We start from the raw sequence: 69,549 nt of genomic DNA, 5'->3' as shown, positions 1-69,549 counted from the left end.
CTGGGATCCCCTGTGTGTTTGGGGGGGGGTCACTTGGGGGGCCGCTGGGGTCCTCTGTGTGTCTGGGGGGGTCACTTGGGGGGCACTGGGATCCCCTGTGTTTCTGGGGGGGCATTTGGGGGGCACTGGGATCCCCTGTGTCTCTGGGGGGGCACTTGGGGGGCTGCTGAGGTCCCCTCTGTCTCTGGAGGGGTTCTCCCCTCACTGCCCCCCCCCCGACCCCCCCTTTTTCCCCCCCCCCAGGCCGCGTTCCCGGCTCGTCCGCTCGGCGCTGGCGCGCTCCGGGGGGTCCCCCTTCTGCCCCCGTCCCCCCTTTTGTCCCCCCCCCGGCTCCCCCCCTGCCCCACCGGACCCGCCGCGCGCCCCCCCCCGACGCCGGGCCGGCCCCGGCGCCCCCGCGGCCCCCGAACTGCCGCCCCAGGAGGTTCGGGGGGGCCCCCCCAGCAACCTCCGCAGGGCCCCCCCAATCCTCGCGAGGAACCGGCGCGGACGCAGCCTCCCGGAAGCGCTCTGGAAAAGGCCGATTCTTCTTCCTCGTCTTCCTCGTCGTCTTCTTCCTCTTCCTCTTCCCGCTCTTCCTCCTCGTCCGCCTCTTCGTCGTCGTCGTCCTCGCAGCCCGGCGCCCCCCCCCGCGCCGCCGCCCCGCCCGCGCTCGCCGGCCTTGGATATTTATGACCCCTTCCACCCCACCGACGAGGACAACCCCGACTTCGCCTACGGAGGAACCGCTTCTTCCTCGCCCGGCAAAGAACCCCAAAGCCGTCAGGACCAGAAGTACGACCCTTTCGACCCCACCGGCTCCAACCCCAGCTCCTCGCGCAGCAGCCCCAGCCCGGACGAGGAAGAGGAAGAGGAGGAGGAAGAGGAAGAAGAGGAAGAGGAAGAAGAAGAGGAAGAGGAAAGCGCTCGGCCCGACGTCGCCCACAGCATCAGCCGCATCTCGGAGACCTTGGCCGGCATCTACGACGACAACAGCCTCAGCCAAGACTTCGAGAAGGAGCCGGAACCGCCGCCGCGGCCCTCGCAGAACCCGCCGGGCGCCGACTCCACGCTGCCCGAGGAAGAGGAAGACGACGAGGAAGACGACGAGGAGGAAGAGGATGAAAGCTCACAGCCCCCCGGCGCAGCCGTGGCCGAGCCGCGCCGCCGCGTTTTCGTGGTGGATTTGGCCACCAAGAGCCGCCCGGAGAGCGACGCTCACGCCAAGCTGGAAGGCAAAGTGTCGCTGGAAGTGGTGGCCGCCGGCAACCCCAAAGCGCCGGCGGCGCAGCCCCGCGCCGGCACCGCCAAACCCAACCGGCACCGCGGCCGCCGCGAGTGGGGTTTGAGCGGCGGCGGCGGCGATTCGGAGATCGAGGAAGGGGAGATCGTGCAGCCCGAGGAGGAGCGCTACAGCCCTCTCCGCATCTTCAGCGCCGGCCGAGGCCGAACGGCCGAGCCGCGGCCGCCGCGGCTGCCGGAGGGCGACGATTTCCTCTCGCTCCACGCCGATTCGGACGAGGAAGGGGATTTCGGCGCCGACAGCCAACCGGATCCGCGCTGGAAAGGAGGCAATTCCGACCTGCGCCGCAAAATCCTCAGCCAGCGCCGCCTCCGCGCGCCGCCCTCGCCGCGCTCGCCGTCCGCCGCCTCCCGCAAGAAGCCCAAGCGCTCGCGGGAGCGAGGAGGGGCGGCCTGGGGGGGCAAAAAGCCCCCCGAGCCGCCCCCCAAATCCAAGGAGCGGCACCGGCGCCGCGGCTCCCGCTCCCGCTCCCGCCGGCGCTCCTGGTCACGAGGCCGGCGGTCGCGCTCGAGGGAGAAACGCCGGAGCCGGCGTTCCGGCAGCGGCGAGCGGCCGCGGCGCTCCCGGCACAAGGAGAAGCACCGCGGCGAAGGGAAGAAGAAGAAGAAGCAGCGCTCGCGCTCCCGGGAACGCCGGCCGTCGCGGCGGCCATCGCGGGAAACCGCCGGCGAGTCCAAAGCGGAGAAAGGCTCGGAGGCGGCGTCGCGGCGGCGCGAGGCGAGGGCCGTGGTGCCGCCGTCCGTGCAGGAGTTGAACGACGCCGACCTCTTCGCCATCAAGAGAACCATCACCGTCAGCCGCCGCGAGGGAACGCCGGAGCCGGCCAAGCGCGAGGTGCTCTACGATTCCGAAGGGTTGAGCTTCGAAGGGTTTTCCGACCGGGAGCCTCCGGAAGCGGCGGCGCGGGGCGGCAAAGGCGAGGCGGTGCGCCCCGAAGCCAAGAAGGAGAAGGAGCGGAAGCGCAGCCGAGCGGAGGAGCGCCCGCCGGCGCGGGAGAAGTACAAGAAGAAATTCAAGGAGGCTTCCGGCCGCCTCCCGGCGCCGCCGCCGCCGCCATCCTCGGAGCCGGCCAAGGCCGAGAAGGAGAAAGCGGCGCGCGGCGAGCGGGAGAAGGCGGCCCGGAAGAGCAAAGGCGCCGGGCACAAGGACGGCGAGGGGCTGGCGGCCAAGCCGGCGCCGTCCCGGAAGGTGAAGCTCCAATCCAAGGTGGCCGTTCTCATCCGCGAGGGCGTCAGCTCCACCACGGCGGCGGGGAAGGAAAACTCCTCCGGCGGCTCCATCGGCGTCAAATTCAGCCGCGACGCCGAAAGCCGGGCGCCGTTCCTGAAAGCCGAGGAGAAAGCGGCGGCCGAGGCCAAAGGCGGCGGCGGCAAGGCGGAGCCCGCCAAGGAGTCGGCCGTCAAGGTGAAGAAGGCCAAAGGCGCCAAGGCCAAGGCCGGCGTGAAGAAGGCCAAGGGCGCCGGCGGCAAAGCCAAAGGCGGCGGCGAGGCCCGCAAGAAGCGCAAAGCCAAGCCGAAAGGTTCGCTCAAGAAATCCAAGGCGGACAGTTGTAGCCAAGGCGGCGGCGGTTCGCCGCTCCGCTTACCGGCCAAGGCGGAACCGGCCTGGTCCGGCTCGGAAAAATCAGCCAACAGCCCCAAAGCCGGCGGCAGTCCCCCCTCCGGCAAAGCCAGCGCTGCTCCGGCAGCGCCCGCGGTGCCGCCGGCGCCCGAGCGGGAGTTGACGCCGGACTCGCAGACGGTCGACAGCAGCTGTAAAACCCCCGATGTCTCCTTCCTCCCCGAAGAGGGTCCGGCGAGCGGCGGCGCCGCCGTGGGACCCCCTCCGAGCACTGCCGCCACCACCACCACCGCGGCGGCATCGGCGTCGTCATCGGGGGGTCCCGGCGGTACCGAACCTCCCCGCGGCGATCCCGAAGCCGACAGCCGCTCCGAGGCCAAGGACGAAGCGGGGCGGCCGCTGGGAGCGCCTGCGGTGCCGTGGAACCTGCAGGGCGGCGTGGACTGCGCCACCAGCGGCGTTTTGGCACGTAGGTGGTTTTTGGGGGGACAGGGATATGGGGGGACCCCCCCTGTCGTGGTTGCCGACGCGGGATCCGGTGTTTTCTGCAGTGACGGCGTTGCTGTTCAAGATGGAAGAGGCGAATCTGGCGAGCAGGGCCAAGGCGCAGGAGCTGATCCAGGCCACCAGCCAGGTGGGGACCCCAAAAAGGGCCAAGGGCACCCCAAAAAAAGAGTGGGGATCCCCCCGAAAGGGACTGACCCCCATCAGAGGGAACAGAGACCCCAAAAAGGGGCTGAAATCACCCCAAAAAAAGGGCTGAAATCGCTCCGGAATGGGTTGAGACGCACACAGCGGGAAAGGAATTGGGACCCCCAAAAGGGGTTGAATGCACCCCAAAATGGGTGGTGAACCCCCCACCACGGAAAAGGGGTTCAACCCCCCCTGGGAAGGAATTGGGACCCCCAAAAGAGGCCAAATTCACCCCAAAATGGGGGGTGACCCCCCCGGGAAAGGAATTGGGACCCCCAAAAGGGGTTGAACACACCCCAAAATGGGGGGTGACCCCCCCCACCACGGAAAAGGGGTTCTACCCCCCCTGGGAAGGAATTGGGACCCCCAAAAGAAGCCAAATTCACCCCAAAATGGGTGGTGACACCCCCACCCGGAAAAGGGGTTCAACCCCCCCCCCCCCAGGAAGGAATTGGGACCCCCAAAAGAGGCCAAATTCACCCCAAAATGGGTGAAGATGCCCCCCCCCCGAGGCAATGGGGACCCCCCAAAAGGGGCTCAACCCCCCCCCAAGAGGCAACAGGGACCCCCCAATAGGGCTGAGCCCCCCCCCGAGAGGATGGGGACCCCAAAAGGGGCTGAGAACCCCCCCCAAAAGAACTGATCCCTCTCAGAGAGAGCAGAGACCCCCCCAAAAGTGGATGAATTCGCCCCAAAATGGGTGGACAGCCCCCCCAAAAGGAATTTGCACCCCCAAAAGGGGCTGAACTCACCCCAAAAAGGGGTGTAGACCCCCCTGGAGGCAACAGGGACCCCCCCAAAAGGGGTTCAACACCCCCCAGAGGCAACAGGGACCCCCCAATAGGGCTGAGCCCCCCCTAGAAAGGATGGGGACCCCGAAAGGGGCTCAGACACCCCCCAGTACCCCCCCCACAGGACCTTTGGGTGCTCCCCCCCCCCCCAATAAATGACCCCACACCCATGGGTGCCCCCCCGACCCCCCCTTCCTTTCGTCCCCCCCCCCACTGACCCCCGACTTTTCTTGCCCCCCACCCATGAGACCCCCCCGACCCCCCTCCTTTTTCTTGCCCCCCCCGACCCCCCCCTCATCCCTTCCCCGCCCATGGGTGCCCCCCCTCAACCCCCCCTTCTCTTGCCCCCCCCCACTAGTCCCCCTCCCCTCTTCCCTTCCCCCCCCATGGGTGCCCCCCCTCGACCCCCCCTTCTCTTGCCCCCCCCCCCACTAATCCCCCTCCCCTCTTCCCTTCCCCCCCATGGGAGCCCCCCCTCGACCCCCCCCTTTCTCTTGCCCCCCCATTAATTTCCTCTCCCCCCCCCCCCCCGGCAGATCCTGAGCCACACGAAGGCGCCCCCCACCCTGGGTGCCCCCCAGCCCCCCCCCACCGCCGCCGCCGCCCCCCCCGCGCCCCCCCCGTACCTGCTGCACGGGGCCCTCCCGCTCGGGGGGTGCCCCACGGCCCCCCCCACCCCCACGGGGCTGCCAGGGCTGGGGGGGGGCGCGGCGGCAGCGGTGGCGGCGGCGGCGGGGGGGGCTGCCCCCCCCCTCTATGGGGGCACCGACGGAGCCAAGAGGGACGGGAGCAGCTCCGAGGGACGCGGGGACACCGACAAGGTGGGGGGCACGGGGGGGGGGCACCGGCATGGGGGGGGCACCGACATGGGGGGGGGGGCACTGACATGGGGGGACACCGACAAGGTGGGGGGCACGGGGGGGGCACCGACATTGGGGGGATAACCGACATGGGGAGGGGCACCGACATGGGGGGGGCACCGACAAAGTGGGGGGCACGGGGGGGGCACCGACAAGGTGGGGGGGGCACGGGGGGGCACCGACATGGGGGGGGGCACCGACATGGGGGGGGTACCGACAAGGTGAGGGGGCACGGGGGGGGCACCGACATTGGGGGGGGCACCGACATGGGGGGGTACCAACAAGGTGAGGGGGCACGGGGGGGGCACCGACATGGGGGGGGGCACGGGGGGAGCACCGACAAGGTGGGGGGGCACGGGGGGGGGTACCGACATTGGGGGGGGCACCGACATGGGGGGGGGCATAGGGGGATATCGACAAGGGGGGGGGGCACCGACAAGGGGGGGGGGGATGGGGGGGGCACTGACAAGGTGGGGGGGTGTACGGGGAGGCATGGGGGGTGGCATCGGGGACACCGACAAGGGGGGGGGGCATGGGGGGGGCACCGACATGGGGGGGGGGCACCGACAAGGTAGGGGGCATAGGGGGATATCGACAAGATGGGGGGGCATGGGGGGAATCGGGGGGTACCAACAAGGTTGGGGGGGGCATGGGGGGTACCGACAAGGTTAGGGGGGGCATGGGGGGTACCGACAAGGTTGGGGGGGCATGGGGGGTACTGACAAGGATGGGGGGGGCATGGGGGGCATGGGGGGTACCGACAAGGTTGGGGGGGCATGGGGGGTACTGACAAGGATGGGGGGCATGGGGGGCGTGGGGGGTACTGTCAAGGATGGGGGGTACCGACAAGGTTGGGGGGGCATGGGGGGGCATCGGGGGGTACCGACAAGGTGGTGGTGGGGGAATCGACTGGGGGGGACACTGACAAAGTCGGGGGGCAGCAACTGTGGGGGGGGGCACAGGGGGACAGGGGGGGCTCTGACTGGGGGGGGGGACACCAACAAGGTGGGGGGACACCGACTGGGGGGAGCACGGGAGGGCGGGGGGCGCCCCCCAAGGGTGGGGGGACAGGGGACACGGGTGGCCCTGTGGGGAGGGGGGGGACATGGCGGGGAGGGGGTGTGTCATGGGGACACGTGTGCTGGGGGTGTCATGGCGGCCATGGGGGGGTCCCACAGCCGGGGGGGCTCATGGCCCCACGCGTGTTGGTGGTGGCCATGATGGTTCTTGGCCCATCCCACAGTGATGGTGGCCACAGTGGTGGTGGCCATGATGGTTCTTGGCCCATCCCACAGTGATGGTGGCCACGGTGGTGGTGGCCATGATGGTTCTTGGCCCATCCCACACTGATGGTGGCCACGGTGGTGGTGGCCATGATGGTTCTTGGCCCATCCCACACTGATGGTGGCCACGGTGGTGGTGGCCATGATGGTTCTTGGCCCATCCCACAGTGATGGTGGCCACGGTGGTGGTGGCCATGATGGTTCTTGGCCCATCCCACATTGATGGTGGCCACGGTGGTGGTGGCCATGATGGTTCTTGGCCCATCCCACAGTGATGGTGGCCACGGTGGTGGTGGCCATGATGGTTCTTGGCCCATCCCACACTGATGGTGGCCACGGTGGTGGTGGCCATGATGGTTCTTGGCCCATCCCACATTGATGGTGGCCACGGTGGTGGTGGCCATGATGGTTCTTGGCCCATCCCACATTGATGATGGCCATGGTGGTGGTGGCCATGATGGTTCTTGGCCCATCCCACATTGATGGTGGCCACGGTGGTGGTGGCCATGATGGTTCTTGGCCCATCCCACATTGATGATGGCCACATTGGTGATGTCCATGATGGTTTTTGGCCCATCCCACATTGGTGATGATCACGTTGGTGATGGCCATGATGGTTTTTGGCCCATCCCATCTTGACGATGACCATGTTGGTGATGTCCATGGTGGTTCTTGGCCCATCCCACATTGCTGATGGCCATATTGCTGATGTCCATGATGGTTCTTGGCCCATCCCATGTTGATGATGGCCACGTTGGTGATGTCCATGATGGTTCTTGGCCCATCCCACGTTGCTGATGGCCATATTGATGATGTCCATGATGGTTTTTGGCCCACCCCACGTTGCTGGTGGCCACGTTGCTGATGTCCATGATGGTTCTTGGCCCATCCCACGTTGCTGATGGCCACGTTGGTGATGTCCATGATGGTTCTTGGCCCATCCCACGTTGCTGGTGGCCACGTTGCTGATGTCCATGGTGGTTGTTGGCCCGCCCCAGCTCGGCGGTGGCCCCGTGGCCCCCCGTGACGCCGCCGTGTCCCCCCCCGCAGTACCTGAAGAAGCTGCACACGCAGGAGCGGGCGGTCGAGGAGGTCAAGTTGGCCATCAAACCCTACTACCAGAAGAAGGAGATCACCAAGGACGAGTACAAGGACATCCTGCGCAAAGCCGTCCACAAGGTACCCCCGGGGGGCGGCTTTGGACGTGGGGTGGAGTCTCGGGGGGGGGTTGGAAGCTCGGGGGGGGTCTGGGCCCCCCCCTGACCCCCCCTTTTGCCCCCCAAGATCTGCCACAGTCGAAGTGGGGAGATCAACCCGGTCAAGGTCAACAACTTGGTCCGAGCCTACGTGCAGCGTTACCGTTATTTCCGGAAGCGGGGGCGGCGCGGGGGGGGCCCCGAGGAGCCTCTGCCCGGGGGGGGGCCCCAAAAAGATTTGGGGGGGCCTTTAGACAAAGCTTCCCTCCCTATGCCCCCCCTCTGAGCCCTCTCTTTGGGGGGGGGGGGGGGCGCGTTTTGGGGGTGTCCCCCCCCCCCTTGGTTGGTTTTATTTCTTAGCATGGTCTTTTTGGAGCAACCTCTCACCACCCCCCCGAAATAAATGTGCCCCCCCCCAACCCTGTGACCCCCCCCCCGTACCCCAAAATCCTTCATAAACTGCCTTTAGCCACTGTGTGATGGTGTGTTTGGGGGGGGGACCAGAACTGGGGGGGTTGGGGGGACCCTAAATGGGGGGGGACCCTAAATGGAGGGGAACCAGAACTGGGGGGGTTGGGGGGACTCTAAATGGGGGGGGACCCTAAATGGGGGGGTTGGGGGGACCCTAAATGGGGGGGGGACCCTAAATGGGGGGGGACCCTAAATGGGGGGGTTGGGGGGACCCTAAATGGGGGGGGGGACCCTAAATGGGGGGGTTGGGGGGACCCTAAATGGAGGGGAACCAGAACTGGGGGGATTGGGGGACTCTAAATGGGGGGGGACCCTGAACTGGGGGGCTTGGGGGGACTCTAAATGGGGGGGGGCCCCAAACTGGGGGGCTTGGGGGACCCTAAATTGGGGGGGGACCCTGAACTGGGGGGATTGGGGGACCCTAAATGGAGGGGGACCCTAAATGGGGGGGGTTGGGGGGACCCTAAATGGAGGGGGACCCTAAATGGAGGGGGACCCTGAACTGGGGGGGTTGGGGGGACCCTAAATGGGGGGGGACCCCGAATTGGGGGGGTTGGGGGACCCTAAATGGAGGGGGACCCCGAATTGGGGGGGTTGGGGGGACCCTAAATGGAGGGGGACCCTAAATGGGGGGGGTTGGGGGACCCTAAATGGAGGGGGACCCTAAATGGGGGGGGACCCTAAATGGAGGGGGACCCCGAACTGAGGGGGTTGGGGGGACCCTAAATGGAGGGGGACCCTGAACTGGGGGGTTTGGGGGACCCTAAATGGAGGGGGACCCTGAACTGGGGGGGTTGGGGGACCCTAAATGGAGGGGGGACCCGGAACTGGGGGGGTTGGGGGGACCCTAAATGGAGGGGGACCCCGAACTGGGGGGTGTTGGGGGACCCTAAATGGAGGGGGACATTGGGGGGACACTTAGGGGGGCACAGGGACATTGGGGGGACATTGGGGACACTCGGGGGGGCACAGGGACATTGAGGGACATTGGGGGGACATTGGGGGATATTGGGGGGACACTGGGGGGACACAGGGACATTGAGGGGACATTGGGGGAACACTCGGGGGGCACAGGGACATTGAGGGGACATTGGGGGAACACTCGGGGGTGCACAGGGACATTGGGGGGACATTGGGGGGCACTCGGGGGAGCACAGGGACATTGGGAGACATTGGGGGGACATTGGGGGGCACTCAGGGGGGCACAGGGACATTGGGGGCCACTAGGGGGGACAGAGGAACATTGGGGGACACTCCAGGGGGGCACAGGGACATTGGGGGGCACTCGGGGGCACAGGGACATTGGGGGGACATTGGGGCACATTGGGGGGACACTTAGGGGGGCACAGGGACATTGGGGGGGACACTTGGGGGGATATTGGGGGACATGGGGGGACACTCGGGGGGGGCACGGGGACATTGGGGGGACATTGGGGGCCACTGGGGGGCACAAGGGGACATTGGGGGGATATTGGGGGGCACAGGGACATTGGGGGACACTCGGGGGAGCACAGGGACATTGGGGGACATTGGGGGGACACTTAGGGGGACACAGGGACATTGGGGGGGACACTGGGGGGGCACAGGGACATTGGGGGACATTGGGGGGACATTGGGGGACACTGGGGGGGCACAGGGACATTGGGGGACACTCGGGGGGGCACAGGGACATTGGGGGCCACTACGGGGGTACAGAGGGACATTGGGGGACACTCCAGGGGGGGCACAGGGACATTGGGGGGACATTGGGGGGACACTTGGGGGGATATTGGGGGACATGGGGGGACACTCGGGGGGGGCACGGGGACATTGGGGGGACATTGGGGGCCACTGGGGGGCACAGGGACATTGGGGGACATTGGGGGGACACTTAGGGGGACACAGGGACATTGAGGGGGACACTGGGGGGGCACAGGGACATTGGGGGACATTGGGGGGACATTGAGGGGACATTGGGGGACATTGGGGGGTATTGGGGGACACTCGGGGGGGCACAGGGACATTGGGGACATTGGGGGACACTCGGGGGGGCACAGGGACATTGGGGGACATTGGGGGGACATTGAGGGGACATTGGGGGACATTGGGGGACATTGGGGGGTATTGGGGGACACTCGGGGGGGCACAGAGACATTGGGGGGACATTGGGGGGACATTGAGGGGACATTGGGGGGACACTCCGGGGGGGCACAGGGACATTGGGGGGACATTGGGGGGACACTCGGGGGGTCACGGGGACATTGGGGGGACATTGGGGGGACATTGGGGGGACACTGGGGGGGACACTCGGGGGGGCACAGGGACATTGGGGGACATTGGGGGACACTCGGGGGGGCACAGGGACATTGGGGGACATTGGGGGGACATTGGGGGGACATTGAGGGGACATTGGGGGACATTGGGGGGTATTGGGGGACACTCGGGGGGGCACAGGGACATTGGGGGGACATTGGGGGGACATTGGGGGACATTGGGGGGACATTGAGGGGACATTGGGGGACATTGAGGGGACACTTGGGGGACACTGGGGGGACACTGGGGGGGCACAGGGCCATTGGGGGGACATTGGGGGACATTGAGGGGACACTGGGGGGACACAGGGACATTGGGGGACATTGGGGGGACACTGGGGGGACACAGGGACATTGGGGGACATTGGGGGGACATTGAGGGGACACTGGGGGGACACTGGGGGGCACTCGGGGGGCACAGGGCCATTGTGGGGGTCCCCGGCACACACGGAGGGGGCAGTGTGACACTCCGGGGGGGCCACCCGGGGCCATCCCGGGGGGGGGGGGGGGGTGACACGTGTCGGGGGGGCCCCGGTGTCACCCGATGCCACCAAATCCCCGTGGGATCCGCGTTGGGTTTCACCCCCGGGGGGGGCGGGGGGGGGGGAGGGGGTTTAAATGCCCCCCCAGAACCCCCCCGGGGGCAGTTGGTGCCCCCCCAGAGCCCAGAGAGCCGCGATGCCCGAGCCCAGCAAGGCCGGTACGGGGCCGTAATTAACGGGGGGTAATTAACGGGGGGGGGGCAATAAGGGATTGGGGGGCAATAAAGGGGTGGGGGGCAATAAAGGGTCGGGGGGTAATAAAGGGATTGGGGGGCAATAAAGGATTGGGGGTAATTAGTGAGTGGGGGGCAATAAGGGATTGGGGGGCAATAAAGGATTGGGGGTAATTAGTGAGTGGGGGACAATAAGGGATTGGGGGGCGATAAAGAGGCGGGGGGCAATAAAGGGGTGGGGGGTAATAAAGGATTGGGGGCAATAAAGGGTCGGGGGGCAATAAGGGATTGGGGGGGCAATAAGGGATTGGGGGGCAATAAGGGATTGGGGGGCAATAAAGGATTGGGGGTAATAAAGGATTGGGGGGCAATTAATTAGTGAGGGGGGCAATAAGGGATTGGGGGGCAATAAGGGATCGGGGGGCAATAAAGGATTGGGGACAATAAAGGATTGGGGGGGCAATTAGTGAGTGGGGGGTAATAAAGGATTGGGGGGCAATAAAGGATTGGGGGGTAATAAAGGATTGGGGGGCAATAAAGGATTGGGGGGGCAATTAGTGAGTGGGGGGGCAATAAAGGATTGGGGGGCAATAAAGGATCGGGGGGCAATAAAGGATTGGGGGGCAATAAAGGATCGGGGGGCAATTAGTGAGTGGGGGGGCAATAAAGGATTGGGGGGCAATAAAGGATTGGGGGCAATAAGGGATTGGGGGCAATAAGGGATTGGGGGCAATTAGTGGGGGGGCAATAAAGGATTGGGGGCAATAAAGGATTGGGGGCAATAAAGGATTGGGGGGCAATAAAGGATCGGGGGGCAATAAAGGATTGGGGGGCAATAAAGGATCGGGGGGCAATTAGTGAGTGGGGGGGCAATAAAGGATTGGGGGGCAATAAAGGATTGGGGGCAATAAGGGATTGGGGGCAATAAGGGATTGGGGGCAATTAGTGGGGGGGCAATAAAGGATTGGGGGCAATAAAGGATTGGGGGCAATAAAGGATTGGGGGCAATAAGGGATTGGGGGGCAATAAAGGATCAGGGGGCAATTAGTGAGTGGGGGGGCAATAAAGGATTGGGGGGCAATAAAGGATTGGGGGCAATAAGGGATTGGGGGCAATAAAGGATTGGGGGGCAATAAGGGATTGGGGGGCAATAAAGGATTGGGGGGCAATTAGTGAGGGGGGGTAATAAAGGATTGGGGGCAATAAAGGGTTGGGGCAATAAAGGGTTGGGGCAATTAGTGAGGGGGCAATAAAGGGTTGGGGGTAATAAAGGATTGGGGGGGCAATTAGTGAGGGGGGCAATTAGTGGGGGGGCGATTGGGGGGACAATTAGTGGGGGGCAATTAGTGAGTGGGGGGGCGACAAATGATAGAGGAGCGGTTAATTAACGGGGGCAATTAGTGATTGTGGGGCAATAAATGGGGTAATTAGTGGTTGGGGGTAATAAATGATAGAGGGGCAATAAATGGGGCAATTGGTTAATGGGGGTAATTAGGGGTTGGGGCAATAAATGATTGGGGGTAATTAGTGGTTTGGGGCAATGATAGAAGGGCAATAAATGATTGGGGTAATCAGTTAATGGGGTAATTAATGGGGTAATAAATGATTGGGGGTAATTAATATTTGGAGAGGCAATAAATGGGGCAATTAATTTGGGGAGTAATTAATGGGGGCAATAAATGGGGCAATTAATGCCATAATAAAGGATTGGGGCAATTAATGGGGGCGAAAAAAATGGCTGTGGCAGTTAATGAGGGGGAATTAATGATGAGGGGGTAATTAATGATGGGGCAGTTAAAGCAATTAATGACGGGGGGGCAATTGATTACAGGAGGGGGAATAATTAATTGCCCCAGGGAGGTAATTAGCAGGAGGAGGAGCTGAGGGGGGGGCAGTTAATTACTGGGGGGAAGGAATTAATTATCCCGGGGGGGGGGGGGATTAATTAGGGAGGGGGCACTTAATTAGGGAGGGGGGCACTTAATTAGGGAGGGGGGCACTTAATTAGGGAGGGGGGCAATTAATTAGGGAGGGGGCAATTAAGTATAGAGGGGAGGTGGGGACAGTCGGGGGGGGCAGTAATTATAGAGGGGTTAATTACTGGGGGAGATTTTGGGGGGGGGGTAAGAAAGGCTATTAATTACCTAAAGGGGGGGCTATTAATTATGGGGAGGGATATTAGTTATTGGGGGGGGGGGTAATTGCTTGGGGGGGGGTAGAAGCCCTTGGGGGGGGCAATTACCCCTGGGGGGGCAGTTGGGGGGGGCAGTTGCCTCTTAGGGGGCAGTTGGGGGGTCATTTGCCCCTGGGGGGGCAGTTGGGGGGGGCAGTTTGGGGGGTCATTGGACTCTTGGGGGGCATTTGGGGGGATTATTTGCCCCTGGGGGGGCAGTTTGGGGGGGTCATTTGCCTCTTGGGGGGCAGTTGGAGGGGTCATTTGCCCCCTGGGGGAGCAGTTGGGGGGGGTCATTTGCCCCCTGGGGGGGCAGTTGGGGGGTCATTTGCCCCTGGGGGGGCATTTGTGGGGTCATTTGCCCCGGGGGGGGCAGTTTGGGGGGGGTCAGTTGCTTGTGAAAGTGCTGACAGGGCAGTTTTTTTGGGGGGGGGGGGGGTGACACGTGTGTCCCCCCCCCGGTGACACATGAGCCGTTCCAAAGGGCACTAAATTGGGCTCTTGGAGGGAGGGGGGAATATTTTTTGGGGGGGGGGGGAACATAACACCCCCTTAGATTGGGGGGGGGGGTGTAAAAATGGGGGGGGTAATTAATTAATTAAAGGGGTTTGAGGGGTAATTAATGGGGTTTGGGGGGGTTTGAGGGGGGTTTTGAGGGGGGGATTTGGGGGGTTACCCTGTGCCCCCCCCCCCCCCGTGACCCCCCCCCCCGGGGGGGGGTGTCAAAAAATAGCAAAGCTATTTTTGGGGGGGGGGGGAACCCAATCCTGACCTTTTATGGGGCTGTGACCCCCCCGGGATATTTGGGTCCCCCCCCCTCCTTCCCCCCCCCCCCAAATTGGGTAAATGAAGGGGGGGGGCAGTTAAGGGGGGGGGATTTGGGGGGGGCAAAAGAATGGGGGGGGGAATTGGGGGGTTGGGGGGGGCAAAAGACCCCATGGGGGCAGTTATTTGGGGGGGGGGCAGAGTGGGGGTGGTGATTGAGGGGGGGTAATTGGGGGGGCAAATGATTGGGGGGTAATTAAGGGGGGAGTAAATGGGGGTAATTAAGGGGGAGTAAATGATTGGGGGGTAATTGGGGGGGGAAAATGATTGGGGGTAATTAAGGGGGGGCAAATGGAGGTAATTAAGGGGGGGAATGATTGGGGGTAATTAAGGGGGGGCAAATGATTGGGGGTAATTGGGGGGGGCAAAAAGACCCCAAGGGGGGGCAGTTACTGAGGGGGGGGGTAATTGGGGGGGGGGGGGGACAGAAAAATGGGGGGTAAGTGGGGGGGTAGAGGACCTCGAGATGGGGCTATTGGGGGGGGGGGGGCAAAGGACCCCCAGGGGGGCAGTTATTGGGGGGGGGGGCAAGAAAGGACCTGAGGGGGGGGGCAGTTGGGGGGGGGGGAAATGAACTCCAGAGGGGGTATTTGGGGGGGGGCAGAAAAGGGGGGTATTTGCTGGGGGGGGGTAATTGGGGGGGGCAGAAAGAGGGGGGGCAGAAAAGGGGGGGGCAGAAAGATGGGGGGAAGGGTAAAAGGGGGGTAATTACCCCGGGGGGGGGCAGTTGTGCTTGAAACCCCCCCCCCCCCCCCCGCCCCCCCCTCAGCTGTGAAAAAGGAGAAAAAAGTGGAGAAAAAAGAGGAGAAAAAAGTGGAGAAAAAAGAAGAGAAAAAGGAGGAAAAAAAGGAGGAAAAAAAGGAAGAGGAAAAAAAGGAGGAGGAAAAGGAGGAGAAAAAGGAGGAAAAGGGGTCCGAAGGTGGATAAAAGGGGGGCTGAGGGGGGGTGGTGGACATGGGGGGGGGTCCTGAACCCCAAAAATGGGGGGAGGGTAAATTTTGGGGTGCAAAGAGGGAGGGAGGGGGGGTCCTGAACCCCAAAAATGTGGGAGGGTAAATTTTGGGGTGCAAGGAGGGAGGGGGGGTCCTGAACCCCAAAAAGTGGGTGAGTTGAGCCTGAACCCCAAAATGAGGGGGTAGGGGTGTTGGGGGGGTAAATTTTGGGGTCCTGGAGGATGGTTAATTTTGGGGGGGGGGGTCAGGGTCAATTTTGGGGGGTCTTGGGGGGGGTCAGGGTCAATTTTGGGGTGGGAGCCCCCCCACTCTCTTACCCCCCCCCCCAAAATCTCATTGCAGACTCCAAGGATGATTCCCTGGGTGAGTCGAAACCCCCCCCCTTACCCCAATTTGGGACCCCCCAGTGTGTCCCCCCCCCCTCGAGGACCCCCCAAAACCCCCTTTTTTACCCCACAACCCCCCCCAGATGACATTCACCCCCCCGAACCCCGAGACCCCGAAGGGCTCTTCATCAACAAACCCCAAAGCGTCCTCGTCGACAGCGGTGAGGGGGGGTCCGGGGGGGGGGGGGTCTTGGGGGGCTGAGGGGGGTCCTTGGGGGGTTTTGGGGGGTCTTGGGGGGCTGAGGGGGTCCTGGGGGGGATTTGGGGGGGTCTTGGGGGGCTGAGGGGAGCCTGGGGGGAGATTTTGGGGGGGTCTTGGGGGGCTGAGGGGGGTCTTAAGGGGGTCTTGGGGGGCTGAGGGGGTCCTGGGGGGGGCTTGGGGGCTGAAGGGGGTCCTGGAGGGATTTGGGGGGGTCCTGGGGGGCTGAGGGGGGTCCTGAGGGGGATTTTGGGGGGTCCTGGGGGGCTGAGGGGGGTCCTGGGGGGGGTCTTGGGGGGCTGAGGGGTTCCTGGAGGGGATGTTGGGGGGTCTTGGGGGGCTGAGGGGGGTCCTGAGGGGGATTTGGGGGGGTCTTGAGGGGCTGAGGGGGGTCCTGAGGGGGATTTCGGGGGGTCTTGGGGGGCTGAAGGGAGTCCTTGGGGGGTTTTGGGGGGTCTTGGGTGGCTGAGGGGGGTCCAGGGGGGGATTTTGGGGGGTCTTGGGGGGCTGAGGGGGGTCCTCATGGTGCCGGGAGAGTTTGGGGGTCACTGGTGGGTTTTGGGGTTCCCTGGTGGGGTCTGGGGGTCACTGTGGTGTTTGGGGGTCCCCAGGGAAGGACGTAGCGGTGACCCAGGTGGACGTTGGCCATGGGTTCCTCATGGTGTTGGGAGGGTTTGGGGTTCCCTGGTGGGGGTTTGGGGGTCCCTGGTGGGTTTTGGGGTTCCCTGGTGGGTTCTGGGGTTCCCTGGTGGGTTTTGGGGTTCCCTGGTGGGTTCTGGGGGTCACTGTGGTGTTTGGGGGTCCCCAGGGAAGGACGTAGCGGTGACCCAGGTGGACGTTGGCCATGGGTTCCTCATGGTGTTGGGAGGGTTTGGGGTTCCCTGGTGGGGGTTTGGGGGTCCCTGGTGGGGTTTTGGGGTTCCCTGGTGGGTTCTGGGGTTCCCTGGTGGGTTTTGGGGTTCCCTGGTGGGTTCTGGGGGTCACTGTGGTGTTTGGGGGTCCCCAGGGAAGGACGTAGCGGTGACCCAGGTGGACGTTGGCCATGGGTTCCTCATGGTGTTGGGAGGGTTTGGGGGTCCCTGGTGGGGGTTTGGGGGTCCCTGGTGGGGTTTGGGGTTCCCTGGTGGGTTTTGGGGTTCCCTGGTGGGGTTTGGGGTTCCCTGGGAAGGTCTGGGGGTCACTGTGGTGTTTGGGGGTCCCCAGGGAAGGACGTGGCGGTGACCCAGGTGGACGTTGGCCATGGGTTCCTCATGGTGTTGGGAGGGTTTGGGGTTCCCTGGTGGGGTTTTGGGGTTCCCTGGTGGTGTTTTGGGGTCCCCTGGTGGGTTCTGGGGTTCCCTGGTGGGGTCTGGGGGTCACTGTGGGTTTTGGGGTCCCCAGGGAAGGACGTGGCGGTGGTGGCCCGCGTGGATGGGGCGCAGCTGACGGCCAAACCCACCATCAAATGGTTCAAAGGGAAATGGTTGGAATTGGGCATCAAAAGCGGCGCTCGGTTCCAGTTCAAAGAGAGCTTCGACAAAGAGAGCAAAGTGGGGCACTGGGGGGGACTGGGAGCGACTGGGGGGGACTGGGAGGGGACTGGGAGGGACTGGGAGGGGACTGGGGGGGACTGGGAGCGACTGGGGGGCACTGGAATGGTACTGGGAGGGACTGGGGGGCACTGGAATGGTACTGGGAGGGACTGGGAGGGGACTGGGAGAGACTGGGAGGGACTGGGAGCGACTGGGAGGGGCTGGGGGGGTACTGGGGGGGTGTTGAAAGGGACTGGGATGGTACTGGGAGGGACTGGGAGGGACTGGGAGGGACTGAGAGGGTGTTGAGGGGGACTGGGATGGTACTGGGAGGGACTGGGAGCGACTGGGGGGGTGTTGAGAGGGACTGGGATGGTACTGGGAGGGACTGGGAGCGACTGGGAGGGACTGAGGAGGTGTTGAGGGGGACTGGGATGGTACTGGGAGGGACTGGGAGCGACTGGGGGGGTGTTGAGAGGGACTGGGATGGTACTGGGAGGGACTGGGAGTGACTGGGAGGAACTGAGGGGGTGTCGAGAGGGACAGAGATGGTACTGGGAGGGACTGGGAGTGACTGGGAGGGACTGGGAGGGACTGAGGGGGTGTTGAGAGGGACAGAGATGGTACTGGGAGGGACTGGGAGTGACTGGGAGGGACTGGGAGGGACTGGGAGCGACTCGGGGGCTGTTGAGAGGGACTGGGATGGTACTGGGAGGGACTGGGAGTGACTGGGAGGGACTGAGGGGGTGTCGAGAGGGACAGAGATGGTACTGGGAGGGACTGGGAGGGACTGGGAGTGACTGGGAGGGACTGAGGGGGTGTCGAGAGGGACAGAGATGGTACTGGGAGGGACTGGGAGTGACTGGGAGGGACTGAGGGGGTGTCGAGAGGGACAGAGATGGTACTGGGAGGGACTGGGAGTGACTGGGAGGGACTGGGAGGGACTGAGGGGGTGTTGAGAAGGACTGGGATGGTACTGGGAGGGACTGGGAGTGACTGGGAGGGACTGGGAGTGACTGGGAAACCTGGGGAGGGGCTGAGGGGGTGTTGAGAGGGACTGGGAGGCACTGGGAGGGACTGGGATGGTACTGGGAGAGGGACCGGAGGGCACTGGAGGGGCACTGGGAAAGACTGGAGGGGACTGGGAGGAACTGGGGGGGACTGGGAAGCAGAGGGGGATCTCACTGTGACCCCCCCGGTGTCCCCTGGACCCCCTTTATGTCCTCCCAATATCCCCCAATATCCCCCAATGTCCCCCCAATATCCCCCAATATCCTCCAATATCCCCCCGATATCCCCCAATATCCCCCAATATCCCCCAATATCCCCCAATATCCTCCAATATCCTCCAATATCCCCCGATATCCCCCAATATCCCCCAATATCCCCCCAATATCCCCCAATATCCCCCGATATCCCCCGATATCCCCCGATATCCCCCAATATCCCCCCAATATCCCCCGATATCCCCCGATATCCCCCGATATCCCCCAATATCCCCCCAATATCCCCCGATATCCCCCAATATCCCCCAATATCCCCCGATATCCCCCGATATCCCCCCAATATCCCCCCAATATCCCCCGATATCCCCCAATATCCCCCGATATCCCCCCAATATCCCCCAATATCCCCCGATATCCCCCGATATCCCCCCGATATCCCCCGATATCCCCCAATATCCCCCCAATATCCCCCGATATCCCCCAATATCCCCCGATATCCCCCGATATCCCCCCAATAATGCCCCCCAATATCCCCCGATATCGCCCCAATATCCCCCGATATCCCCCGATATCCCCCCAATATCCCCCCAATGCCCCCCAATATCCCCCCAGGTCTACACCTTCGAGCTGTTCATCTCCAAAGTGGCCATTGGCGATCGCGGCGATTATCGCTGTGAGGTGACGGCCAAGGACAAGAAGGACAGCTGCTCCTTCAACATCGACGTCGAGGGTGAGCGGGGACCCCCCCGACCCCCCAAAACCCCCTCCAGGGCACCCCAACCCCCCCGAACCCCCAAAACCCCTCCAGAGCACCCCAACCCCCCCGACCCCCCAAAACCCCCTCCAGAGCACCTCGACCCCCCCGACCCCCCAAAACACCCTCCAGAGCACCCCGACACCCCCGACCCCCCCAAACACCCTCCAGGGCACCCCGACCACCCCGACCCCCCCAAAACCCCTCCAGAGCACCCCGACCCCCCCCAAATCCCCTCCAGAGCTCCCCAACCCCCCCGACCCCCCAAAACCCCTTCAGAGCACCCCAACCCCCCCCACAGCACCCCCAAACCCCCTCCAGAGCACCCCAACCCCCCGACCCCCCCAAAACATCCTCCAGAGCACCCCAACCCCCCTTACCCCCCCAAAACACCCTCCAGAGCACCCCAAACCCCCCAGCACCCCCAAACTCCCTCAGCACCACCAGACCCCCCTCAGCACCCCCAAACTCCCCCAGACCCCCACAGCACCCCCAGACCCTCCCAGCACCCCCAGATCCCCCCAACACCCCCAAACTCCCTCAGCACCCCCAGATCCCCCCAGTACCCCCAGATCCCCCCCAGCACCCCCAAACTCCCTCACAGCACCCCCAGATCCTCCCCAGTACCCCCAGACCCCCCCCAGAACCCCCAAACTCCCTCAGCACCCCCAGATCCTCCCCAGCACCCCCAAACTCCCTCTGCACCCCCAGATCCCCCTCGGACCCCCCCCAGCACCCCCAAACTCCCTCAGCACCCCCAGATCCCCCCAACACCCCCAGATCCTCCCCAGCACCCCCAAACTCTCTCAGCACCCCCAGACCCCCCCAGTACCCCCAGATCCCCCCCAGCACCCCAAACTCCCTCAGCACCCCCAGATACCCCTCAGCACCCCCAAACTCCCCCAGCACCCCCAGATCCCCCCAACACCCCCAGATCCCCCCCAGCATCCCTAAACTCCCTCTGCACCCCCAGATCCACCTCGGACCCCCCCCCAACACCCCCAAACTCCCTCAGCACCCCCAGACTCCCTCAACACCCCCAAACTTCCTCAGCACCCCTGACTCCCTCAACACCCCCAGATCCTCCCCAGCACCCCCAGACCCCCCAGCACCCCCAGATCCCCCTCAGACCCCCCCTCAGCACCCCCAAACTCCCTCAGCATCCCCAGACCTCCCCAGCACCCCCAAACTCCCCCAGAACCCCACAGCACTCCCAGACTCCCCGAGCACCCCCAGATCCCCCCCAGCACCCCCAGATCCCCCCAGCACCCCCAAACTCTCTCAGCACCCCCAGATACCCCCAACACCCCCAGATCCCCCCCAGCACCCCCAAACTCCCCCAGACCCCCACAGCACTCCCAAACTCCCTCAGCACCCCCAGATCCTCCCCAGCACCCCCATACCCCTACAGCACCCCCAAACTCCCTCAGCACCCCCAGATACCCCCAGTACCCCCAGATTCCCCCCAGCACCCCCAAACTCCCTCAGCACCCCCAGATACCCCCAGTACCCCCAGATTCCCCCCAGCACCCCCAAACTCCCTCAGCACCCCCAGATACCCCTCAGCACCCCCAAACTCCCCCAGCAGCCTCAGACCCCCCCCAGCACCCCCAAACTCCCTCAACACCCCCAGATCCTCCCCAGCACCCCCAGACCCCCCAGCACCCCCAGATCCCCCTCAGACCCCCCTCAGCACCCCCAAACTCCCTCAGCACCCCCAGACCTCCCCAGCACCCCCAAACTCCCCCAGAACCCCACAGCACTCCCAGACTCCCCGAACACCCCCAGATCCCCCCAGCACCCCCAGATCCCCCCAGCACCCCCAAACTCTCTCAGCACCCCAGATACCCCCAACACCCCCAGATCCCCCCCAGCACCCCCAAACTCCCCCAGACCCCCACAGCACTCCCAAACTCCCTCAGCACCCCCAGATCCTCCCCAGCACCCCCATACCCCCACAGCACCCCCAAACTCCCTCAGCACCCCCAGACCCCCCCAGTACCCCCAGATCCCCCCCAGCACCCCCAAACTCCCTCAGCACCCCCAGATACCCCTCAGCACCCCCAAACTCCCCCAGCACCCTCAGACCCCCCTAAGCACCCCCAAACTCCCTCTGCACCCCCAGATCCCCCTCGGACCCCCCCCAGCACCCCCAAACTCCCTCAGCACCCCCAGACCCCCCCAACACCCCCAGATCACTCCCAGCACCCCCAAACTCCCTCAGCACCCCCAAATCCCCCCCAGCACCCCCAGAACCCCCCAGACCGCCCCCCCAGCACCTCCCATGGGGTCCCCTGCACCCCTAGACCCCCCCCACCCCCCTACAGCACCCCAAGATCCCCCTGACACCCCCCCCCCAGCACCCCCAGACCCTCCCTGCTGTTGGGGATCTGTTTTGGGGGGGGGTCTGTTTTTTGGGGGGGTCTCTGTTTTTTGGGGGGTGTCTGTTTTTGGGGGTGTCTGTTTTGGGGGGGCATCTGTTTGGGGGGGTCTGTTTTGTGGGGGTGTCTGTTTTTTGGGGGTGTCTGTTTTTTGGGGGGTCTGTTTTTGGGGGGGATCTGTTTTTTGGGGGGTATCTTTTTTTTGGGGGGTCTCTGTTTTTTGGGGGGTCTCTGTTTTTTGCGGGGGTCTGTTTTTGGGGGGTCTCTGTTTTAGGGGGGTCTGTTTTTGGGGGGGTCTCTGTTTTTGGGGGGGTCTGTTTTTGGGGGGGTCTCTGTTTTTGGGGGGTCTGTTTTTGGGGGGTATCTGTTTTTTGGGGGGGGTCTGTTTTTTGGGGGGGTCTCTGTTTTAGGGGGGGGTCTATTTTATGGGGGGGGGTCTGTTTTTGGGGTCTCACCCCTCCCTCCCCGCAGCCCCCCGCCCCACGGACAATGGCAACGTGCTGCAAGCCTTCAAGAGGACGTAAGTGCGGGGGATCCCCCCCACCCCCAAATCTGGGGACCCCCCCAAATTCCCCTGGGACCCCCAAATCCCCCTGGGACCCCCAAATGCCCCCCCTGTGCCCCCCCTGAACCTCAATACCTTGAAGAACCCCCCGTGCACCTTGGAGACATCCCCCCCCCCCGCACCCCAAACCCCAAACCCCCCTGCACTCTGCACCCCAACCCCCCCGAGCCCCCCAAGTGCCCCCCCCTGCACCCCAATACTTTGGGGACCCCTCCTTTACACTTCGGGCACCCCCAAAACCCACTGTCCCCTCTTTGTACCCTGTGCTCCCCTCGCACCTCAATCCCTTGGGACCCCCCCCTTTTTACACCTTGGGGACCCCCCCCCCCTCTTGCACCCCAAGAGCCCCCTGAGCCCCCCCAGGGACCCCCAAATTCCATCCGGACCCCCCCTTCTTCCCACCAGGAACGACGCCAAAGACGACGCAGCCGGAGAGCTCGACTTCAGCGGACTGCTGAAAAAGAGGTGGAAATGGGGGTGCAAGGGGCGAAATGGGGGTGCAAAGGGGGGAAATGGGGGTGTAAGGGGGGAAATGGGGGTGCAAAGGGGGGAAATGGGGGTGTAAAGGGGGAAATGGGGGTGTAAGGGGGGAAATGGGGGTGCAAAGGGGGGAAATGGGGGTGTAAAGGGGGAAATGGGGGTGCAAGGGGGGGAAATGGGGGTGTAAAGGGGGAAATGGGGGTGTAAGGGGGGGAAATGGGGATGCAAAGGGGGGAAATGGGGGTGTAAAGGGGGAAATGGGGGTGTAAGGGGGGCAAATGGGGGTGTAAAGGGGGCAAATGGGGGTGTAAGGGGGAAATGGGGGTGTAAAGGGGGAAAATGGGGGTGTAAGGGGGGGAAATGGGGGTGCAAAGGGGGGAAATGGGGGTGTAAGGGGGGGAAATGGGGGTGTAAAGGGGGAAATGGGGGTGTAAGGGGGGGAAATGGGGGTGTAAAGGGGGAAATGGGGGTGTAAGGGGGGGAAATGGGGATGCAAAGGGGGGAAATGGGGGTGTAAGGGGGGAAATGGGGGTGTAAAGGGGGGAAATGGGGGTGTAAGGGGTGTAAATGGGGGTGCAAAGGGGGAAATGGGGGTGTAAGGGGGGAAATGGGGGTGCAAAGGGGGGAAATGGGGGTGTAAGGGGGGAAATGGGGGTGCAAAGGGGGGAAATGGGGGTGTAAGGGGTGTAAATGGGGGTGCAAAGGGGGGAATGGGGGTGCAAAGGGGGAAACGGGGGTGTGAAGGACTGAAGGGGTAAAATGGGTGTGTGAAGGGCTGAATGGGTGTGCAATGGGTGTGAAGCGGTGTGCAATGGGTGTGCAAAGGGCTGAAGGGGTGTGATATGGGTGTGAAAAGCTGTGCAATGGGTGTGGAAAGGGCTGAAGGGGTGTGATATGGGTGTGGAAAGGGGTGAAATGGGTGTGTGAGGGGCTGAAGAGGTGTGTGAAGGGATGAAATGGGTGTGTAAAGGGGTGAAGTGGTGTAAAATGGGTGTGAAAAGGGGTGAAATGGGTTTGGAAAGGGGTGAAGAGGTGTGCAATGGGTGTGTAAAGGGCTTAAATGGGTGTGAAATGGGTGTGTGAGGGGCTGAAGAGGTGTGTGAAGGGGTGAAATGGGTGTGGAAAGGGCTGAAGGGGTATGAAATGGGTGTGCAATGGGTGTGCGAAGGGCTGAAGGGGTGTGTAAAGGGGTGAAATGGGTGTGCAAAGGGCCGGAGGGGTGTGCAATGGGTGTGAAAAGCTGTGCAATGGGTGTGGAAAGGGCTGAAGGGGTGTGATATGGGTGTGGAAAGGGGTGAAATGGGTGTGTAAAGGGTAAAATGGGTGTGTGAGGGGCTGAAATGGGTGTGTAAAGGGTGTGAAAAGGGCTGAAGTGGTGTGCAATGGGTGTGTAGCGGTGTGCAATGGGTGTGCGAAGGGCTGGAGGGGTGTGCAATGGGTGTGAAGCAGTGTGCAATGGGTGTGCAAAGGGCTGAATGGGTGTGAAATGGGTGTAAAAAGAGCTGAAGGGGTGTGAAATGGGTGTGTGAAGGGCCGAAGAGGTGCGGAATGGGTGTGTAAAGGCGTGAAATGGGTGTGCAAAGGGCTGAAGGGGTGTGAAATGGGTGTGGGAAGGGCTGAAATGGGTGTGTGAAGGGGTGAAATGGGTGTGCAAAGGGCTGAAGGAGTGTGCAATGGGTGTGCAATGGGTGTGCAAAGGGCTGAAGGGGTGTGTAAAGGGGTGAAATGGGTGTGCGAAGGGCCGGGGGGGTGTGAATCGGTGTGCAATGGGTGTGAAGAGGTGTGCAATGGGTGTGCAATGGGTGTGCAACGGGTGTGCAACGGGCGTGCGCGCAGGGAGGTGCAGGTGGAGGAGAAGAAGAAGAAGAAGGACGAGGAGGATCCGTTCCCGCCCGAGATTTGGGAGCTGCTCAAAGGCGTCACCAAGAAGAGCGAATACGAGCGCATCGCCTTCCAGTATGGCATCACCGACCTGCGCGGGATGCTCAAACGCCTCAAGAAGATCAAAGTGGAGCCCAAGAAGAGCGAAGGTGACCCTGCGCCAAACGGGGGGGGGCAGGGGGCGGGGAGGGGGGGTTGGGGTGTGGGGAGGGGGGATTGGGGTGTGGGGAGGGGGGTTATGGGGGGAGGAGGGGGGATTGGGGTGTGGGGAGTGAGATTTGGGGGGGGCTATGGGGCTGGGGAGGGGGGTTATGGGGTGAGGAGGGGGGATTTGGGGTGTGGGGAGGGGGGGTTGAGGTGTGGGGAGGAGGATTGGGGTGTGGGGAGGGGGGTTATGGGGTGTGAGGAAGGGGGATTGGGGTGTGGGGAGGGGGGTTATGGGGTGTGAGGAGGGGGGTTTGAGGTGTGGGGAGGGGGGTTTGGGGGGGCTGTGGGGCTGGGGAGGGGGGATTGGGGTGTGGGGAGGGGGGTTTGGGGGGTTTATGGGGTGAGGAGGGGGGATTAAGGTGTGGGGAGGGGGGTTTGGGGGGGCCCTGGGGGTGAGGAAGGGGATTATGGGGTGAGGAGGGGGGATTTGGGGTGTGGGGAGGGGGGTTATGGGGTGTGGGGAGTGAGATTTGGGGGGTTATGGGGTGAGGAGGAGGGATTGGGGTGTGGGGAGGGGGGTTTGGGGGGGCTTTATGGGCTGGGGAGGGGGGCTATGGGGGGAGGAGGGGGCTTTGGGGTGTGGGGAGGGGGGTTTGGGGGGGCTGTGGGGCTGGGGAGGGGGTTTATGGGGTGAGGAGGGGGAATTGGGGTGTGGGGAGAGGGGGATTGGGGTGTGGGGAGGGGGTTTGGGGGGGTTATGGGGTGAGGAGGGAGATTTGGGGTGTGGGGAGGGGAATTTGGGGGTTTATGGGGTGAGGAGGGGGGTTTGGGGTGTGGGGAGGGGGGTTTGGGGGGGCTGTGGGGCTGGGGAGGGGGATTATGGGGTGAGGAGGGGGGTTTGGGGTGTGGGGAGGGGGGTTTGGGGGGGTTATAGGGTGATGAGGGGGGTTTGGGGGGGCTGTAGGGGTGAGGAGGGGGGATTGGGGGGTGGGGAGGGGGGTTTTGGGGGGCTGTGGGGGTGGGGAGGGGGATTGGGGTGTGGGGAGGGGGGTTTGGGGGGGCTGTGGGGCTGGGGAGGGGGGATTGGGGTGTGGGGAGGGGGGTTTGGGGGGGCCCTGGGGGTGAGGAGGGGGATTATGGGGTGAGGAGGGGGATTTGGGGTGTGGGGAGGGGGATTTGGGGGGGCTGTGGGGCTGGGGAGGGGGGTTATGGGGTGAGGAGGGGGGTTTTGGGGTGTGAGGAGGGGGCTTTGGGGTGTGGGGAGGGGGGATTGGGGTGAGGAGGGGGCTTTGGGGTGTGGGGAGGGGGATTTGGGGAGGCTGTGGGGCTGGGGAGGGGGGCTATGGGGTGAGGAGGGGGGATTGGGGTGTGGGGAGGGGGGGTTTGGGGGGGTTATGGGGTGAGGAGGGCCCCCCTGACCCCCCTTTTCCCCCCCAACTCCCCTGAACTCCCCTTTCCCCCCCCCCAAACCCCCCTTTTTTTGCCCCCCTGATCCCTTTTCTCACCCCGGACCCCCTCTTTTCCCCCCCGAACCCCCTTTTTTGGCCCCCCTGACCCCCCTTTTCCCCCCCGACTCCCCCTTTTCCCCCCCCAACTCCCCTTTCCTCCCCTTTTCTCCCCCCAAACCCCCTTTTTTTGCCCCCCCGATCCCTTTTCTCACCCCGGACCCCCTCTGTTTCCCCCCGAACCCCCTTTTTTGGCCCCCCTGACCCCCCTTTTCCCCCCAGCCTTTATCCGCAAGTTGGACCCCGCGTACCAGGTGGACAAAGGCAATAAAATCAAACTGATGGTGGAGCTCAGCGACCCCGATTTGCCCCTCAAGTGGTACAAGAACGGGCAGCTGATCAAACCCAGCGCCAAGTGAGGGGGGGCAAAACGGGGGGGGGGTCTTTAGGGGTCACGGGGGGGGGTTAGGGGTCTCTGAGGGGCTGGAAGTGGGGTTAAAAGGGGGTTTATGGGGGGCTATGGGGGTTTGGGGGGGTGGAAATGGGGGTAAAGGGGGGTTTATGGGGGGCTATGGGGGTTTGGGGGGGTGGAAGTGGGGGTAAAAGGGAGTTTAGGGGGGGCTATGGGGGTTTGGGGGGGTGGAAGTGGGGGTAAAGGGGGGTTTATGGGGGGCTATGGGGGTTTGGGGGGGTGGAAGTGGGGGTAAAGGGGGGTTTATGGGGGGCTATGGGGGTTTGGGGGGGTGGAAGTGGGGGTAAAAGGGAGTTTAGGGGGGGCTATGGGGGTTTGGGGGGCTGGAAGTGGGGGTAAAGGGGGGTTTAGGGGGGGCTATGGGGGTTTGGGGGGCTGGAAGTGGGGGTAAAAGGGGGTTAATGGGGGGCTATGGGGGTTTGGGGGCCTGGAAGTGGGGGTCAAGGGGGGTTTATGGGGGGCTATGGGGGTTTGGGGGGGTGGAAGTGGGGGTAAAGGGGGGTTTATGGGGGGCTATGGGGGTTTGGGGGGGTGGAAGTGGGGGTAAAAGGGGGTTTATGGGGGGCTATGGGGGTTTGGGGGGGTGGAAGTGGGGGTAAAAGGGGGTTTATGGGGGGCTATGGGGGTTTGGGAGGTGGAAGTGGGGGTAAAGGGGGGTTTATGGGGGGCTATGGGGGTTTGGGGGGGTGGAAGTGGGGGTAAAAGGGGGTTTATGGGGGGCTATGGGGGTTTGGGGGGGTGGAAGTGGGGGTAAAAGGGGGGGTTTATGGGGGGCTATGGGTGTTTGGGGGGGTGGAAGTGGGGGTAAAGGGGGGTTTATGGGGGACTATGGGGGTTTGGGGGGGTGGAAGTGGGGGTAAAGGGGGTTTATGGGGGGCTATGGGGGTTTGGGGGGGTGGAAGTGGGGGTAAAAGGGGGTTTATGGGGGGCTATGGGGGTTTGGGGGGGTGGAAGTGGGGGTAAAAGGGGGTTTATGGGGGGCTATGGGAATTTGGGGGGGTGGAAGTGGGGGTAAAGGGGGGTTTATGGGGGGCTATGGGGGTTTGGGGGGGTGGAAGTGGGGGTAAAAGGGGGTTTATGGGGGGCTATGGGGGTTTGGGGGGGTGGAAGTGGGGGTAAAAGGGGGTTTATGGGGGGCTATGGGTGTTTGGGGGGGTGGAAGTGGGGGTAAAGGGGGGTTTATGGGGGGCTATGGGGGTTTGGGGGGTGGAAGTGGGGGTCCAGGGGGGTTTTGGGGGGCTATGGGGAAGTACTGAGGTGGTGCAGAGAGGTTAAGGGGAGATTGGGGGTCTCTGGTGTCCCCCCATGTCCCCTCCCTGTGTCCTCCGTGCCCCCCTCAATCCAATGTCCCCCAATACCCTCCCCGGTGCCCCCCTCAATCCGGTGTCCCCCCACTGTCCCCGGTGCCCCCCTCAATCCGCTGTCCCCCCAATGTCCCTGGTGTCCCCCTCAATCCGCTGTCCCCCCAATACCCTCCCCGGTGCCCCCCTCAATCCGCTGTCCCCCCAATGTCCCCGGTGCCCCCCTCAATGCTGTCCCCCCAATGTCCCCGGTGCCCCCCTCAATCCGCTGTCCCCCAATGTCCCCGTGCCCCCCTCAATCCAATGTCCCCCAATGTCCCCCGGTGCCCCCCTCAATCCGCTGTCCCCCCAATGTCCCCCGGTGCCCCCCTCAATCCGCTGTCCCCCAATATCCTCCCGGTGCCCCCCTCAATCCAATGTCCCCCCAATGTCCCCGGTGCCCCCCTCAATCCGCTGTCCCCCAATGTCCCCGGTGCCCCCCTCAATCCGCTGTCCCCCAATACCCTCCCCGGTGCCCCCCTCAATCCGCTGTCCCCCCAATGTCCCCGGTGCCCCCCTCAATCCGCTGTCCCCCCAATGTCCCCGGTGCCCCCCTCAATCCGCTGTCCCCCAATGTCCCCGGTGCCCCCCTCAATCCGCTGTCCCCCCAATGTCCCCGGTGCCCCCCTCAAACCGCTGTCCCCCCAATGTCCCCGGTGCCCCCCTCAATCCGCTGTCCCCCAATGTCCCCGGTGCCCCCCTCAATGCTGTCCCCCCAATGTCCCCCGGTGCCCCCCTCAATCCGCTGTCCCCCCAATGTCCCCGGTGCCCCCCTCAATCCGCTGTCCCCCCAATGTCCCCCGGTGCCCCCCTCAATGCTGTCCCCCCAATACCCTCCCCGGTGCCCCCCTCAATGCGGTGTCCCCCCAATGTCCCCCGGTGCCCCCCTCAATCCAATGTCCCCCCAATGTCCCCGGTGCCCCCCTCAATCCGCTGTCCCCCAATGTCCCCGGTGCCCCCCTCAATCCGCTGTCCCCCCAATGTCCCCCGGTGCCCCCCTCAATCCGCTGTCCCCCCAATGTCCCCCGGTGCCCCCCTCAATCCGCTGTCCCCCCAATGTCCCCGGTGCCCCCCTCAATGCTGTCCCCCAATGTCCCCGGTGCCCCCCTCAATCCGGTGTCCCCCAATGTCCCCCGGTGCCCCCCTCAATGCTGTCCCCCAATGTCCCCGGTGCCCCCCTCAATGCTGTCCCCCAATGTCCCCCGGTGCCCCCCTCAATCCAATGTCCCCCCAATGTCCCCGGTGCCCCCCTCAATCCGCTGTCCCCCAATGTCCCCGGTGCCCCCCTCAATGCTGTCCCCCAATGTCCCCCGGTGCCCCCCTCAATCCAATGTCCCCCCAATGTCCCCGGTGCCCCCCTCAATCCGCTGTCCCCCCAATGTCCCCGGTGCCCCCCTCAACCCGGTGTCCCCCAATGTCCCCGTGCCCCCCTCAATGCTGTCCCCCCAATACCCTCCCGGTGTCCCCCTCAATGCTGTCCCCCCAATATCCTCCCGGTGTCCCCCTCAATCCGCTGTCCCCCAATGTCCCCGGTGCCCCCCTCAATCCGCTGTCCCCCCAATACCCCCCGGTGCCCCCCTCAATCCGCTGTCCCCCCAATACCCCCCGGTGCCCCCCTCAATGCTGTCCCCCCAATGTCCCCGGTGCCCCCCTCAATCCGGTGTCCCCCCAATACCCCCCGGTGCCCCCCTCAATCCGCTGTCCCCCCAATACCCCCCGGTGCCCCCCTCAATGCTGTCCCCCCAATGTCCCCGGTGCCCCCCTCAATCCGCTGTCCCCCCAATACCCCCCGGTGCCCCCCTCAATGCTGTCCCCCGATACCCTCCCGGTGCCCCCCTCAATCCGGGGTCCCCCCAATGTCCCCGGTGCCCCCCTCAATCCGGTGCCCCCCCACTGTCCCCGGTGCCCCCCTCAATGCTGTCCCCCCAGTGTCCCCCCAATGTCCCCCACTGTCCCCGGTGCCCCCCTCAATGCTGTCCCCCCACTGTCCCCCCAATGTCCCCCACTGTCCCCGGTGCCCCCCTCAATCCGGTGCCCCCCGATACCCTCAGATACGTCTTTGAGAACGTGGGGCTCAAGCGCATCCTCACCATCCAGAAGTGCTCTTTGGCCGACGACGCCGCCTACGAGTGCCGCGTCAACGACGAGAAGTGCTTCACCGAGGTCTTCGTCAAAGGTGGGCCACCAACGGGCCACCAACGGGCCACCAACGGGGCCACCAACGGCCACCAACGGCCACCAACGGGCCACCACCGGCCACCAACGGCCACCAACGGCCACCAACGGCCACCTACGGCCACCTTGGGCCACCCATGGTCATCTTGGGCCACCTATGGTCACCTTGGGCCACCAACAGCCACTTATGGGCATCCATGGTCACCTTGGGCCACCCATGGTCACCTATAGTCACCTTGGGCCACCTTGGGCCACCAACAGCCACCCATGGTCACCCATGGTCACCTATGGTCACCTTGGGCCACCTACAGCCACCCATGGCCACCTATGGTCACCTTGGGCCACCAACAGCCACCCATGGTCACCTATGGTCACCTATGGCCACCTTGGGCCACCCATGGTCACCTTGGGCCACCAATGGCTAGCTACGGCCACCTGCGGCCACCCATGGCCGCCCATGGCCACCCATGGTCACCTTGGGCCACCAACAGCCACCCATGGTCACCCATGGTCACCCATGGCCACCTTAGGCCACCAAGAGCCACCTACGGCCACCTTGGGCCACCCATGGTCATCTTGGGCCACCTACAGCCACCCATGGGCATCCATGGTCACCTATGGTCACCTTGGGCCACCAACAGCCACCCATGGTCACCCATGGCCACCTATGGCCACCTATGGCCACCTGCAGCCACCCATGGCCACCCATGGTCACCTATGGTCACCTTGGGCCACCTACAGCCACCCATGGCCACCTATGGCCACCTATGGCCACCTACGGTCACCTTGGGCCAACTACAGCCACTCATGGCCACCCATTGTCACCTACGGCCACCTTGGGCCACCTACAGTCACCCATGGCCACCTATGGCCACCCATGGCCACCAACAGCCACCCATGGCCACCTATGGTCACCTACGGTCACCTTGGGCCACCAACAGCCACCCATGGTCACCTTGAGCCACCTTAGGCCACCAACGGCCAACTTGGGCCACCTATGGTCATCTTGGGCCACCAACAGCCACCCATGGGCATCCATGGCGACCTATGGTCACCTTGGGCCACCCATGGTCGCCTTGGGCCACCTGCAGCCACCAACGGCCACCTTGGGCCACCCATGGTCACCTTGGGCCACCAATGGCCAGCTACGGCCACCTGTGGCCACCCATGGCCACCTATGTCCACCTTGGGCCACCTACAGCCACTCATGGTCACCCATGGTCACCCATGGCCACCCACAACCCCCCGTGGTGACCTCCAGCCACCCACGGCCACTCAGAGGCACTGGGGACCACCGATGGCCACCAGGTGTCCCCTGACCCTCAGTGTCCCCCCAGAACCCCCGGTGACCATCGCCAAGGGCCTGGACGACCAGCAGGTGCTCGTGGGCGACCGCGTGGTCCTGGAGGCCGAGGTCTCCGAGGAGGGCGCCCAGGTCATGTGGTAAGAGGACACCACCGGGGAGCGTCCATCCCCACCTCCCCGTGTCCATCCCCACCTCCTCGTGTCCATCCCCACCTCCCCGTGTCCATCTCCACCTCCTCGTGTCCATCTCCACCTCCTCGTGTCCATCTCCACCTCCTCGTGTCCATCTCCACCTCCTCGTGTCCATCCCCACCTCCTCGTGTCCATCTCCACCTCCTCGTGTCCATCTCCACCTCCTCGTGTCCATCCCCACCTCCTCGTGTCCATCCCCACCTCCTCGTGTCCATCTCCACCTCCTCGTGTCCATCTCCACCTCCTCGTGTCCATCCCCACCTCCCCGTGTCCATCCCCACCTCCTCGTGTCCATCCCCACCTCCTCGTGTCCATCTCCACCTCCTCGTGTCCATCTCCTCGTGTCCATCCCCACCTCCTCGTGTCCATCTCCTCGTGTCCATCCCCACCTCCTCGTGTCCATCTCCTCGTGTCCATCTCCACCTCCTCGTGTCCATCTCCACCTCCTCGTGTCCATCTCCTCGTGTCCATCTCCACCTCCTCGTGTCCATCTCCTCGTGTCCATCTCCACCTCCTCGTGTCCATCCCCATCTCCTCGTGTCCATCCCCACCTCCTCGTGTCCATCTCCACCTCCTCGTGTCCATCCCCACCTCCTCGTGTCCATCCCCACCTCCTCGTGTCCATCTCCACCTCCTCGTGTCCATCCCCATCTCCTCGTGTCCATCTCCACCTCCTCGTGTCCATCCCCACCTCCTCGTGTCCATCCCCACCTCCTCGTGTCCATCCCCACCTCCTCGTGTCCATCTCCACCTCCTCGTGTCCATCCCCATCTCCTCGTGTCCATCTCCACCTCCTCGTGTCCATCCCCACCTCCTCGTGTCCATCCCCACCTCCTCGTGTCCATCTCCACCTCCTCGTGTCCATCTCCATCTCCTCGTGTCCATCCCCATCTCCTCGTGTCCATCCCCACCTCCCCGTGTCCATCTCCACCTCCTCGTGTCCATCTCCACCTCCTCGTGTCCATCTCCACCTCCTCGTGTCCATCCCCACCTCCTCGTGTCCATCTCCTCGTGTCCATCTCCACCTCCTCGTGTCCATCCCCACCTCCTCGTGTCCATCTCCACCTCCTCGTGTCCATCTCCACCTCCTCGTGTCCATCCCCACCTCCTCGTGTCCATCTCCACCTCCCCGTGTCCACCCCCACCCCCAGGATGAAGGACGGGGTGGAACTCACCCGAGAGGAGACCTTCAAGTACCGCTTCAAGAAGGACGGGAAGAAGCACTACCTCATCATCAACGAGGCCACCAAGGAGGACACGGGGCGCTACAAGATCATGACCAACGGCGGCGAGAGCGAGGCCGAGGTCATCGTGGAAGGTAGAGGTCCTCGAGGGCCACCAACGGAGCTGCAGAGGCTCCAGGAGGTCCAGGAGATGTTCAGAAGGGCCCTTTGGAGGTCCAGGAGATGTTTGGAGGAACCTTTGGAGGTCCAGGAGATGTTCAGAAGGGCCCTTTGGAGGTTCAGGAGATGTTCAGAAGGGCCCTTTGGAGGTCCAGGAGATGTTCAGAAGGGCCCTTTGGAGGTCCAGGAGATGTTCAGAAGGGCCCTTTGGAGGTCCAGGAGATGTTCAGAAGGGCCCTTTGGAGGTCCAGGAGATGTTTGGAGGAACCTTTGGAGGTCCAGGAGATGTTCAGAAGGGCCCTTTGGAGGTCCAGGAGATGTTTGGAAGGGCCCTTTGGAGGTCCAGGAGATGTTCAGAAGGGCCCTTTGGAGGTCCAGGAGATGTTTGGAAGGGCCCTTTGGAGGTCCAGGAGATGTTCAGAAGGGCCCTTTGGAGGTCCAGGAGATGTTTGGAAGGGCCCTTTGGAGGTCCAGGAGATGTTCAGAAGGGCCCTTTGGAGGTCCAGGAGATGTTTGGAAGGGCCCTTTGGAGGTCCAAGAGGTGCTGGAGGGTCCGTGGGTGATGGCCAGGAGATCCCAGGTGTGCCCAGGAGGTCCCCAAGAGGTCTGGGGGTTCTCCAGAGGATCCCACGGGAAGTCCAGGAGACATTTGGGGGTGACTGCAAGTCCCTTTGGAGGCTCAGGAGATGCTGAAGAGTCCATAGGGACATCCAGGAGGTTCCAGGGGTGCTTGGGGATCTCCAGGAGGTCCTGGGGTTTCCCTGGTGGGATCTCAGGGGGTTCCAGGAGGAGCAGAGGGTCACCAGGAGGTCCTGGGATTCCCTGGTGGGATCTCGAGAGGTTCCTGAAGGTCAAAGGATCTCCAGGAGGTCCCAGAGGTTCCCTGGTGGGATCTCGGAGGGGTCTCGGTGGGTCAGAGGATCCCCAGGAGGTTCCAGGGGTTTCTTGGTGGGATCTCAGGGGGTCCCAGTGGGGGCAAAGGGTCTCCTGATGGGATCTCAAAAGGTTCCTGGAGGTCAAAGGATCTCCAGGAGGCCCCAGGGTTTCCCTGGTGGGATCTCAGGGGGTTCCTGGGTGGGCAGAGGGTCTCCAGGAGGCCCTGAGGTTTCCCTGGTGGGATCTCAGGAGGGTCCCAGTGGGGGCAAAGGGTCTCCTGATGGGATCTCAGGAGGTTCCTGGAGGTCAAAGCATCTCCAGGAGGCCCCGAGGTTTCCCTGGTGGGATCTCAGAGGGTTCCTGCGTGGGCAGAGAGTCTCCTGATGGGATCTCAGAAGGTTCCTGGAGGTCAAAGGATCTCCAGGAGGTCCCCGGGGTTTCCCTGGTGGGATCTCAGGGGGGTTCCTGGAGGTCAAAGGATCTCCAGAAGGTTCCAGAGGTTTCCCTGGTGGGATCTCAGGGAGGTTCCTGGAGTGCCGGAGCCTCCAGATGTCTCCAACGCTGCGTGTCCGCCCCCCCCAGAGAAGCAGCTGGAGGTCCTGCAGGACATCGCCGACCTGACGGTGCAGGCGACCGAACAGGCGGTCTTCAAGTGTGAGGTGTCCGACGAGAAGGTGACGGGACGCTGGTTCAAGAACGGGGTGGAGGTCCGACCCAGCAAACGCATCCACATCTCCCACACCGGCAGGTGAGGACCTCGCGGAGGTCTCCATGGGGCTGGTGGGCACCCATGGGGGTCTGGGAGACGTTGGAACCATCCATGAGGTTCTCGAGGTGGTTGGAGACCACCATGGAGGGATCTTGGGGTGGTTGGAGACCCCCATGGAGGGATCTTGGGGTGGTTGGAGCTCCTCAGGGGGTTCTCGGGGTGGTTGAAGACCACCATAGGGGGTTCTCAGGGTGGTTGGAGCTCCTCAAAGGGTTCTTGGGGTGGTTGGAGACTCCCATGGGGGCATCTTGGGGTGGTTGGAGCTCCTCAAGAGGTTCTTGGGGTGGTTGGAGACCACCATGGGGGGTTCTTGGGGTGGTTGGAGCTCCTCAAGAGGTTCTCGGGGTGGTTGGAGACCCCCATGGGGGGTTCTTGGGGTGGTTGGAGCTCCTCAAGAGGTTCTCAGGGTGGTTGAAGACCCCCATGGAGGGATCTTGGGGTGGTTGGAGCTCCTCAAGGGGTTCTTGGGGTGGTTGAAGACCCCCATGGGGAGTTCTTGGGGTGGTTGGAGCTCCTCAAGGGGTTCTCGGGGTGGTTGAAGACCCCCATAGGGGCATCTCGGGGTGGTTGGAGCTCCTCAAGAGGTTCTCGAGGTGGTTGGAGACCCCCATGGAGGGATCTTGGGGTGGTTGGAGCTCCTCAAGGGGTTCCCAGGTTGATTGGAGACCCCCATGGGGGGATCTCGGGGTGGTTGGAGCTCCTCAAGAGGTTCTTGGGGTGGTTGGAGACCCCCATGGAGGGATCTCAGGGTGGTTGGAGCTCCTCAAGGGGTTCTTGAGGTGGTTGGAGACCCCCATGGGGGGTTCTTGTGGTGGTTGGAGCTCCTCAAGGGTTTCTCAGGGTGGTTGGAGACCACCATAGGGGGTTCTCAGGGTGGTTGGAGCTCCCCAAGGGGTTCTCGGGGTGGTTGAAGACCCCCATGGAGGGATCTTGGGGTGGTTGGAGCTCCTCGAGGGGTTCTCAGGGTGGTTGGAGACTCCCATGGGGGCATCTTGGGGTGGTTGGAGCTCCTCGAGGGGTTCTCGGGGTGGTTGAAGACCCCCATGGGGGCATCTTGGGGTGGTTGGAGCTCCTCAAGAGGTTCTTGGGGTGGTTGGAGACCACCATGGAGGGATCTCGGGGTGGTTGGAGCTCCTCAAGGGGTTCTTGAGGTGGTTGGAGACCTCCATGGGGGCATCTCGGGGTGGTTGGAGCTCCTCAAGGGGTTCTCGGGGTGGTTTTGGAGGTGCTGGAGATGCCCGTGGGGGTCCCGGGGGTGGTCGGAGGTCGCTGTGGGGCTGGAGGGGATCTCTGACCCACGGCCGCGTCCCTCAGGATCCACAAATTGGTGATCGACGATGTCCGTCCCGAGGATGAGGGCGACTACACCTTCATCCCCGACGGCTACGCCCTCTCCCTCTCCGCCAAACTCAACTTCCTCGGTGCCCGCGCTTGGGGGGCACTGGGGGGCACTGGGGGGCACTGGGGGGGCACTGGGGGGGCACTTGGGGGGCACTGGGGGGGCACTGGGGGGCACTGGGGGGCACGGGGGGGCACTTGGGGGGCATTGGGGGGGCTGAGGGGCACTTGGAGGGCACTTGGGGGGTACTTGGGGGCACTTGGGGGGCACCGGGGGGGCACTGGGGGGGCACTGGGGGGGCTGAGGGGCACTTGGGGGGCACTGGGGGGCACTGGGGGGCACTGGGGGGGCACTGGGGGGGCGCTGGGGGGCACTGGGGGGCACTGGGGGGGCACTGGGGGGCGCTGGGGGGGCACTTGGGGGGCATTGGGGGGGCTGAGGGGCACTTGGAGGGCACTTGGGGGGTACTTGGGGGCACTTGGGGGCACTTGGGAGGCACCGGGGGGGCACTGGGGGGGCACTGGGGGGGCTGAGGGGCACTTGGGGGGCACTTGGGGGGCACTTGGGGGGCACTGGGGGGGTTGAGGGGCCCTTTGGGGGCACTTGGGGGGCTGAGGGGCACTTTGGGGGTACTTGTGGGGCACTTGGGGGCACTTGGGAGGCACCGGGGGGGCACTGGGGGGGCACTGGGGGGGCTGAGGGGCACTTGGGGGGCACTGGGGGGCACTGGGGGGGCGCTGGGGGGGCACTGGGGGGCACTGGGGGGCACTGGGGGGGCACTTGGGGGGCACTGGGGGGCACTGGGGGGCACTGGGGGGGCACTGGGGGGCACTTGGGGGGCACTGGGGGGCACTGGGGGGGCACTGGGGGGGCACTGGGGGGCACTGGGGGGCACTTGGGGGGCGCTTGGAGGGCACTTGGGGGGCGCTGGGGGGCACTGGGGGGCACTGGGGGGGCACTGGGGGGCACTGGGGGGCACTGGGGGGGCACTGGGGGGCGCTGGGGGGCACTGGGGGGCACTTGGGGGGTACTTGGGGGCACTTGGGGGGCTGAGGGGCACTTTGGGGGTACTTGTGGGGCACTTGGGGGGTACTTGGGGGGCACTTGGGGACACTTGGAGGGCACTTGGGGGGCTGAGGGGCACTTGGGGGGCACTTGGGGGGTACTTGGGGGGCTGAGGGGCACTTTGGGGGTACTTGGGGGCACTTGGGGGCACTTGGGGGTACTTGGGGGGTACTTGGGGGGCACTTGGGGGGCTGAGGGGCACTTTGGGGGTACTTGTGGGGCACTTGGGGGCACTTGGGGGCACTTGTGGGGCACTGGGGGGGCACTTGGGGGGCACTTGGGGGGCTGAGGGACACTTTGGGGGCACTTGGGGGGCACTTGGGGGCACTTGGGGGGTACTTGTGGGGCACTTGGGGGCACTTGGGGGGTACTTGGGGGGCACTTGGGGGGCACTTGGGGGGCACTTGGGGGGCTGAGGAGCACTTGGAGGGCACTTGGGGGGCACTTGGGGGGCTGAGGGGCACTTGGGGGGGGTCACACTTGGGGGGGTCTCTGAGGTCATTTGGGGTTCACTCCTCCCTTAACCCTTTCCTCCCCACACACAGAGATCAAAGTGGAGTACGTCCCTAAGCAAGGTGAGAGCCTGTGGGGCAGCTGTGGGGCAGCTGTGGGGCAGATGTGGGGCAGGAGCTGAGGGGTCCCTGTGACCCCCTCCCCGAGCCCCCCAAGATCCACCTGGACTCCTCGGGAGCGGCTGAGGAGAACGTGGGGTGGTGGGATGGGGGGGATGTGGGGTGGATGTGGGGCAGATGTGGGTCAGAATGTGGGGCAGATGTGGGGCAGCTGTGGGGCAGAATGTGGGGCAGATATGGAGCAGGAGCTGAGGGGTCCCTGTGCCCCCCCTCCCAGAGCCCCCCAAGATCCACCTGGACCACTCGGGGGCGGCTAAGGAGAACGTGGGGTGGTGGGATGGGGAGATGTGGGGCAGCTGTGGGGCAGCTGTGGGGCAGGAGCTGAGGGGTCCCTGTGCCCCTCTCCCAGAGCCCCCCAAGATCCACTTGGACCGCTCGGGGGCTGCTGAGGAGAACCTGGGGTGGTGGGATGGGGGATGTGGGGCAGATGTGGGGCAGCTGTGGGGCAGATGTGGGACAGATGTGGGGCAGCTGTGGGGCAGATGTGGGTCAGGATGTGGGACAGATGTGGGGCAGCTGTGGGGCAGCTGTGGGGCAGGAGCTGAGGGGTCCCTGTGCCCCCCCTCCCAGAGCCCCCCAAGATCCACCTGGACTGCTCGGGGGCGGCCAAGGAGAACACTTTGGTGGTGGTGGCGGGGAACAAACTGCGCCTCGATGTCCCCATCTCGGGGGAACCCGCGCCCACCGTCACCTGGATGAAAGGGGACGAGGTGGCCCTGTCCCCCCCGTCACCCCCTGTCTGTCCCCCCCCATCTGTCACCCCCCGTCTGTAACCCCCTGCCCCCAATGTCCCCATTGACCCCAATGCCCCCAATGCCCCCAATGCCCCCAATGCCCCCAATGTCCCCATTGACCCCAATGTCCCCATTGACCCCAATGCCCCCAATGTCCCCAATGTCCCCAATGCCCCCAATGTCCCCATTGACCCCAATGTCCCCAATGCCCCCAATGTCCCCATTGACCCCAATGTCCCCAATGCCCCCAATGTCCCCAATGCCCCCAATGCCCCCAATGTCCCCAATGTCCCCAATGACCCCAATGCCCCCATTGACCCCAATGCCCCCAATGCCCCCAATGTCCCCAATGCCCCCATTGACCCCAATGCCCCCAATGTCCCCAATGTCCCCAATGCCCCCATTGACCCCAATGCCCCCAATGCCCCCAATGTCCCCATTGCCCCCAATGTCCCCAATGCCCCCAATGTCCCCATTGACCCCAATGCCCCCAATGTCCTCAATGTCCCCCAATGCCCCCAATGTCCCCAATGCCCCCAATGCCCCCAATGTCCTCAATGTCCCCCAATGCCCCCAATGTCCCCAATGTCCCCATTGACCCCAATGCCCCCAATGTCCCCAATGCCCCCATTGACCCCAATGCCCCCAATGCCCCCATTGACCCCAATGCCCCCAATGCCCCCAATGTCCCCAATGTCCCCATTGACCCCAATGTCCCCATTGACCCCAATGTCCCCAATGTCCCCATTGACCCCAATGTCCCCAATGTCCCCAATGCCCCCAATGCCCCCAATGTCCCCCAATGTCCCCAATGTCCCCAATGCCCCCAATGCCCCCAATGACCCCCAATGTCCCCAATGACCCCAATGTCCCCAATGCCCCCATTGACCCCAATGTCCCCGATGTCCCCCATGTCCCCGCTGTCCCCGCTGATGTCCCCGTGTCCCCAGGAGTTCACGGCCCGCGAGGGTCGGGCGCACCTGCAGGACCAGAAGGAGCTGAGCAGCTTCGTCATCGAGAGCGCCGAGCGCGGGGACGAGGGACGCTACACCATCCGCGTGACAAACCCCGCCGGGGAGGACACCGCCACCATCTTCCTCAAGGTGGTCGGTACGGAGGGGACACCGCGGGGACACCGAGGGGACGAGGGGACGAGGGGATGGGGACGTGGGGACATGGGGACGTGGGGAGGTGGGGACATGGAGACATGGGGACATGGGGACATGGGGACACGGGGAGGTGGGGACATGGGGACACGGGGAGGTGGGGACATGGGGACATGGGGAGATGGGGACATGGGGATATGGACACCCAGAGCTGAGGGACGTGGGGACATGAGGACAAGAAGACATAGGGACATGGGGATGAGGGGACATGGGGACAAGAGGACATTGAGCTGAGGACATGGGGGCATGGGGACACAGGGACACAGGAACAGGGGGACATGGGGACAAGAGGACATGGGGACACAGGGACATGGGGACATGGGGACACAGGGTCAAGAGGACATGGGGACAAGAGGACATGGAGCTGAGGACATGGGGATGTGGACACCCAGAGCTGAGGGACATGGGGACATGGGGATGAGGGGACATGGGGACACGAGGACACGAGGACGTGGGGACATGAGGACATGGGGACACGGGGACAGAGGGACATGGGGACAAGAAGATGTGGGCACATGGGGACATGGGGACATGAGGACACAAGGACATGGGGACACAGGGACACAGGGACATGGGGACACGAGGACATGGGGACACAGGGACACAGGGACATGGGGACACGAGGACATGGGGACATGGGGACACAGGGACACAGGGACATGGGGACACGAGGACATGGGGACATGGGGACACAGGGACAAGAGGACATGGGGAGAAGAGGACATGGAGCTGAGGACATGGGGATGTGGACACCCAGAGCTGAGGGACATGGGGACATGGGGATGAGGACATGGAGACATGGGGACACGAGGACACGAGGACGTGGGGACATGAGGACATGGGGACATGGGGACAGAGGGACATGAGGACAAGAGGACATGGGGAGCTGAGGACATGGGGACAAGAGGACATGGGGACACGGGGACATGGGGACATGGGGACAAGAGGACATGGAGTTGGGGACATAGGAAAACGGGGACATGAGGACATGGGGACATGGGGACATGGGGATGTGGGGACACGAGGACACAGAGACATGGGGCCACAGAGGCCATGAGGACGGGGAGTGCCTGTCCCCCTGTGTCCCCCCGTGTCCCCCCGTGTCCCCACGTGTCCCCCCGTGCCCCGCAGATGTCCCCGACCCCCCCGAGGCCGTGCGCGTCACCGCGGTGGGCGAGGATTGGGCCACGCTGGTCTGGGACCCCCCAAAGTACGACGGGGGACAGCCCGTCACCGGTGAGCCCCCCCTGTCCCCACCCGTGTCACCCACCCACGCGTGACCCCCTCGTGTGTCCCCAATCCCACACGTATGTCCCAACCCACGCGTGGCCCCCTCGTGTCCCCTCTCCCACCCGTGTCCCCCATCTCACACACGTCCCCCTCGTGTCACCCATGACACATCTCCCATCCCACTCGTGTCCCCCTCGTGTCCCCCATCCCACCCGTGTCACCCATTCCACCCGTGTCCCTCTCGTGTCACCCCACTCATATGTCCCTCGTGTCCCCCATCGCATGTCACCCATCCCACACGTGTCCCCTTCGTGTCACCCATCCCACTCGTGTCCCTCTCATGTCACCCATCCCACATCTCCCAACCCACGCGTGTCCTCCTCATGTCCCTTCTCCCACTCGTGTCCCCCCACCCACCAGTGTCCCCCTTGTGTCCCCCATCCCACCCATGTCACCCATCCCACTCGTGTCCCTCTCGTGTCCCCCAACCCACGTGTGTCCTCCTGGTGTCCCCTCTCCCCCTCGTGTCCCCCATCCCACCCGTGTCACCCATTCTACACACGTCCCTCTCGTGTCACCCCACTCACGTGTCCCCCTTGTGTCCCCCATCCCACACGTGTCCCACACGCGTCCCCCATCCCACGTGTCCCTCATCCCATGTGTGTCCCCTTCGTGTCCCCTCTCCCTCTCGTGTCCCCCCACTCACACGTGTCCCCCTCGTGTCCCCCATCCCACTCGTGTCCCCAACCCATGTGTGTCCTCCTCGTGTCCTCTGTCCTACTCGTGTCCCCCTCGTGTCATCCATCCCACACGTGTCCCTCTCATTTCTCCCATCCCACGTGTGTCCCCTTCGTGTCCCCTCTCCCCCTCGTGTCCCCCATCCCACACGTGTCCCACACACGTCACCCATCCCACATGTCTTCCAACCCACTCGTGTGCCTCTCGTGTCCCCCATCCCACGCGTGTCCCCCTCGTGTCCCCTCTCCCACACATCACCCCACCCACTCGTTTCTCGCTCGTGTCCCCCATCCCACACGTGTCCTACATACGTCACCCATCCCATATGTCACCCATTCCACACGTGTCCCCCTGTGTCACCCCACTCATGTGTCCCCCTCATGTCACCCATCCCACACGTGTCTCCCAACCCACGCGTGTCCTCCTGGTGTCCCCTCTCCCACTTGTGTCCCCCCACCCACTCGTGTCCCCCAACCCATGTGTGTCCTCCTCGTGTCCTCTGTCCTACTCGTGTCCCCCTCGTGTCACCCATCACACACGTGTCCCTCTCATTTCTCCCATCCCACACGTGTCCCTCTCATTTCTCCCATCCCATGTGTGTCCTCCTGGTGTCCCCTCTCCCCCTGGTGTCCCCCATCCCACACGTGTCCCACACACGTCACCCATCCCACACGTCTTCCATCCCCCTCGTGTCCCCCTGTGTCCCCCATCCCACGTCACCCATTCTACACGTGTCCCTCTCGTGTCCCCCCACTCACATGTGTCCCCCTCGTGTCCCCCATCCCACTCGTGTCCCCCATCCCACGTGTGTCCTCCTGGTGTCCCCTCTCCCCCTCGTGTCCCCCATCCCACATGTGTCCCCCTTGTGTCACCCATCACACGTGTCTCCCAACTCACGTGTGTCCTCCTGGTGTCCCCTCTCCCCCTCGTGTCCCCCATCCCACCCGTGTCACCCATTCTACACATGTCCCCCTCGTGTCCCCCCACTCATATGTGTCCTACTCATGTCCCCATCCCACTCGTGTCCCTCTCGTGTCCCCCATCCCACGTGTGTCCTCCTGGTGTCCCCTCTCCCCATCATGTCCCCCATCCCACTCGTGTCCCCCTTGTGTCCCTCACCCCACTCGTGTCCCCCTCGTGTCCCCATCCCACACGTCCCCCATCCCACGCGTCCCCCATCCCACGCGTGTCCCCGTGCGGTGTCCCACGCGTGTCCCCATCGTCTCCGCAGGGTACCTGGTGGAGCGGAAGAAGAAGGGCTCCATGCGTTGGATGAAGCTCAACTTTGAGGTCCACACGGCCACCACCTTCGAGTCCACGCGCATGATTGAGGGCGTCCTCTACGAGATGCGCGTCTTCGCCGTCAACGCCATCGGCGTCTCCCAGCCCAGCCACAACACCCAACCCTTCATGCCCATCGGTGGGTCCTCGACGCCATTTTGGGGGGGCCCGGGGGGCATTTGGGGGGTCCTGGGTGGGGTGGGGGCTCTACGAGATGGGCATCTTCACCATCAACGCCGTTGGTGTCTCCCAGTCCTTCGTGGCCATCAATGGGGGTTGAGGTTGTCTGGGGAGAAGAGAAGGTTTGGGGGGTCCTGGGGTTGTGAGGAGGTGTTTTGGGGGTCCTGGGGGGGTTTGGGGGGTCCTGGGTGGGGTGGGGGCTCTACGGGATGGGCGTCTTCGCCATCAACGCCATTGGCGTCTCCCAGTCCTTCATGGCCATCAATGGGGGATGAGGTTGTCTGGGGAGGTTGAGGGGGGAGAAGAGAAGGTTTGGGGGGTCCTGGGGTTGTGAGGAGGTGTTTTGGGGGTCCTGGGGGGGATCTGGGGGGTCCTGGGTGGGTTTGGGGCTTCAAGAGGTAGTTTTTGGGGGTTGAAGAGGTGGGTTTTGGGGTGCAGGGGGTGGTTTTGTGGATTCAAAGCGTGGGTTTGGGGTGAAGGGAGTGTTTTTGGGGGTTGAAGAGGTGATTTTTGGGGTGCAGGGGGTGGTTTGGGGGTTCAAGAGGTGGTTTTGGGGGTTGAAGAGGTGGGTTTTGGGCGTTGAAGAGGTGATTTTTGGGGTGCAGGGGGTGGTTTGGGGGTTCAAGGGGTGGTTTTGGGGGTTGAAGAGGTGATTTTTGGGGTGCAGGGGATGATTTTGGGGGTGAAGGAGGTGATTTGGGGGATTCTTGGGGTGATTTTTGGGGTTCTGGGGGTGATTTTTGGGGTGAAGGGGATAATTTTGGGGAATTCCAGGGCTGATTTTTGGGGTGAAGGAGGTGATTTTGGGGGTTCTTGGGGGTGATTTTGGGGGGTTCCGGGGGTGATTTTTGGGGTGAAGGGGATGGGTTTTGGGGGTTTCCAGAGGTGATTTTTGGGGTGCAGGGGGTGGTTTGGAGGTTCAAGAGGTGTTTTTTGGGGTTGAAGAGGTGATTTTTGGGGTGAAGGAGGTGATTTGGGGGATTCTCGGGGTGATTTTTGGGGGTTCTCGGGGTGATTTTTGGGGTTCTTGGGGCGATTTTTGGGGTAAAGGAGGTGATTTTTGGGGGTTCTCAGGGTGATTTTTGGGGTGAAGGGGATAATTTTGGCGATTTCCAGGCGTGATTTTTGGGGTGAAGGAGGTGATTTGGGGGTTCTCGGGGTGATTTTGGGGGTTCCGGGGCTGATTTTTGGGGTGAAGGAGATGATTTTTAGCGGTGATTTTTGGCACTTTCGGGGATGATTTTTTGGGGGTTTTGGGGCTGATTTTGGGGGGTTTTGGGGCTGATTTTGGGGGGTTCTGGGGATGATTTTTTTGGGGTTCCGGGGATGATTTTTTGGGGTTCCAGGGGTGATTTGTTTGGGTTCCGGGGATGATTTTTTGGGGTTCTGTGGATGATTTTTTGGGGGTTTTGGGGCTGATTTTGGGGGTTTTTGGGGCTGATTTTGGGGGGTTCTGGGGATGATTTTTTTGGGGTTCCGGGGATGATTTTTTGGGGGTTCCGGGGATGATTTTTTTGGAGTTCTGGGGATGATTTTTTGGGGTTCTGTGGATGATTTTTTGGGGGTTTTGGGGCTGATTTTGGGGGGTTTTGGGGCTGATTTTAGGGGATTCCGGGGGTGATTTTTTTGGGGTTCCGGGGATGATTTTTTTTGGGGTTCGGGGGTGATTTTTTGGGGTCCCCCAGCCCCCACGAGCGAACCGACCCACCTGGTGCTGGAGGACGTCACCGACACCACGGCCACCCTCAAGTGGCGCCCGCCCGAGCGCGTGGGCGCCGGCGGCATCGACGGCTACTTGGTGGAGTACTGCAAGGAGGGCAGTGAGTGGGGGACCCCGAAACCGGGGGGGGACCCCAAAACCCCGGGGGGACCCCAGAACCTGAGGGGGAGCCCAACATTGAGGAGGAATCTGAAATCAAGGGGATTCAGAATGATGGTGGAGGCCTCAATGGGGACCTGGGGGAGGTCTATAAGGGGACCCCGAAAGAAGGAGGGGACCCTAAAACCCCGGGGGGACCCCAAAACCCGGGGGGGACCCCAAAAACCGGGGGGGACCCCAAAACTTGAGGAGGAGCCCAAAATTGAGGGGGAATCTGAAATTGGGGGGACCCAGAATGATGGTGGAGGCCTCAATGGGGACCTGGGGGAGGTCTATAAGGGGACCCCGAAACAAGGAGGGGACCCCAAAAACCCTGGGGGGACCCCAAAACCCGGGGGGACCCCAAAACCCGGGGGGGACCCCAAAACCTGAGAGGGAGCCCAAAATTGAGGGGGAATCTGAAATTGAGGGGACTCAGAATGATGGTGGAGGCCTCAATGGGGACCTGGGGGAGATCTGTAAGGAGGGGATGGGGGGACCCCAAAACAAGGAGGGGACCCCAAAACCCCAGGGGAACCTTAAAACCCTGGGGGGGACCCCAAAACCTGAGGGGGAGCCCAAAATTGAGGGGAAATCTGAAATTGGGGGGACCCAGAATGATGGTGGAGGCCTCAATGGGGACCTGGGGGAGCTCTGTAAGGGGACCCCGAAAGAAGGAGGGGACCCCAAAAACCCTGGGGGGACCCCAAAACTCGAGGGGGACCCCAAAAACCGGGGGGGACCCCAAAACCTGAGAGGGAGCCCAAAATTGAGGGGGAATCTGAAATTGGGGGGACCCAGAATGATGGTGGAGGCCTCAAGGGGGACCTGGGGGAGGTCTATAAGGGGACCCCGAAACAAGGAGGGGACCCCAAAAACCCTGGGGGGACCCCAAAACTCGAGGGGGACCCCAAAACCCGGGGGGGACCCCAAAACCTGAGAGGGAGCCCAAAATTGAGGGGGAATCTGAAACTGGGGGGACCCAAAATGATGGTGGAGGCCTCAAGGGGGACCTGGGGGAGGTCTATAAGGGGACCCCGAAACAAGGAGGGGACCCCAAAAACCCTGGGGGGACCCCAAAACTCGAGGGGGACCCCAAAACCCGGGGGGGACCCCAAAACCTGACGGGGAGCCCAAAATTGAGGGGGAATCTGAAATTGAGGGGACTCAGAATGATGGTAGAGGCCTCAATGGGGACCTGGGGGAGGTCTATAAGGGGACCCCGAAACAAGGAGGGGACCCCAAAACCCGGGGGGACCCCAAAACCCAAGGGGGACCCCAAAACCTGAGGGGGAGCCCAACATTGAGGGGGAATCTGAATTTGGGGGGACCCAGAATGATGGTGGAGGCCTCAATGGGGACCCCAACCCCATATCCTTCACCCCATTGACCCCAACTCCATCTCCTTCACCCCATTGACCCCCAACCCCATATCCTTCACCCCATTGACCCCCAACCCCATATCCTTCAACCCATTGACCCCAACCCCATATCCTTCACCCCATTGACCCCCAACCCCATCACCTTCACCCTATTGACCCCCAACCCCATATCCTTCAACCCATTGACCCCCAACCCCATATCCTTCACCCCATTGACCCCCAACCCCATCACCTTCAACCCATTGACCCCAACCCCATATCCTTCAACCCATTGACCCCAACTCCATATCCTTCACCCCATTAACCCCCAACCCCATCACCTTCAACCCATTGACCCCCAACCCCATATCCCTCAACCCATTGACCCCCAACTCCATATCCTTCACCCCATTGACCCCAACCCCATCACCTTCAACCCATTGACCCCAACCCCATATCCCTCAACCCATTGACCCCCAACTCCATCTCCTTCACCCCATTGACCCCAACCCCATATCCTTCAACCCATTGACCCCCAACCCCATATTCCTCAACCCATTGACCCCAACCCCATATCCTTCAACCCATTGACCCCAACCCCATCTCCTTCACCCCATTGACCCCAACCCCATATCCCTCAACCCATTGACCCCCAACCCCATCACCTTCAACCCATTGACCCCAACCCCATCTCCTTCACCCCATTGACCCCAACTCCATATCCTTCAACCCATTGACCCCAACCCCATCTCCTTCACCCCATTGACCCCCAACCCCATATCCTTCAACCCATTGACCCCAACTCCATATCATTCTCCCCATTGACCCCCAAGCCCATATCCTTCAACCCATTGACCCCAACCCCATATCCTTCACCCCATTGACCCCCAACCCCATCTCCTTCACCCCATTGACCCCCAACTCCATATCCTTCACCCCATTGACCCCAACCCCACATCCCTCAACCCTGTGCCCCCCAAGCCCGTATCTCCTGACCCCCAAGCGTCTCCCCGCAGCTGACGAGTGGGTCCCGGCCAACACGGAGCTGGTGGAGCGCTGTGGCTTCACGGTTCGCGGCCTCCCGACGGGCGAGAAGCTCCTCTTCCGCGTCATCGGGGTGAACATTGCCGGCAAGAGCCCCCCGGCCACGCTGGCGCAGCCCGTCACCATCCGCGAGATCGTGGGTGGGTGGCCGTGGGGGGCAGCCCCATAGCGGGCCGGGGGCCCCATGGCTTAAGCTCCAACCCCACGGCGTCATCTCTGCCCCACAGAGCGCCCCAAAATCCGTCTGCCCCGGCACCTGCGGCAAACCTACGTGCGGAGGGTGGGGGAACAGGTCAACCTCGTCATCCCCTTCCAGGTGAGGGGCTGCCCCACGGCGCGGCCGCTGCCCCACAGCGTGGCCGGGACAACTCGCTGACCCATAGCTCCATAGGGAGAACTCTGCCCCATAGGGAGAACTCTGCCCCACAGCTCCATGAGGACAACCCATGGTGCCATAGGGGACACCATGAGCCCCATAGCGCTATGGGGAGAAGCTCAGAGCCCCACAGAACCATGGGGAGAACTCGCTGCCCCATAGCTCCATAGGGAGAACTCTGCCCCATAGGGAGAACTCAGCCCCACAGCTCCATGAGGACAACCCATGGTGCCGTAGGGGACACCATGAGCCCCATAGCGCCGTGGGGAGAAGCTCAGAGCCCCACAGAACCATGGGGAGAACTCATGGTGCCATAGGGGACACCACCAGCCCCATAGCGCCATGGGGAGAAGCTCAGAGCCCCATAGCACCATGGGGAGAGCTCTGCCCCACAGCTCCATGAGGAGAACCCATGGCAGCATAGAGGACACCACCAGCCCCATAGCACCATGGGGAGAAGCTCAGAGCCCCATAGTGCCATGAGGACAACCCATGGTGCCATAGGGGACACCACCAGCCCCATAGCACCATGGGGAGAACTCAGCCCCACAGCTCCATGAGGAGAACCCATGGTGCCATAGAGGACCCCACCAGCCCCACAGCGCCATGGGGAGAAGCTCAGAGCCCCACAGAACCATGGGGAGAACTCATGGTGCCATAGAGGACACCACCAGCCCCATAGCGCCATGGGGAGAAGCTCAGAGCCCCACAGAGCCATGGGGAGAAGCTCAGAGCCCCACAGAGCCATGGGGAGAACCCATGGTGCCATAGGGGACACCGTCAGCCCCATAGCGCCATGGGGAGAAGCTCAGAGCCCCACAGAGCCATGGGGAGAACCCATGGTGCCATAGGGGACACCGTCAGCCCCATAGCGCCATGGGGAGAAGCTCAGAGCCCCACAGAGCCATGGGGAGAACCCATGGTGCCATAGGGGACACCACCAGCCCCATAGCGCCATGGGGAGAAGCTCAGAGCCCCACGGGCAGCGCCGTGGGTGGCGGCCCCGTCGCTGAGCGCCATGGCCGCAGGGGAAGCCGCGGCCGCGGGTGACGTGGACGAAGGAGGGGAAGGCGCTGGGGGAGGACGTGCACATCCGCAACTCGGACGTGGATACGGTGTTCTTCATCCGCGCGGCCGCGCGGTCCCACTCCGGAGAGTATGAGCTGCGCCTGGAGATCGAGAACATGGCGGACACGGCCACCATGCGGCTGCGCGTCGTTGGTGAGGGCCGGGAACGGGGGCGGAGAAATGGGATGGGATGGGATGGATGGGATGAGATGGATGAGGTGGGATGGGATGGATGGGATGGATGAGGTGGGATGGGATGGGATGGGATGGATGAGGTGGGATGGGATGGGATGGGATGGATGAGGTGGGATGGGATGGGATGGGATGGGATGAGGTGGGATGGATGAGGTGGGATGGATGAGGTGGGATGGATGAGGTGGGATGGGATGGGATGGGATGGGATGAGGTGGGATGGGATGAGGTGGGATGGATGAGGTGGGATGGATGAGGTGGGATGGGATGGGATGGGATGGATGAGGTGGGATGGGATGGGATGGGATGGGATGAGGTGGGATGGGATGAGGTGGGATGGATGAGGTGGGATGGATGAGGTGGGATGGATGAGGTGGGATGGGATGGGATGGATGAGGTGGGATGGGATGAGGTGGGATGGGATGAGGTGGGATGGGATGAGGTGGGATGGATGAGGTGGGATGGGATGAGGTGGGATGGATGAGGTGGGATGGATGAGGTGGGGTGGATGAGGTGGGATACGATGAGGTGGGATGGGATGAGGTGGGATGGGATGAGGTGGGATGGGATGAGGTGGGATGGGATGGGATGGATGAGGTGGGATGGGATGAGGTGGGATGGGATGAGGTGGGATGGATGAGGTGGGATGGGATGAGGTGGGATGGATGAGGTGGGATGGATGAGGTGGGATGGGATGAGGTGGGATGGATGAGGTGGGATGGGGATGAGATGGGATGGATGAGATGGGATGGGATGAGGTGGGATGGGATGAGGTGGGATGGATGAGGTGGGATGGATGAGGTGGGATGGATGAGGTGGGATGGGATGAGGTGGGATGGATGAGGTGGGATGGGATGAGGTGGGATGGATGAGGTGGGATGGGATGGGATGGATGAGGTGAGATGGAATGAGGTGGGATGGATGAGGTGGGATGGGATGAGATGGGATGGATGAGGTGGGATGGGATGAGGTGGGATGGGATGAGGTGGGATGGATGAGGTGGGATGGGATGAGGTGGGATGGGATGAGGTGGGATGGATGAGGTGGGATGGATGAGGTGGGATGGGATGAGGTGGGATGGATGAGGTGGGATGGGATGGGATGGGATGGATGAGGTGGGATGGGATGAGGTGGGATGGATGAGGTGGGATGGGATGAGGTGGGATGGGATGAGGTGGGATGGATGAGGTGGGATGGGTGAGATGGGATGAGATGAGATGGAATGGATGAGATGAGATGGGATGGATGAGATGAGATGGGATGGATGAGGTGGGATAGGATGGGATGGGAGGGGATGGGATGGGATGGATGAGGTGAGATGGAATGAGGTGGGATGGATGAGGTGGGATGGGTGAGGTGGGATGGGAGAATGGAGATGCGATGAGGTGAGATGGGATGGGATGAGATGAGGTAGATGAGATGGGATGGATGAGGTGGGATGGATGAGATGAGGTGGGATGGGATGAGGTGGGATGGGATGAGGTGGGATGGATGGGATGGGATGGATGAGGTGGGATGGGATGAGGTGGGATGGGATGAGGTGGGGTGGATGAGGTGGGATGGATGAGGTGGGATGGATGGGAAGGGATGGATGAGGTGGGATGGATGAGGTGGGATGGATGAGGTGGGATGGGATGAGGTGGGATGGGATGAGGTGGGGTGGATGAGGTGGGATGGATGAGGTGGGATGGATGAGGTGGGATGGGATGAGGTGGGATGGGATGAGGTGGGATGGATGGGATGGGATGGATGAGGTGGGATGGGATGAGGTGGGATGGATGGGATGGGATGGATGAGGTGGGATGGGATGAGGTGGGATGGGATGAGGTGGGATGGGATGAGGTGGGGTGGATGAGGTGGGATGGGATGAGGTGGGATGGGATGAGGTGGGATGGGATGAGGTGGGATGGGATGAGGTGGGGTGGATGAGGTGGGATGGATGAGGTGGGATGGGATGAGATGGGATGGGATGAGGTGGGATGGGATGAGGTGGGATGGATGGGAAGGGATGGATGAGGTGGGATGGGATGAGGTGGGATGGGATGAGGTGGGATGGATGAGGTGGGATGGATGGGAAGGGATGGATGAGGTGGGATGGGATGAGGTGGGATGGGATGAGGTGGGATGGATGAGGTGGGATGGGATGAGGTGGGATGGGATGAGGTGGGATGGATGGGATGGGAAGGGATGGATGAGGTGGGATGGGATGAGGTGGGATGGGATGAGGTGGGATGGGATGAGGTGGGATGGATGGGATGAGGTGGGGTGGATGAGGTGGGATGGATGAGGTGGGATGGGTGAGGTGGGATGGGGATGAGGTGGGATGGGATGAGGTGGGGTGGATGAGGTGGGATGGATGAGGTGGGATGGATGAGGTGGGGTGGGATGAGGTGGGATGGGATGAGGTGGGATGGGATGAGGTGGGATGGATGGGATGGGAAGGGATGGATGAGGTGGGATGGATGAGGTGGGATGGGTGAGGTGGGATGGGTGAGGTGGGATGGGGATGAGGTGGGGTGGATGGGATGGGATGGGATGGGATGGGATGGATGAGGTGGGATGGATGAGGTGGGATGGATGGGATAGGAAGGGATGGATGAGGTGGGGTGGGATGAGGTGGGATGGGATGAGGTGGGATGGGATTAGGTGGGATGGATGAGGTGGGATGGGATGAGGTGGGATGGGATGAGGTGGGATGGGATTAGGTGGGATGGATGAGGTGGGATGGATGAGGTGGGATGGGATGAGGTGGGATGGGATGAGGTGGGATGGGATGAGGTGGGATGGGATGAGGTGGGATGGATGAGGTGGGATGGATGAGGTGGGATGGGATGAGGTGGGATGGATGAGGTGGGATGGATGAGGTGGGGTGGGATGTATGAAAGGGGATGAGATGGGATGGGATGGGATGGATGAAATGGGATGGGATGGGATGGATGGATGAGGTGGGATGGGATGAGGTGGGATGGGATGAGGTGGAATGGGATGAGAGAGATGAGATGAGGTGGGATGGGGTGGATGAGAGGGAGATGGGCTGGGGCAACTGGGAGCACTGGTGTGGGGCACTGGGAGCACTGGTTGGGGGGCACTGGGAGCACTGGTGTGGGGGCACTGGGAGCACTGGTGTGGAGGCAACTGGGAGCACTGGTTTGGGGGCACTGGGAGCACTGGTGTGGGGCACTGGGAGCACTGGTTGGGGGCACTGGGAGCACTGGTGTGGAGGCAACTGGGAGCACTGGTTTGGGGGCACTGGGAGCACTGGTGTGGGGCACTGGGAGCACTGGTTTGGGTCACTGGGAGCACTGGTTTGGGGGTCACTGGGAGCACTGGTGTGGGGCACTGGGAGCACTGGTTTGGGTCACTGGGAGCACTGGTGTGGGGGTCACTGGGAGCACTGGGATGGGTTACTGGGAGCACTGGTTTGGGGGTCACTGGGAGCACTGGGATGGGTTACTGGGAGCACTGGTTTGGGTCACTGGGAGCACTGGTTTGGGGGTTACTGGGAGCACTGGGATGGGTTACTGGGAGCACTGGTTTGGGTCACTGGGAGCACTGGGATGGGTTACTGGGAGCACTGGTTTGGGGGTTACTGGGAGCACTGGGATGGGGCACTGGGAGCACTGGTTTGGGGCACTGGTGTGGGGTCACTGGGGTCACTGGTGTGGGGTCACTGGGGTCACTGGTGTGGGGTCACTGGTGGCACTGGTTTGGGGTCACTGGGGTCACTGGTGTGGGTCACTGGTGTGGGGTCACTGGGGTCACTGGTGGCACTGGGGTCACTGGTGGCACTGGGGTCACTGGTGTGGGGTCACTGGTGGCACTGGTTTGGGGTCACTGGGGTCACTGGTGTGGGTCACTGGTGTGGGGTCACTGGGGTCACTGGGGTCACTGGTGTGGGGTCACTGGGGTCACTGGTGGCACTGGGGTCACTGGTGTGGGGCACTGGTGGCACTGGTCTGGAGGCAACTGGGAGCACTGGTGTGGGGTCACTGGGGTCACTGCTGTGGGGTCACTGGTTTGGGGTCACTGGGGTCACTGGTGTGGGGTCACTGGTGTGGGGTCACTGGGGTCACTGGTGTGGGGTCACTGGTGGCACTGGTGTGGGGTCACTGGGGTCACTGGTGTGGGGTCACTGGGGTCACTGGTGTGGGGTCACTGGTGGCACTGGTGTGGGGTCACTGGGGTCACTGGTTTGGGGTCACTGGGGTCACTGGGGTCACTGGTTTGGGGTCACTGGTGGCACTGGTGTGGGGGCACTGGGGTCACTGGTGTGGGGCACTGGGGTCACTGGTGTGGGGTCACTGGGGTCACTGGGGTCACTGGGGTCACTGGTGTGGGGTCACTGGGGTCACTGGTTTGGGGCTGCCGCCGCCCCAGAGCGCCCGGGCCCCCCCCGGGCCGTGCGCGTGGCCGAGGTTTGGGGCTTCAACGCTTTGCTGGAATGGGAACCGCCCGAGGACGACGGCAACGCCGAAATCACCGGGTACAGCGTCCAGAAGGCCGACACGCGCACCATGGTGAGCAGAGCCACAGCGACCCATAGCGACCCATAGCGACCCATAGCGACCCATAGAGACCCATAGAGACCCATAGAGACCCATAGAGACCCATAGCGACCCATAACTGACCCATAGAGACCCATAGTGACCCATGGAGACCCACAGCGACCCATAGCGACCCATAGTGACCCATAGCGACCCATAGTGACCCATAGTGACCCATAGAGACCCATAGAGACCCACAGCGACCCACAGCGACCCACAGAGACCCATAGAGACCCATAGAGACCCATAGCGACCCATAGCGACCCATAACTGACCCATAGCGACCCACAGCGACCCATAGCTGACCCATAGCGACCCATAGCGACCCATAGAGACCCATAGAGACCCATAGAGACCCATAGCTGACCCATAGAGACCCATAACTGACCCATAGCGACCCATAGAGACCCATAGCGATCCATAGAGAGCCATAGAGACCCATAACTGACCCATAACTGACCAGTAGTGACCCATAACTGACCCATAGTGACCCATACTGACCCATAGCAACCCATAACTGACCCATAGTGATGCATAGCTGACCCATAGTGACGCATAGCTGACCCATAGTGACCCATAGTGACCCATAGGTGACCCATAGCCACCCATAACTGACCCATAGCGACCCATAGTGACCCATAGTGACCCATAGCGACCCATAGCTGACCCATAGCTGACCCATAGCGACCCGTAGAGACCCATAGCGATCCACAGCTGACCCATAGCTGACCCATAGAGACCCATAGGTGACCCATATGTGACCCATACGTGACCCATAGGTGACCCATAGCGACCCATAGCAACTCATAACTGACCCATAGTGAGCCATAGTGACCCATAGCAACCCATAGTGACCCATAGCTGACCCATAGTGACCCATAGTGACCCATAACTGCCCAATAGTGACCCATAACTGACTTATAGTGACCTATAAGGTGACCCATACTGACTCATAGCGACCCATAATTGAACCATACTGACCCATAACTGAGCCATAGTGACCCATAACTGACCCATAGCGACCCATAAATGACTTATAGTGACCCATACTGACCCATACTGACCCATAACGACCCATAACTGACCCATAGTGACCCATAGTGACCCATAGGTGACCTATAATGACCCATAGCTGACCCATACTGACCCATAACTGACTTATAGTGACCCATAGGTGACCCATACTGACCCATAGCTGACCCATAGAGACCCATAGCGACCCATAGCGACCCATAGCTGACCCATAGCGACCCATAGCGACCCATAGCGACCCGTAGCTGACCCATAGCGACCCATAGAGACCCATAGCTGACCCATAGAGACCCATAGTGACCCATAGCGACCCATAGCTGACCCATAGCGACCCATAGCGACCCATAGCTGACCCATAGCGACCCATAGCGACCCATAGCGACCCATAGCTGACCCATAGCGACCCATAGCAACCCATAGCGACCCGTAGCTGACCCATAGCGACCCATAGAGACCCATAGCTGACCCATAGAGACCCATAGTGACCCATAACGGACCCATAGCAACCCATAGAGACCCATAGTGACCCATAGCGACCCATAGCTGACCCATAGCGACCCATAGCTGACCCATAGCGACCCATAGCAACCCATAGCGACCCGTAGCTGACCCATAGCGACCCATAGTGACCCATAACTGACCAAAAGTGACACATAGCGACCCATAACGGACCCATAGTGACCCATAGTGACCCATACTGACCCATAGGTGACCCATAGGTGACCCATACTGATCCATAGCAACTCATAACTGACCCATAGTGACCCATAACTGACCCATAGCAACCCATAGGTGACCCATAGGTGACTCATAACTGACCCATAGCGACTCATAACTGACCCATAGTGACCCATAGTGACCCATAGTGACCCATAGTGACCCATAAGTGACCTATAGTGACCCATAACTGACCAATAGTGACCCATAACTGACTTATAGTGACCCATAGGTGACCCATACTGACTCATAGCGACCCATAACTGACCCATAGTGACCCATAAATGACTTATAGTGACCCATACTGACCCATACTGACCCATAACGACCCATAACTGACCCATAGCGACCCATAACTGACCCATAGTGACCCATAGGTGACCTATAGTGACCCATAGCTGACCCATAGTGACCCATAACTGCCCAATAGTGACCCATAACTGACTTATAGTGACCCATAGGTGACCCATACTGACTCATAGCGACCCATAACTGACCCATAGTGACCCATAAATGACTTATAGTGACCCATACTGACCCATAACGACCCATAACTGACCCATAGCGACTCATAACTGACCCATAGTGACCCATAGTGACCCATAGGTGACCCATAAGGTGACCCATACTGACCCATAGCGACTCATAACTGACCCATAGTGCCCCATCCCTGCCCCATAGCTGCCCCCCAGCCCCCCCCCCAGCCCCACGGCTGCCCCATAGCCGCCCTGTGCCCCCCCAGGAGTGGTTCACGGTGTATGAGCACAACCGCCACCGTCGCTGCACAGTGTCCGAGTTGGTGATGGGCAACGAGTACCGATTCCGCGTCTTCAGCGAAAACCTCTGCGGCGCCAGCGAGAACCCGGGGGTGTCCACCAACACCGCCCGCATCCCCAAAGCAGGTGGGGGGCAAAGGGGGGATTTGGGGGGCGCTGAGGGGGGAAATGGGGGGGTTAGGGGGGGTTTGGGGGGGCTTTGAGAGGGGCTTTGGGGGGGTTTAGGGGGGATTTGGGGGGGATTTAGGGGGTGTTTGGGGGGTTTAGGGGGGATTTGAGAGGGGCTTTGGGGGGTTTAGGGGGGTTTGGGGGGCTTTGAGGGGGGGTTTGGGGGGTTTAGGGGGGATTTGGGGGGTTTAGGGGGTGTTTGGGGGGTTTAGGGGGGATTTGAGAGGGGCTTTGGGGGGTTTAGGGGGTGTTTGGGGGGCTTTGAGGGGGGTTTGGGGGGTTTAGGGGGGGTTTGGGGGGGCTTTGAGAGGGGCTTTGGGGGGTTTAGGGGGTGTTTGGGGGGCTTTGAGGGGGGTTTGGGGGGTTTAGGGGGGGTTTGGGGGGGCTTTGAGAGGGGCTTTGGGGGGTTTAGGGGGTGTTTGGGGGGATTAGGGGGTGTTTGGGGGGCTTTGAGAGGAGCTTTGGGGGGTTTAGGGGGGATTTGGGGGGTTTAGGGGGAATTTGGGGGGATTTAGGGGGTTTAAGGAGGGATTTGGGGGGCTTTGAGAGGGGTTTAGGGGGGCTTTGGGGGGATTTGGGGGGCTTTGAGAGGGGCTTTGGGGGGTTTAGGGGGTGTTTGGGGAGGATTTAGGGGTTTTAAGGGGGGTTTGGGGGGCTTTGAGAGGGGTTTAGGGGGGATTTGGGGGGCTTTGAGATGGGCTTTGGGGGGTTTAGGGGGGCTTTGGGGGTTTAGGGGGATTTGGTGGTCTTTGAGAGGGGCTTTGGGGGGTTTAGGGGGGTTTGGGGGGGCTTTGAGGGGGGGTTGGGGGGTTTTGGAGGGGCTTTGGGGGGTTTAGGGGGGATTTGGGGGGATTTAGGGGGTTTAAGGGGGAATTTGGGGGGCTTTGAGAGGGGCTTTGGGGGGTTTAGGGGGGATTTGGGGGGTTTAGGGGGTGTTTGGGGGGCTTTGGGGAGTTTTGGGGGGATTTGGGGGGGCCTTGAGAGGGGCTTAGTGGGGTTTAGGGGGGTTTGGGGGGGTTTAGGGGGGATTTAGGGGGCTTTGAGAGGGGCTTTGGGGGCTTTAGGGGGATTTGGGGGGGCTTTGAGGGGACTTTGGGGGGTTTAGGGGGGCTTTGGGGGTTTAGGGGGATTTGGGGGGGTTGAGGGGGTTTGGGGGGTTTAGGGGGGCTTTGAGAGGGGCTTTGGGGGGTTTAGGGGGGATTTGGGGGGCTTTGAGAGGGGCTTTGGGGGATTTGGGGGGGCTTTGGGGGTTTAGGGGGATTTGGGGGGCTTTGAGAGGGGCTTTGGGAGGTTTGGGGGGCTTTGAGAGGGGCTTTGGGGGTTTAGGGGGGATTTGGGGGGCTTTGTGAAGGGCTTTGGGGAGTTTAGGGGGGTTTGGGGGGGATTTAGGGGGTTTAGGGGGGATTTGGGGGGATTTGGGGGGCTTTGGGGGTTTAGGGGGGATTTGGGAGTCTTTGAGAAGGGCTTTGGGGGTTTAGGGGAGTTTGGGGGGGCTTTGAGAGGGGCTTTGGGGGAGTCCTGGGGGTCTGGGGGGGCGGTGTAGGGCCCTTCCTTTTTAACAACCCCCCCCCCGGTATTTTGGGGTCCCCTTTCCTTCTCACCCCCCCTCCCCGGTATTTTGGGGTCCCCTTTCCTTCTCACCCCCCCTCCTGCTATTTTGGGGTCCCCTTTTCCTTCTCACCCCCCTCCTGCTATTTTGGGGTCCCCCTTTCCTTCTCACCCCCCCTCCTGGTATTTTGGGGTCCCCTTTCCTTCTCACCCCCCCTCCTGCTATTTTGGGGTCCCCTTTCCTTCTCACCTCCCCTCCTGGTATTTTGGGGTCCCCTTCCTTCTCACCCCCCCTCCTGCTATTTTGGGGTCCCCTTTTCCTTCTCACCCCCCTCCTGCTATTTTGGGGTCCCCCTTTCCTTCTCACCTCCCCTCCTGGTATTTTGGGGTCCCCCTTTCCTTCTCACCCCCCCTCCTGGTATTTTGGGGTCCCCTTTCCTTCTCACCCCCCCTCCCCGGTATTTTGGGGTCCCCTTTCCCTCTCACCCCCCCTCCTGGTATTTTGGGGTCCCCTTTCCTTCTCACCCCCCCTCCTGGTATTTTGGGGTCCCCTTTCCTTCTCACCCCCCCTCCTGCTATTTTGGGGTCCCCTTTCCTTCTCACCCCCCTCCTGCTATTTTGGGGTCCCCTTTCCTTCTCACCCCCCCTCCTGCTATTTTGGGGTCCCCCTTTCCTTCTCACCCCCCCTCCTGCTATTTTGGGGTCCCCTTTCCTTCTCACCCCCCCTCCCCGGTATTTTGGGGTCCCCTTTCCTTCTCATCCCCCCTCCTGCTATTTTGGGGTCCCCTTTCCTTCTCATCCCCCCTCCTGCTATTTTGGGGTCCCCCTTTCCTTCTCACCCCCCCTCCTGCTATTTTGGGGTCCCCTTTCCTTCTCACCCCCCTCCTGCTATTTTGGGGTCCCCTTTCCTTCTCACCCCCCCTCCTGGTATTTTGGGGTCCCCCTTTCCTTCTCACCCCCCCTCCTGGTATTTTGGGGTCCCCTTTCCTTCTCACCCCCCCTCCTGGTATTTTGGGGTCCCCCTTTCCTTCTCACCCCCCCTCCTGGTATTTTGGGGTCCCCTTTCCTTCTCACCCCCCCTCCTGCTATTTTGGGGTCCCCTTTCCTTCTCACCCCCCTCCTGCTATTTTGGGGTCCCCTTTCCTTCTCACCCCCCTCCTGCTATTTTGGGGTCCCCCTTTCCTTCTCATCCCCCCTCCTGCTATTTTGGGGTCCCCTTTCCTCTCACCACCCCCTCCCCGGTATTTTGGGGTCCCCTCCTCACCGTGCACCCCCTTTTCTCCCCAGAGCTGATCCTGAAGCCCCCCCAATTCCGCGAGCACGATTTCCGGCAGGCGCCCCAATTTCTGACGCCGCTCGTGGATCGCAGCGCCGTCGCCGGATACACCACAGCCCTCAACTGCGCCGTGCGAGGGCACCCCAAGGTCAGGCATCATTTTGGGGGGTCCCCCCCCTGCCCCCCAAAATCTGTCTGTGTCCCCCCCCCCCAAAATTAGAGGGGTTCACAGTGAAGCGTAAAGGATTAAAGGGCGATTTTGGGGTCCCCATCGCTGTCCCCTCACCCCCTTCCTCCCAACCAAGGATTTTTGGGGTGCAGAAGGATGAATTCTTGAGGTGCAGCGTCTTGGGTGGGGGGGGGACAGGGTTAGGGACCACCTCTGAACCCCAAAAATCACCCTCTGAACCCCAAAAAACACCCAATGCGCCCCGCAATGCATCCCAACCCTCTCCAGGGCCCCCCAGTTCCTTGGATTGGGGGGAGCACAGGGTTAGGGACCCCCCTGAACCCCCAAAATCACCTCCTGAACCCTGAAAACCACCCCTGAACCCCAAAAATCACCTCCTGAACCCTGAAAACCACCCCCTGAACCCCAAAATCACCCCTTGAACCCCCAAACCCACCCTGCAATGTATCCCAACCCTCTCCAGGGCCCCCCAGTTCCTGGTTCTTGAGCCACAGCACCTTGGGTTGGGGGGGGGCACAGGGTTAGGGACGCCCCCGAACCCCAAAAATCACCCTCTGAACCCTGAAAACCACCCCTGAACCCCAAAAATCACCCCCTGAACCCCCAAACGCACCCTGCAATGCATCCCAACCCTCTCCAGGGCCCCCCAATCCCTGGTTCTTGAGCTACAGCACCTTGGGGCTTGTTCTGGGGTTCAGGGGGTGATTTGGGGGTTCAGAGTGTCATTTTTGGGGTCCAGAGAGTGGTTTTGAGGTTCAGAGGGTGATTTTTGGGGTTCAGGGGTGTCCCTAACCCCGTGTGTCCCCCCCTCACCCCAAGATGCTGAGGCTCAAGAAGCAGAGATTGGGGCGTCCTGGAGAGGGTTGGGATGCATTGCGGGGTGGGTTTGGGGGTTCAGGGGGTGATTTTTGGGGTTCACGGAGTGGTTTCGAGGTTCAGAGGGTGATTTTTGGGGTTCAGGGGGGTCCCTAACCCCGTGTGTCCCCCCCTCACCCCAAGATGCTGAGGCTCAAGAAGCAGAGATTGGGGCGTCCTGGAGAGGGTTGGGATGCATTGCAGGGCGGGTTTGGGGGGTTCAGGGGGTGATTTGGGGGTTCAGAGTGTGATTTTTGGGGTTCAGGGGATGGTATTGAGGTTCAAAGGGTGATTTTTGGGGTTCAGGGGGGTCCCTAACCCTGTGTGTCCCCCCCTCACCCCAAGATGCTGAGGCTCAAGAAGCAGAGATTGGGGCGTCCTGGAGAGGGTTGGGATGCATTGCGGGGTGGGTTTGGGGGTTCAGGGGGTGATTTTTGGGGTTCAGGGGGTGGTTTTGAGATTCAGAGGGTGATTTTTGGGGTTCAGGGGGGTCCCTAACCCTGTGTGTCCCCCCCTCACCCCAAGATGCTGAGGCTCAAGAAGCAGAGATTGGGGCGTCCTGGAGAGGGTTGGGATGCATTGCAGGGTGGGTTTGGGGGTTCAGGGGGTGATTTTTGGGGTTCACGGAGTGGTTTTGAGGTTCAGAGGGTGATTTTGGGGGTTCAGGGGGGTCCCTAACCCCGTGTGTCCCCCCCTCACCCCAAGGTGCTGAGGCTCAAGAAGCAGAAATTGGGGCGTCCTGGAGAGGGTTGGGATGCATTGCGGGGTGGGTTTGGGGGTTCAGGGGGTGATTTTTGGGGTTCAGGGGGTGGTTTTGAGATTCAGAGGGTGATTTTTGGGGTTCAGGGGGGTCCCTAACCCCGTGTGTCCCCCCCTCACCCCAAGATGCTGAGGCTCAAGAAGCAGAGATTGGGGCGTCCTGGAGAGGGTTGGGATGCATTGCAGGGTGGGTTTGGGGGTTCAGGGGGTGATTTTTGGGGTTCAGGGGATGGTTCTGAGCTTCGAAGGGTGATTTTTGGGGTTCAGGGGGGTCCCTAACCCCGTGTGTCCCCCCCTCACCCCAAGATGCTGAGGCTCAAGAAGCAGAAATTGGGGCATCCTGGAGAGGGTTGGGATGCATTGCGGGGTGGGTTTGGGGGTTCAGGGGGTGATTTGGGGGTTCAGAGTGTGATTTTTGGGGTTCAGGGGATGGTTCTGAGCTTCGAAGGGTGATTTTCGGGGTTCAGGGGGTCCCTAACCCCGTGTGTCCCCCCCTCACCCCAAGATGCTGAGGCTCAAGAAGCAGAGATTGGGGCATCCTGGAGAGGGTTGGGATGCATTGCAGGGTGGGTTTGGGGGTTCAGGGGGGTGATTGATTTTTGGGGTTCAGGGGGTGGTTTTTTGGGGTTCGGGGGGGGTCCCTAACCCCGTGTCCCCCTCTCTCAGCCCAAGGTGGTGTGGCTGAAGAACCAGGTGGCCATCGGCGAGGATCCGCGGTTCCTGGCTCGGCACAGTCAGGGGGTCCTCACGCTCCAGATCCGCAAACCGGGACCCTTCGACGGTGGCACCTATGGGTGCCGGGCGATCAACGAGCTCGGCGAGGCCCTCACCGAGTGCAAACTGGAGATTCGGGGTGCGGGGGGGGGGGGACCCCAAAAACCTGGGGGGGGTGGGGACACCCCAAAACTTTGGGGGGACCCTGAGATGTTGGGGATGGAGAAATGGTGTCAACGAGGAGATGGGAGAGGGGATCCCCGGCGGCAAAGTGGGGATTTGGGGGGGTCCCCAGTACTTGGGGGGACCCCAGAGCTTGGTGGGGGGTCCTCAAAATCTGGGGGACCCCAAAATCGGGGGGAGGACCCCAAAATCTGGGGGGATCCTGAGATCTTGGGGATGAACAGTGGTGTCAACAAGGAGATGGGAGAGGGGATCCCCGGGGGCAAAGTGGGGATTTGGGGGGTCCCCAGTACTTGGGGGGGACCCCAGTGCTTGGTGGGGGGTACTCAAAATCTGGGGGACCCCAAAATCGGGGGGAGGACCCCAAAATCTGGAGTAGGACCCCAAAACTTTGGGGGGACCCTGAGGTCTTGGGGATGAGCAGTGGTGTCAACGAGGAGACGGGAGAGGGGGTCCCCGGGGGCAAAGTGGGGATTTGGGGGGTCCCCAGTACTTGGGGGGGACCCCAGTGCTTGGTGGGGGGTCCTCAATATCTGTGGGGACCCCAAAATCGGGGGGAGGACCCCAAAATCTGGGGGGATCCTGAGATCTTGGGGATGAACAGTGGTGTCAACGAGGAGATGGGAGAGGGGGTCTCTGGGGGCAAAGTGGGGATTTGGGGGGTCCCCAGTACTTGGGGGGGACCCCAGTGCTTGGTGGGGGGTACTCAAAATCTGGGGGACCCCAAAATCGGGGGGAGGACCCCAAAATCTGGGGGGACCCTGAGATCTTGGGAATGAACAGTGATGCCAACAAGGAGATGGGAGAGGGGTCACTGGGGGCAAAGTGGGGATTTTGGGGGTCCCCAATACCTTGGGGGGACCCCAGTGCTTGGTGGAGGGTTCTTAACATCTGGGGGGACCCCAAAATCGGGGGGAGGACCCCAAAATCTGCAGTAGGACCCCAAAACTTTGGGGGGACCCTGAGATCGTGGGGATGAACAGTGGTGTCAACAAGGAGATGGGAGAGGGGCTCCCTGGGGGCAAAGTGGGGATTTGGGGGGGTCCCAATACCTTGGGGGGACCCCAGAGCTTGGTGGGGGGTCCTCAATATCTGTGGGACCCCAAAATCGGGGGAGGACCCCAAAATCTGGAGTAGGACCCCAAAACTTTGGGGGAACCCTGAGGTCTTGGTGATGAGCAGTGGTGCCAACAAGGAGATGGGGAGGGGCTCCCTGGGGACAAAGTGGGGATTTTGGGGGGTCAGGGGGGGTCCCCAATATCTTGGGAGGACACTCGAAGGTCTGAGGGGGTCCCCAAAACCAGGGAGGGGTACCCCAAAAACTTTGAGATCGTGGACTGGGGCAGTGGTGCCAGCATGGAGATAGGGGAGGCGCTCAGTGGGGAATTGGGGGGCCGGGGGGGATCCCCAAAACTCAGGAGGGGTCCCTAAAATCGGAAGGGGCTCCCTAAAATCGAGGGGGGGTCCCTAAAATCGGGGGGGACACCCCAAAACTTAGGGGAGGGGCCTGGGAGCAGAGAGCTGGGGGGGGGATTTGGGGGGGGGTCCCCAATAATTGGGGGTTCTCGAGGGTCCGGGGGGGTCCCTGAAACCGGGGGGGACCCCAAAACTGGGGGGAAAAGGCCTGGAATGGGCCCTAATTCACCCCTTTCCCCCCCACAGTGCCCCAATGACGGCAGCGCCTGCGAGAGGGGGGTAATTAAGGGGTTAATTGGGGGGGTGTTAATTAGGGGGTGTTAATTAATGATGGGGGTAATTGGGGCTCATTAATTAAGGGGGTGTTTATTGGGGAGGGAAGTGGGGGGGTTGAGTTGGGGGGGTGATTAATTAAGGGGTATTTAATTGGGGTGATTAATTGGGGTGATTAATTAGGGGGTAGTTAATAGGGGGTATTTAATTGGGGTGATTAATTAAGGGGTATTTAATTGGGGGTGTTTAATTGGGGTGATTAATTAAGGGGTATTTAATTGGGGGTGTTTAATTGGGGTGATTAATTAGGGGGTATTTAATTGGGGGTGTTTAATTGGGGTGATTAATTAAGGGGTATTTAATTGGGGGTGTTTAATTGGGGTGATTAATTAAGGGGTAGTTAATTGGGGGTGATTAATTGGGGTGATTAATTAAGGGGTAGTTAATTGGGGGTGTTTAATTAGGGGGTGATTAATTGGAGGGGTTAATTGGGGGTGTTTAATTGGGGTGATTAATTGGAGGGGTTAATTGGGGTGATTAACTAAGGGGTGTTTGATTGGGGGGTTAATTAGAGAGGGATAATTGGGGGATTAATTAAGGGGCTTCACTGAGGAGGGGTTAATTGGGCAGTGATTAATTAGGGGGGGGTTCATTAGGGGTTAATTAACGGTACCCCTCCTCCCTCAGGGCCGAATCTGCGGCCGAAATTACCCCCGGGGGAATAAATGGAGCCCTCGACTGTGCCCCCGGTGTCCGTCTGTCCGTCCTGGGGGGCTCTGGATGGACAGAGGAGGGTCCCCTGTGTCCGTCTGTCCGTCCTGGGGGGCTCTGGATGCATTGGGAGGGTCCCCTGTGTCCGTCTGTCCGTCCTGGGGGGCTCTGGATGGACAGAGGAGGGTCCCTTGTGTCCGTCTGTCCGTGCTGGGGGGCTCTGGATGGACAGAGGAGGGTCCCCTGTGTCCGTCTGTCCGTCCTGGGGGGCTCTGGATGGACAGAGGAGGGTCCCTTGTGTCCGTCTGTCCATCCTGGGGGGCTCTGGATGGACAGAGGAGGGTCCCCTGTGTCCGTCTGTCTGTCCTGGGGGGCTCTGGATGGACAGAGGAGGGTCCCCTATGTCCGTCTGTCCGTCCTGGGGGGCTCTGGATGCACAGAGGAGGGTCCCTTGTGTCCGTCTGTCTGTCCTGGGGGGCTCTGGATGGACAGAGGAGGGTCCCCTGTGTCCGTCTGTCCGTCCTGGGGGGCTCTGGATGCACAGAGGAGGGTCCCTTGTGTCCGTCTGTCTGTCCTGGGGGGCTCTGGATGGACAGAGGAGGGTCCCCTGTGTCCGTCTGTCCGTCCTGGGGGGCTCTGGATAGATTGGGAGGGTCCCCTGTGTCCGTCTGTCCATCCTGGAGGGGCTCTGGATGGACAGGGGAGGGTCCCTTGTGTCCGTCTGTCCGTCCTGGGGGGCTCTGGATGGACAGAGGAGGGTCCCCTGTGTCCGTCTGTCCATCCTGGGGGGCTCTGGATAGATTGGGAGGGTCCCCTGTGTCCGTCTGTCCACCCTGGGGTGCTCTGGATAGACGAGGGGGATCCCCCCTGTGTCCGTCTGTCCGGGGGGGCTCTGGATGGACGTGGGGGGTGTCCCCTGTGTCCGTCTGTCCTGGAGTGCTCTGCATGGATGTGGAGGTGTCCCCCACGTCCGTCAGTCCGTCCGTCTCTTTATCGCGGTGCCGGCACCGCCCCCTCCCCGGGTGGGGGGATATTGGGGTCCCAGGAGCCCCAGGAGCCAAAGAGCCGATGGTGGTGGCGACGCGCGGACAGACGGACGCAGGACAGGGGCAGCAGCCCCAGGTTGGGGGAGAACGGAGGAACCGTGGTCAGCTATGGCCAAGGAGGGCCTCCACCCAGGAGCCCTCTACAGCCCCGGGGACCTCTTTGGTGCCTTCTAGGACCCATCTAAGACCCTCTGAACCCCTCTAGAGCCCCCGGGGACCCCTTTAGTGCCTTCTAGGACCCATCTAAGACCCTCTGAACCCCTTCAGAGGACTCTGGGACCTCTTTGGTGCCTTCTAGGACCCATCTAAGACCCTCTGAACCCCTCTAGAGGCCTCTGGGACCTCTTTGGTGCCTTCTAGGACCCATCTAAGACCCTCTGAACCCCTCTAGAGGCCTCTGGGACCTCTTTAGTGCCTTCTAGGACCCATCTAAGACCCTCTGAACCCCTCTAGAGCCCCCTGGGACCTCTTTAGTGCCTTCTAGGACCCATCTAAGACCCTCTGAACCCCTTCAGAGGACTCTGGGACCTCTTTGGTGCCTTCTAGGACCCATCTAAGACCCTCTGAACCCCTCTAGAGGCCTCTGGGACCTCTTTGGTGCCTTCTAGGACCCATCTAAGACCCTCTGAACCCCTCTAGAGGCCTCTGGGACCTCTTTAGTGCCTTCTAGGACCCATCTAAGACCCTCTGAACCCCTCTAGAGGCCTCTGGGACCTCTTTAGTGCCTTCTAGGACCCATCTAAGACCCTCTGAACCCCTCTAGAGGCCTCTGGGACCTCTTTAGTGCCTTCTAGGACCCATCTAAGACCCTCTGAACCCCTCTAGAGGCCTCTGGGACCTCTTTAGTGCCTTCTAGGACCCATCTAAGACCCTCTGAACCCCTCTAGAGGCCTCTGGGACCTCTTTGGTGCCTTCTAGGACCCATCTAAGACCCTCTGAACCCCTCTAGAGGCCTCTGGGACCTCTTTGGTGCCTTCTAGGACCCATCTAAGACCCTCTGAACCCCTCTAGAGGCCTCTGGGACCTCTTTGGTGCCTTCAAGGACCCATCTAAGACCCTCTGAACCCCTCTAGAGGCCTCTGGGACCTCTTTGGTGCCTTCTAGGACCCATCTAAGACCCTCTGAACCCCTCTAGAGGCCTCTGGGACCTCTTTAGTGCCTTCTAGGACCCATCTAAGACCCTCTGAACCCCTCTAGAGGCCTCTGGGTCCTCTTTGGTGCCTTCTAGGACCCATCTAAGACGCTCTGAACCCCTCTAGAGGCCTCTGGGACCTCTTTGGTGCCTTCTAGGACCCATCTAAGACCCTCTGAACCCCTCCAGAGGCCTCTGGGACCTCTTTGGTGCCTTCTAGGACCCATCTAAGACCCTCTGAACCCCTCTAGAGGCCTCTGGGACCCCTTTAGTGCCTTCTAGGACCCATCTAGGACTGTCTGAACCCCTCTAGACACCTCTGAGACACCTTTAGTGTCTTCTAGAAGCCATCTAAGTCCCCCCCTGGACCCTTGTAGTTCATGCAGGACCCATTTAAGCCCTTCCAGGACCCCTCTAAGACCATTAGGACCCCTCTAGAACCCTTTGGGACTCAATTAAGGCCTTCCCAGACCCATCTAGAACCTCCAGGACCCCTCTAGAGACACTTGGAACCACTTTAAGGCCTTCCAGGACCCTTCTAGGACCACCAGGACCCTTCTAGGACCCTTCTAGAGTAGCCTGGAACCCCTTTATCACCTTTTAGGACACGTCTAAGACACTCTGTACCCCTCCAGAGCCTCCTGAAAACCCTTTAAGGTCTTCTAGGACCCCTCTGACCCCTCTGAGACCCCTCTAGAACCTCTTGGGACTCTATTAAGGCACCCCAGGACCCCTCTACGAACACCAGGACCCCTCCAGAGCCCTCTAGTAGCTTCTAGAACCCATCTAAACCCCCCCCTGGACCCCTCTAGATGCTCCTTGCGTCCCCTTTAAGACCTTCCAGGATCCCTCTAAGACTCTTAGGACCTCTCCAGAGTCACTTGGGACTCAAAGAAGGCCTTCCAGGAACCCTCTAAGATGTCCAGGATGGTTCTAGAGACCTCTGGGACCCCCTTAGTGCCTTCATGATCCCATCTGAGTCACCCTGGACCCCTCTAGAGCCCCCTGGGACTCCTTTAGTGTCTTCTAGACTCCCAGGAGCCTTTCATGATCCCCAGAAACACTCCAGAGATTCCCAGGAGCCCTTGGGGATCCCCCGGAGCACCGTATACACACCGAGGAGCCCCTCAGTATCCCCCCGGAGCCCAGCAGAGAGCTTCAGGAGCTTCTCAGTATGCCCAGGAGCCCTCTGGAGAGATCCTTGATCCCACCAGGATCACAACACCACCACCAGAACCTCTCTTGAGCCCTCTGGGACCCCTCTGGAGCCCCCCAGGATCATTCCAACACCACCAGAACCTCTCTAGAGCCCTCTGGGACCCCTCTGGAGCCCCCCAGGATCATTCCAACACCTCCAGGACCCCTCTGGAGCCCCCCAGGATCATTCCAACACCACCAGAACCACTCTGGAGCCCTCTGGGACCCTTCTGGAGCCCCCCAGGATCATTCCAACACCACCAGGACCCATCTGGAGCCCTCTGGGACCCTTCTGGAGTCCCCCAGGATCATTCCAACACCACCAGGACCCATCTGGAGCCCTCTGGGACCCCTCTGGAGCCCCCCAGGATCATTCCAACACCACCAGAACCCATCTGGAGCCCTCTGGGACCCCTCTGGAGCTCCCCAGGATCATTCCAACACCACCAGGACCCCTCTGGGACCCCTCTGGAGCCCCCCAGGTTAATTCCAACACCCCCAGAACCCCTCCAGAGCCCCCCAGAATCAATCCAACACTCCCAGAACCACTCTGGAGCCCTCTGGAACCCTTCTGGAGCCCCACAGAATCATTCCAACACCCCCAAGACCCCTCCAGAGCCCTCTGGGACCCCTCTGGAGCCCCCCAGGGCCATTCCAAGACCCCCAGGTTGCCTCCAGAGCCCTCTGGGACCCCTCTGGAGCCCCCCAGGATCATTCCAAGACCCCCAGGACCTCTCCAGAGCCCTCTGGGACCCCTCTGGAGCCCCCCAGGTCTCTATGGGGCTCCTGAGTGTCTCTAAGCGGCTCCTGAGGGTCTCCAAGTGGCTTCTGATGGTCTCCAAGCAGCTCCTGGAGGCTCTGGAAGGCTCCTGTGGGTGTCTACAGAGCTCCTGAATGCCCTTTGGGAATCTCTATAGGGCTCCCGGGAACACTGAAATGCTTCTGGAGATTCTGGGGCTCCACAGCTCCATAAATGGCATCAAAAATTGGGGGAAAAGAGCCCCCAAAATGGGGTTAAACAGCAATGGAGATCTACAGCTCAAGAGATGGCACCTAAAAAGGGGGGAAACAGCCCCAAAATGGGGTTAAACAGCGATGGGGGGTCCACAGCTCCATAAATGGCACTAAAAATGGGGGAAAAGAGCCCCAAAAATGGGGTTAAACACCAATGGAGATCCACAGCTCAGTAAATGGCACCTAAAAAGGGGGGAAACAGCCCAAAGATGGGGTTAAAAAGCGATGGGGGGGTCCACAGATGGTGGTTCAGTGATGTGAATGGGTGTGACCCTCCCAAGATGGCGACTCAGTGAAATGAATGTGAGTGACCGTCCCAAGATGGCGACTCATTGATGTGAATGGATGTGACCTTCCCAAGATGGCGGCTCAGGGAAATGAATAAGAGTGACCTTCGCAAAATGGCGGCTCATTGATGTGAATGGGTGTGACCTTCCCAAGATGGCGGCTCAGCGAAATGAATGGATGTGACCTTCCCAAGATGGCGGCTCGTTTCAGTGAAGGTGTGATCTCCCCAAGATGGCGGCTCATTGCCACGTGTAGGCGGTAGTGTAACCTTCCTAAGATGGTGGTTGACTGCAATGAGAGTCGGAGGTACTGTGACCTTCCCAAGATGGCGCACAATGGTACACTCCACGGTAATGGTGGTTCATTGCAGTGACTGTATGACCTTCCCAAGATGGCGTCTGGTTGAAATGAGCGTGTGACCTTTCCAACATGGCGGCTCATTGAGGTGAACGTGTGTAACCCTCCCAAGATGGCGGCTCATTGGCGTCTGGATGTGATCGTGTGACCTTCCCAAGATGGCGGCTAAATGCAATGAAGCTGTGTTGTGACCTTCCCAAGATGGTGCCGTGGTGACACAAGAGTACGCACAAGATGGCGGTTCGTCTCCTCCCCAAGATGGCGTCTCAATAATGAATGTGGGCGCCATGACCTCTCCAAGATGGTGGACGTGCACACGAGATGGTGGCGATTACGTGTGACCTTCCCAAGATGGCGGCGGGATCAGGTCCATCTTTGACCTTCCCAAGATGGTACCCACAAACCATTCTATAGGTGGGGACACCTGAGGGGAGGGGGACAAAGGGAGGACATGAAGACACGGGGAATGTCACATCCATTCACATCAATGAGCCGCCATCTTGGGAAGGTCACTAACATTCATTTCACTGAGTCGCCATCTTGGGAAGG

General features: G+C 61.9%; 2 protein-coding genes across 2 annotated transcripts in view; both read left to right on the top strand.

Annotated features, from left to right (window-relative positions):
* Positions 1-7,951, top strand: part of SCAF1 (SR-related CTD associated factor 1) — a 16,306-nt gene extending 8,355 nt beyond the window's left edge. The window contains exons 7-11 of the mRNA XM_054052308.1: positions 244-3,311; positions 3,394-3,476; positions 4,863-5,147; positions 7,520-7,648; positions 7,754-7,951. Coding sequence (XP_053908283.1) covers positions 244-3,311; positions 3,394-3,476; positions 4,863-5,147; positions 7,520-7,648; positions 7,754-7,951 — 3,763 coding nt within the window. The remainder of the gene's footprint in view (positions 1-243; positions 3,312-3,393; positions 3,477-4,862; positions 5,148-7,519; positions 7,649-7,753) is intronic.
* A 3,154-nt stretch (positions 7,952-11,105) lies between these two features.
* Positions 11,106-63,995, top strand: MYBPC2 (myosin binding protein C2). Its single transcript, XM_054052306.1, has 30 exons — positions 11,106-11,137; positions 14,941-15,059; positions 15,436-15,456; positions 15,563-15,640; positions 17,059-17,207; positions 19,028-19,145; positions 22,022-22,070; positions 22,521-22,580; positions 24,432-24,625; positions 26,351-26,483; positions 29,932-30,056; positions 31,393-31,498; positions 32,704-32,870; positions 34,354-34,519; positions 35,855-35,961; positions 37,490-37,519; positions 38,147-38,286; positions 39,261-39,420; positions 40,608-40,712; positions 42,676-42,864; positions 44,591-44,725; positions 47,141-47,308; positions 47,396-47,484; positions 48,573-48,765; positions 53,182-53,321; positions 55,840-55,999; positions 58,877-59,013; positions 61,336-61,522; positions 63,229-63,261; positions 63,943-63,995. Exons 1-29 carry the CDS (start codon positions 11,106-11,108, stop codon positions 63,237-63,239), a joined length of 3,468 nt encoding a protein of 1,155 aa, XP_053908281.1. The 3' UTR covers positions 63,240-63,261; positions 63,943-63,995.
* Positions 63,996-69,549: the final 5,554 nt, after the last annotated feature.

The sequence above is a fragment of the Cuculus canorus genome, chromosome 33, assembly GCF_017976375.1.
Source record: "Cuculus canorus isolate bCucCan1 chromosome 33, bCucCan1.pri, whole genome shotgun sequence".
Lineage (NCBI taxonomy): Eukaryota > Metazoa > Chordata > Aves > Cuculiformes > Cuculidae > Cuculus > Cuculus canorus.
Note: the sequence above shows the minus strand (reverse complement) of the source record. Positions and strands in the feature narration are given on the sequence as shown.

Excerpts from the sequence above, each read along its gene's own strand:
- MYBPC2 (XM_054052306.1), top strand. The coding sequence starts at position 11,106 with ATGCCCGAGCCCAGCAAGGCCGGTACGGGGCC. Across the intron at positions 17,208-19,027 it reads GCTTCGACAAAGAGAGCAAA|GTCTACACCTTCGAGCTGTT; the intron begins GTGGGGCACTGG and ends ATATCCCCCCAG. Across the intron at positions 44,726-47,140 it reads GGAGTACTGCAAGGAGGGCA|CTGACGAGTGGGTCCCGGCC; the intron begins GTGAGTGGGGGA and ends GTCTCCCCGCAG.